Below are 72,089 nucleotides of genomic sequence, written 5' to 3' on the forward strand. Positions count from 1 at the left end.
ACAGATTCATGGAGGATCGGGTGGCGACTGAAGAGAACCCCCACATCCAGAGGCAGTCAGCCTCTGAATCCGAGAGCCAGGAGGCAACATGCAGGGTGGGCCCTTGCCTCTATGCCAGGGGTGGCCAAACTGTGGCTCTTCAGATGTCCATGGACTACAATTACCATGAGCCCCTGCCAGCATGTGCCACCCCTGCTCTATGCCCTCTTGCTGGCATTCCAGATAGGGATGCCCATTCCCAGGTGGGATCTGGGGAATCTTGTGGTTTTATAGCTCATCTCCAGGGGACAGAGATCAGTTCTCCTGGGGGAAATGGCTGCTCTGGAGGGTGGACTCCATAGCATTACACTCCCCGTTCCACATCCTGCCCATTCCCAGCTCTACCCCCAAAGTCTCCAGGCATTCCTCAACCCAAAGCTGACAACCCTACTTCCAGGGGAACTGGTTGGCCACAGTGTGGGACAGGATGCTGGAATAGATGGACCACTGGCCTGATCCAGCAGGGCTCTTCTTAAGTTCTTATGAAGGCCTTGGCCTCTATGCCCTGTTGCGTCCCTGTAGCACTTTACTCAAAATCGGGCCAATGGCAAATAACATCCGGTTGAGAACAGTAATACGAACATCTCCAAGTCTCTCTGGTCCTTGCAAAACTTTCTACACTCTAATAGCCTTCTGTGCCCTTTTTAGCTCCACACATACTTTTCCTCCAGAAATCATTGCCCGCTGCATGGATCGACTTAATTCATGAAAATGAGAATCGACTATGCGTGTGGATGAGTGTGAATCCACTGTAAAAATAGCTCAGAAAAGCTCTTTGGGTGGAAACACATCTCCGGAAGTATGCCGAGATGCTTCTAGGAGGAGCAGTGAGGGTAGGGGGGGGGGCAGAGTTTGAACATGCAGAGAGAGCAAAGCACCAAGATTCTTAAAGAATAAAGTAGTTTTTATTTATGAAGAGAAACAACTATGCAGAGAGAGAGAGAGAGAGAGAGAGAGAGAGAGAGAGAGAATTCCAACCCAGTGTGGCGGGCACAGCGACAAAATGGCTCCTGCAAAATGGCTGCCCCAGGAGGCGGAGCCAGACACAAAATGGTTCCTAGCATTTACCTTCGGTCACACAGTGTAGACACTTGTGTGGTTGTGGCAGCTGCTGCCAAGGCAACATTAAAACAAACCCTGCATGGCCAATCAGAACCCTTCTACCTGTTTTGTTGAGGGGGGGACATAATCTGGACCATGAATTAGGGTCACTGTTGTGGGCAGGTAATTTTGAATTTCCAGCATTCTGCAGGGGGTTGGACTAGATGACCCTTGAGGTACCTTCCAATTCAATGATTCTATGACATTTTGGCAGTGGGATATTAATAATGGTATTATAAATGCATACGTACATACAAGTGGGTAGTCATGTTGGTCTGAAGCAGGAGAAAACTGTAGAGTCCAGCGGCACCTTGAAAACCAACAAAGTTTTATTCAAGGGATGAGCTTTCATGTGCAGGCACACTTCCTCAGATATAATGTCAGATACAAATCTAACCACCGCTTTCTTTTTCGGCCTGGTTTCCTTTTACCACTGATCCCTCCTAGCACAATTGCTCTCTCCACTGAGTTGGATCGCAGGATAGGGCCCAAGTCAGTGAGCCGGGGTTTCGTGATTCTTCCTTCTGGTGCTAGATCAGGCTTTATGCGCTGGAGCATTTCCTCGTTTGTGACTTCTGCCGTCCAAGGAATCTGCAAAACCCAGCTGTGCAAACCTAGGCACGCCTGGATACATGGGGAGGATTAAGGAAAGAGCCTCTTGTGGCGCAGCAGACAATGCAGTCTGAAAGCTCTGCCCATCCATCGTATTCAGGGGGGAAAATATCTTCTCAGGTCTGCCAAGAGAGCTTGGGGGGAAGAAATGAAATCTGCGTGTCAAGAAGACTGAGAACAAATGGAAAAGTCTTTTGGAGGGAGGGAGGAAGCATGGATGGGCATACGCTTTAACCAGATAAGTGCTAGAAGCTTTTGGGTGAGTTTTTCTCAAGAGTCGGTGGGGTCGGATGGTTCACCCTCTCACCCCACCAAGTCTTTTGGGTTCAGATCTCTAGTCACCCATGAAACTGGCCATGAGCTAGGGATGCCAGCCTCCAGGTTGAACCTGGGGATCCCCTGAAATTACAGCTCATTTCCAGGCTACAAAGAGCCGTTTCCGTGGAGAAACAGGCTGCCTTGGAGGGAGAATTATGTGGCATTAAACCCACTGAGGTCCCTGTCCTCCTAAGACTCCACTCCCAAATCCCAAGGACTTTTCCAGACTGGATCTCATAACCTCACCTGGAGAGCTCCTGGAATGACATCTGGTCTCCAGATGACGCAAATCAGTTCCCCCGGAGAAAATGGCCACTTTGGAAGACAGACTCTGTAGCTTTGAACCCCTCTGAAATCCCCCCTTACCAATCCCCCCATAGAATCATAGAATTATGGAGTTGGGAGGGACCTCCTGGGTCATCTAGTCCAACCCCTGCACTATACAGGACACTCACCACCTTATCGCTCACCCACTGTTACCTGCCAGCCTCTTGAACTTTGACAGAATCAGCCTCTCCGTCAGATGGCTATCCAGCCTCTGTTTAAAAATTCCCAAAGATGGAGAATCCACCACCTCCTGAGGAAGCCTGTTCCACTGAGAAACCGCTCTGTCTGTCAGGAACTTCTTCCAGAGGTTTAGATGGAAATTCCTTTGAATTCATTTCATCCCATTCGTTCCTCCAAATAACACCCCCCAACCCCAGATCTCCACGAATTTCCCAATCCAGAGTTGGCACCCCTGGATATTTAGGACCCTCTCATTAACTGGGGCCCTGTTTATTTAGCTGGTGCCGAAATTCAGCTTGGGTGGATGGGGGGGGGGGGGGGGAGTTGGTCAAGAAGGTCCTTCAAATCACAGTGATTGGTGCTTTCTCCACGTTTGCCCAAACTCGAAATGAAACTTGAGTGCTGGAGCTGCAGTCTGGAACCAGAAAATACATTTTTAAAAAATCGCTTCTTCCTCGCAGTTAGAAAGGTTACAGCAAATGAAGAACGTGTTGGAGAAAGAAAGGAGGGGGGGAGGCAGAGAGGGAGAATAGATGCAAGGCCCTTGGGGCGATCCAGCATCGGATGCTTAGCTAGTCTCAGGGCAAAAGGTTAAGTGAAAATGGGAGGAAGGAGTGATCAGTGAGGCAGCCGGCTCAGAGAGGGTTAAATAAAATAAATATGCCCTGGGTGGACTGATGCCGGCAGAAGGGCTTCCTTGACACCATGGGTGCCTCCCACAGGATCCTGATCCATTCTCCTTCTGCCCAAGGAGAAGCACCGCAGCCAATCGTGAAAACAAAAGGCAGATGAGACAGGAACCGGTTTGAATTCACGGCCATCTTTGCCTGGGAAATCAATTTCTGAAGAAACCGTCAAGGGAGACCTTAAAGATGCTGAGGGGGAAATCCAGCCAGAGCTAAGCCAAGAAAGGATGGTTTTTAGGGACAGAAAGTAAAGGAGATGTTGGAGTCTGGGGTCTCCCGGAATGTCAAGGGGTCTCAGGGATCAGTTTTCCCGATAGGGTTGTCATGTCCGGGTAGGGAGATTCCTGGAGATTTTGGGGGAAGGTGGGGTTGGACGAGGGGAGGGACCTCAACAGGTTAAATGTGGCAAAGTCTGCCCTCCTAAGCTGCCATTGGCTCCCCTGTAGCGGCAGCCTTGTTGGTCTAAAATGGGCGCTACCGCCCCCTGGTGGCTGCTGCAGCGATCCAGGGGGTCGGCGATGGGCCACAGGTACGTTTGGGGGCGATGAATAACTATTAAAAAATTAAAAAAATTAATTTCCAGGGCGCTGAGTAATATTTTTTTCTGGAAAGGGGGCGGTTCTGGGGATCAGCTTTTGTGTGCAGGTAGACTCTGTCAGATACTTTTGTGTGCATGCATGCAAAGACGTACACCAGGCTTTCTTGACCAAGGTTTTGTGAAACCTGGCAGTTTCCTGATGGCCCTGGAAGGGTTTCCTGAAAGGGTGGGAGTGAATTATTTCAGAGATATGACCATAAATGGTCATGTTGACCCCCTCCCCAAATGGCCAATGATGGGCCTGGAGGGGGTGGGAAGGGGTGGGGCCCCAGGTGGGCGTGTCCACAGCTATGCTTCCCAACCGTATTCTGCCCGATTGTGCCTCTCCTGGGGTTTATCAAAGCCTGACGAATATTTCAGGGCTTTCTCAATGCTAAAAAAGTTGAGAAAGGTTGGCTTACAGTCCGAATTAGACTTCGTTAGTCTTAAAGTTGCCCCTGGACTCAAACATTTGTAATATTAAATAGAGCTGCATCCTTCTAAACCTGCTGAAGTCAATTCCAATGGTGTGGATGCTGTTTAAGACTGGGCTTCGGGTTGCCAGCCTCCAGGTGGGCCCTGGAGACCCCCAGGAATTACAGTACACCCCAAGACTATACACAACAATTACCCTGGCAAAAACAGATCCCTTGGAGGGTGGTTTCTATGGCATTGTACCCCGCTGAGGTCCTGAAAATTAGGAAATGCACCAAAAGATTGGGCAGACCCCAGCCGAGAAGCGAATTCGTAACCGAACATGCGCCCTGATAGCAATTCTGGCCCGCTTCCCTCCTCATTCTTTGTGGGACTTGCTCTCCTCCTTCTTCCCTCGCTGAAACCCTCGATTTTTGCTTGCGAGATGCTCGGCTCTGCTTGTCATCCGCGGCAAGGTGATTTCAGTGCTCGGATGCCAGGAAACCTTTCCCACTGATCAAAACACAGCTGCATAGGCTTGCCTGATCGGTTAATGGATGCCACCGCTCAGGGGTACGTCTGCCTACCCCCGGGAAAATAGATATAATTAGCAGAACAGATATCATAAGGATATGCAAATCCTGGCAGGTAAAAATGACTCGTAAGGAGACAAGGTTTTCATTTGCCAAGCTCCTATGGAAACATAAGCAGGAAACAAAGGAAAAGGAATATATCTCTGACCTACATCTGAAATCATTCCCACCATACCATGTTTTTCCATACCTGTCCGGACAGCTGTTCGTTGTGGCTCTCTCTGGGCAGAGCCGTCTGCCGGGCACTAGGAACAGAATAACACCTTTCCATATTTTATTCTCCCCCTCACCAGCCCCGCCCTCTTTGGCCTTTGGTACCCAATTCTCCAGGTATTTCTCAAGTTAGAGCTGGTAATCCTAGCACAGAGACCCTGGACCTCCTCAGGATACTCAATATATTCTTCACATTGAATCATGCCCCCTACAGATCTTGCATAATCCAGCACATAGGTCCTAAGGGTTCAGATGTCCTTACATTATCTCTGCAAAAATGTTTATTTGTATGCATTGGTTTTTTTTTTAATGTAGATCCTACTTATCTCCTTGACTGGGCTCATGGCATTGTTCTCCCTTCCTCCACTTAATCTGTGTACCCATGACTTTAGGAGGTTGTCTCAGATGAGAGATTGTGGCAGAGGCCTAAGGTCACCCAGGGGCTTCCATGGCAGTGTGAAGGATTCAAAGCTGATCTTCCCAGATCCTACACTCTGACCACTTACCAGGGGTAGTCAAACTGCGGCCCTCCAGATGTCCATGGACTACAAAAGCTGGCAGGGGTTCATGGGAATTGTAGTCCATAGACATCTGGAGGGCCACAGTTTGATTACCCATGATTAGACCATCTTTCATTGTTATATTTTTGCATTCTCTTTTCATGTGCACATATCATCACTCTCACATAGGCTTGCCAACTCTGGGTTGGGAAATACCTGGAGACTTTGCGGGTGGAGCCTGGTGTTGGTGGGATTTGGAGCGGGGGAGACAGGATCCCTGTGGAGTCTAATGCTATGGAGCCCATCCCCCGAAAGCAGCCCTTTTCTCCAGGGGAACTGATCTCTGCCGCTTGGAGCTGAGCTGTAAAACCTGAGGATCCCCACTTTCAAGAGCAAGGAGGGACCCTTGCGAACGGGAGACGTTTCCCCGCTTTGCAACCCGAGCGTCGAAAGGACTGACAATTCCTTGACCCTTCTCGTAAAAGGAGGCTGAAGTCAAAAGCCATTGGGAGGAAGCCTTTTCATGGTAAGCAAATCATGAAATAAAAGTTGGTTGAGAAGTTTGCAGCGCTATTAAAAACATTTAACCATCGCCCGGAGGTACAGTCGATGGCTATATCTAAAGTATTGTTTATTACAGCATGCGGGGAGGGGAAGGCCTCTCCGAAAGTGGGAACAGGAGCTTTCTAGGGCTCTCTGGTTTTTCTTTTGAAGGAGACAGAGAGGGAGAGGGAGAGGGAGAGGGAGAGAGAGAAAACAATTAAAACTCAGTTTCTGGGAAACGTGGGCAATGTTTTGTGACTGCATTGCAGGGGGGGGGAGGCAGAAATGCTGAGGGATGGGATGACTTTTAGAGGGCAGACCTTCAAAGACCGGAGAGCACAGAGAGCCACAAGAATTGGGAATTGCAAATAAATAAATAAATAAAATAAGCTGCCCTTATCTGTGCTTCCTTTCTAAATGGAGAGGATTGTTTATTTGCAAAATGTTTACATTGCCTTGCCTTCAGGCAAAAAGACCCAATGCACAACCCCAATCTAACAAGGGGGAAATGTGGGGGGGGGGCTGTTATCACAACGGATCCGAGCAGGTCTGTTTTCTGTTTGTTTGATCTGAAATTCTTCACAAACAATGAGAGGGCCAGGGACAGAGGCATTCCTTTCAAGGGGCAACGTGGGGTAGTGATTACAGAAGCCTTTCTCAATCTGTTTTTTTTTAAATCATTGAGAAACCCCTGAAACATTCGTGAGGATTGGAGAAATCCCCAGAAGTGGCGCAATTGTGCACAATATGGTTGGGAAGCAGAGCTGTGGACACGCCCACCCAAGGCTCCTCCCCTTCCTGCCCCCTCCAGGCCAATCATTGGCCATTTTTCTTGGGGGGGGGTGAAAGGGTCAATATATGGTCATACTACTTGATAAATGTTTAACAAATTTAAATATATAAAACATTTAATTTAATTAATTCCCACCCTTTTAGGAGAGCCTTCCAGGAGATCCTTTCTTGAAACCCTGGTTGAAAAAGCCTGGGTTATAAGAAGAAGAAGAGTTGGTTTTCATACCCTACATTTCACCCACCCAAAGGAGTCTCAAAGGAGCTTACAATCGCCTTCCCTTCCTCTCCCCACAACAGGCACCCTGTGGGGTAGGTGGGGCTGAGAGAGCCCTGACAGGACTGCTCTGTGAGAACAGCTCTATCAGGGCTGTGACAAGCCCAAGGTCAGCCTCCAAGGCTGCATGTGGAGGAGCTCATGAGATTAGAAGCTGCCACTCTTAACCACTACACCAAACTGACTACTACACCAAACTGGTATAGACCAGGCTTCAGTCACATCCCTTTTCTACCTGTTCCTTTCCACAGGGATTGAACCTAGGGCCTTCTGCATGGACAACAGATGCCACAACACCTCCACAACTGGTGCACGAGAGAAACATGAAGTCAGACTTAATTCACTTTCCCTGCTACAGCTGTTTTCACACCCACTGTCTGCTCTCCCTTGCTCCACGTGAGTCTTTGTAAACAACTGCATAATGCTCAGACATTGTAAGGTTCAAGGGTGCTGTCCTTCCGAGAAAACTATGTGAAAAGTTGACCTTCTGAAACTTCCCACCGCAAAGGGAAGTGAGAGGCACCAGTCAAACCGTGGCTCGAAAACGAAGCCAGAAAGGGATGAGGATCACATGCTTCAGGTTCATGCCCCAAGTGGATGTTGAAAATTCCTTCTTCTGCTTTCAGCTGCTCACAGACTCTTCATCCAGACAGTCCCCTGCTTCCAGAGGTCCCAAAATAACCTCTTCTCCTGGGTGAAAGTCTCTCAAACAAAACCTTCTACGTGAAAATATCAGTGTCCATTACCTCCCCTCCACACAAAAAAAGCCAAAATTACATCCCCCAAAACTTTAATCCAATTAATAACATTCAACCTGGCGCCTCAAAAGCCATTGATCTTTGGTTACCTTCTCATAGTTTAGGAGGCCCCAATGTGGGGCCTGAGGAGCCATGAATCCTTTGCTGATCCCTTTCATGGGGCATGCTCATGTTTTTAGAAAGTGGGAGGGGCCAGATGGGGCTTTCACCCATCAGGGCTTTTCATTGGCCATTGGAGATTTGATTGAATTTCAAAGCAACTTTCCTATAACCAGGAACATTCCTATAAATAACATAAAAAATCCTGTGCTGATCCCTTTCTTGGGGCATGCTCATGTTTTTAGAAAGTGGGAGGGGCCAGATGGGGCTTTCACCCATCAGGGCTTTTCATTGGCCATTGGAGATTTGATTGAATTTCAAAGCAACTTTCCTATAACCAGGAACATTCCTATAAATAACATAAAAAATACATGTAAACCAAAAGGATTTTGGTAGTGAGGCCTTCCTCAGTGGTTAAAATCTGCACAATACACACCAAATGAGGTTTTTGTGACGGTTACAGCATACCTTACCAAAGCAGCCTAAAAAAATGAAAAGGCAAAAATAAAGACAGTTGATTCAGATTAATCATCATCGTGGGTTATATTTGGAAAGCAGAATATAATTCTCAAGGTCTATTTACCAAACACTTTTCAAATGACTCACACCAGGTGTCTAGTTTTGACACGGAATAGGTAGCTCTCCTGATTGTTCATTCGAACCATCTGAGATATGGTTGATGTTAGTGGTCCAGATTTCTACAATACATATAGACAAATACTACCAACTTCATGACCCTGATCTGAATCCACAACCCCTCCACCCAGCCACCCACCCCGGTGCTATTCTATATATCAAAATACTTTTCATCTGGGATCCCATGCACTAGCTTGCACAGGACTTAGAAAGGGGGGAGGGATCAATTTCTACAGATCAGTTTCTTTCCTTTCTTTTCCTGTCTCGCTAATGTCCATCTTTAGCTCTATCTTTGGGGGGCGGGGGAGAATTATGTCCATATATCATACTGTCTAAGACAATGAAAGACGCTTGAACCCGACACAGAAAGCAATATTCCATGATTCATTAAATCTAATTTATTGCACGTGTAATTAGGCACCTCTTAGTTGAACTCGGGTCTCCGGAGATAATACGGCTTGGAACTTATACATGTGCCTTTCTTCTTCAAAGTGCTTTACAAACATTAGCTAATTAACAACATAATAAGACATGAAAGGCCAGGGTACTTATAGTACTTCTACACCAGGTTCCCTAACCTCTGCATAATTCAGATTTCAATGTCTGGGAAATGTATTAAGGATGTCTATTGTTTTAATTGCAGAACTACCTCTTTGGGGGGGGGGAACACACAAACATCTGGGTATAGTGTAACAATTCAAAAGAGGAACTGGGAACGTAGTAATGACTTTTCGTACTCGATCACATTCTCTTGATCAGGGGTAGTCAAACTGCGGCCCTCAAGACGTTCATGGATTTCAATTCCCACGAGCCCCTGTAAGTCCCCTAGCCCCTCCACAAACCCTTCTGTCCCAAGGCTCCACCCCCAAATGTCCAGGAATTTCCCAAAAGGGAGTTGGCAACTCTAGAGAAAGATCCCAAGTGAGACCGAAGCTACGGTTTGATTGATGGACTCAGCTCACTGCTGTAGTGGCAAGAACCCAGGACCCTTTGGAGGGGAACAACCAGGTTAAGGAGGTGGTGAGCTCTCCCTCACTGGCAGTCTTCAAGCAAGGTTGGAGACACACTTTTCTTGGATGCTTTAGGATGCTTTGGGCTGATCCTGCGTTGAGCAGGGGGTTGGTCTAGATGGCCTGTGTGGCCCCTTCCAACTCTATGATTCTATGATTCTTCTATGATTCTATAATGCAAGTGCTGAAACCAAGGGGACCTCAGGAGCGCTTAACTTTGCTGGGATCATCCTTAGCAGTGCAAGATTTGAAATAATATCTGCCTGCTCTGAGGCCATGCCTGTGCGCATGCAGGCAGCATTGTGCATATGTTCTGTACACAAGATATCCCGAAATAGCAATAACATCCTTCTAGACATGTAAATAGGATTATGGGGAGGCTTTCAATGACTCCGAAGCCAATTTCACAACCCTCCTTGCTCCTTTCTCGTACTCATTTCCCTTTTATGAAAACCCAAAGCAGCCTCATATTTATAGATTTCTTTTTCCAAAAAATGTCGTTATTACTCATACACAGTCTGTGCAGCTCTTCTGAGCTATAAACAGGAAAGCGGTATTTTTTTTTTAAGTTGCTTTTTGTAAATATTTTAGGAAGTGCCGCCAAACTTTTGAGGTTTAGAGTGTCCTCGAAAACTTAGCCTGCAGTGCTAAATAGGCTTTCTTGTGAGTAAGTCCCACTGAATTCAGGGTTTCCCAGGAAACACACATCAGGTTGGATTTGGGGAGATGATACGCTGTTTCTTGATCTGAAGTAACTTCTTTTGGAATGGCCACTGATAAAGAACAGGGCATGGCTTTGAATCTTGAAATGGTATCTCTTTGAATGCAATGGTTTATGTATTCATTAGTTTTATAGGCTGCCCCTCTCCACACAGTCTTGATCCTGGCCTGACGGTCCCCATCCACTTCCCTCCCTCAGAGGCAAGAATTTCCCTCTGTTTCTCTTTGCCTTCTGTGACTGAACTGCCCTAGTTATCAGTTTTCTCCTTTCCTGAAGAATTCTGGCTGTCCCACCCTGGTTACGGCAAATGTCTCTGCTCAGGAACCACTCAAACCTCGACAAACAGCTTGACACTTTATAGAAAGTTCACGCTGGGTGACCTGCCGCAAACTTGACTCGGTGAAGCAAAAACTGTCCAAAAATTCATTGTGAACTTTTGTTCATTAGTCAATTTATGCCCATCCATGCAGTTGGAACCCCAGGTGCGTTTTTGAGCCCCTAAACTCCCTAGAGTTGCCATTGGCAAGGGACAAAAGGCAGGGCTAGAGTTGCTAAATCCACGCTGGGAAACTGTAGAGATTTGGATATGGGCCCTGGATCTCAGTGGGATACAATGCTAGGGGGTCCATCCTCCAAAGCAGCCACTTTTCCCAGAGGAACTAATCTATGTAGTCTGGAGATGAACTGTAATTCTGGGAGGTCCTACCTGCAGGTTGTCAACTCTAAAACAACTATTTCTTTTTTTAAAAAATGTACTCCCCCCAGCTTTTTTTCCAATGGGGCTTCAATGCAGCTCAGTGGGAATTTGAAGCAAGACCCCACCCCCCATCCCATTCTGACACTATTCAGGGGTAGTCAAACTGCGCCCCTCCAGATGTCCATGGACTACAATTCCCACGAGCCCCTGCCAGCGAAATCTTGCTCTGCTAAGGATGGACATCTGGAGGGCCGCAGTTTGACTACCCCTGTGTCTAACTCAACATTTCTCATCTTTTTTTATGCCATTGGAAAACCAATGAAACATTATTCAGGCTTCAAGAAACCCCAGAAGTGGTGCAATAGTGCAGAGTATTATTATTATTTGATTAATATGTATTTCATTTCTAGGCCGCTCCTCCCTGCACAGCAGGCTTGGGGCAGATTACATCATAATGTATTGTCTAGGCATTATGTCTGCATTGCTTACTCCAGCATCCTTGATGCCCAGGGATCATGAGGAGGTGATGTCACTTCTGGGTGACTCTCTATGCATTCCCCATAATTTCTATGATAAAGGCCATAGAGACACAAGGAATGGCCTAGAGCATTGCTACAGAGCACAGTTTCCCTCCTGCTCCTCAGTTTCCTGAAATATGGGAGACTTGCGATGGGGCTGGAGAATTCCCTCCGAGTCATAGGCTATGGGGAAGCCTAATGGGAAAACAGGAAGTGGAGAAAATCCGGGCACCCAAGGGATGGAAGAAGGATGAAGAAGCGCATGATCACTAGCCCTTGCTCCTAAATGAGTTGCAGGGAAACAACCTCACACATGTAGACACTGCGTTGTCTTCTTTGTGATGAGGTAAAGCATCAAACCTCATGGCTGAAATTATGCGGATTTGATACACCTTCAAGCCTGATTGTTTTGCGCATCCCCGCCCCCCCCCCCCCCGAGGCACTTTAATTTACTGAAAGCCAAGATATGAGAAGATACCCTTTTGTGGTCATGGTAGATATATTGGAGGTGAATAATGAAAATCAGGGTGAGGAGGAGCCCCCTGCGGAGAAGAAATTCGGCTCTGCCCTCCGAGTAGGAAATGTTTTATGTGTGAGTAATAATGCGGTTTATGGTTTTCTTGTAATGCATTGTCCAAACGTTAATCTCAAATCATTTATCAACGTTTTCCTTTTGTGCTGTACTAATGGATCTCTTTAGCAAAGAAGATTTTATTTGGAGAAAAAAGAAAAGGGGAAAAAAGCATGCCACCTCGAGCAAGAAGTGGCAAAGAGCCATTTATCTTTTCACTGCCCCTTTGGCGGCACGATAAGAAAAGTAACTTGCCAGGAATGGAGCCCCTGGAAGGATGCAAAGGTTCCGTGAAAAACTGACTTTGGTTAGAAACCGTGGTTGCCAACCTCCAGGTACTGCTAACGAAGACAGGTGTGATCCCAAAAAATGGAAGAACGACGAAGACAAGACTGATGCGAAGACTGATAAATAAAATTCTTTAACACCAATTATCCTGCATGATGTGCTCAAGCCAAAACAGGGTCTGGATTTGCCTCCCGTTTTCACATTAATTTCATCAGTAGCTTGGACTTCAAGAAAGCAATCTCCTTGCATTCCCTCGCACAATTATTTCCAATGATTTCCGAATGTCATTAATGTCTAATGATTCCTTCAATTAGTGTGGCTCGTGGATATTAACCATGGCTCTCCAATCTCCAAAGACTCTTGCATGCTTGCCAGTGCTTCACTGGCAGCCTGATAGGTGTAGAGTTTCACATCTATGTAATTACCACTGAAGGACCAGGATTATTGACTTAGATGTCAAGAGAGTTTCCCCGATATATAGGTCCACACAGCCTAAGGTTAGCAGCAAGTCAGGGTGTGCCCATCTGACCTGTCACCTTTGACCTTCAGAGTAAACTAGGAAGCCTATTTGCCTATCAAATCAGGATTCATGGCTATTAATGAATTTATCATAATGACACAAGAACTGCATAATATAATCATTATGTTGATATTTTATATACAAGGCCAGAAAGGCCCTGGCCCTTGTTGAGACCAATCTAACCTCCTTGGGACTAGAATCCCTGTATAGAGTTAAAATTAGTTCAAATTGAAACAATAACATTACATCATTTAGAAGAATTGTTTTTTACACCCTGCTTTTCACTACCAGAAAGAAAAGTGGCTTACAATTGCCTTCCCTTTCCTCTCCCCACAACAGACACCCTGTGAGGTGGGTGAGAGTGAGAGAGCCCTGATATTCCTGATCGGTCAGAACAGCTTTATCAGTGCCGTGACTGGACCAAGGTCCCCTAGTTGCCACTCTTGACCACGACACCAAGCTTATATATTCATTATAAATTTTCATGTTTTAAAACCTAATCTTTAATGTCTTGTTTAAGTAGTTGACCCCTTTGTAAGCCACCCTGAAATTCTGGGGAATTTATTATAAACAAACAAACAAACAATGATGTGTGGGTGAGATTTTTATCTGTTTTAATGGCTTCGAAACATGATTCCATCTTGTATATTTTAATTTTTTAACTGTCTTGGTCACCCTTGGGAGGGCAGAAAGGCAGAAGATCCACTTGGTAGGATAAAATAAAACAATAAATAGTCCTAGAAGCACAACACATGCTGAAGAGGAAAAGACAGCGGTGCGATCTCTTCACCTTTATGAGAAACGCTCATAGCCTGACTTACTAGAGAGAGAAGGGGTGGGGGATGAACCCTCCACTTAGCGCTTAGGTTTTCCAGAAAACATAACAAACGCTTCTATCTCATTGCAGATTTCGTATTGGAGTAGGCAAAAACCAACACAGGGTGAACAAAATGCTGCAGACTGCCATTCTTAACCCGATCTAGCAAGTTATCAGGGGTCGTGAGTACATTTTATAACCCCTGCTGTCGAAGGAGGGAGGGGGAGGGAGGGGGGGAGAATAGCAGCATCAATCTCTTGGATAAAAATCAGACCACTTTCTGCCACAGTTTGACCTCACTGATACCTTTGGATAGTCTTACGTGTCTAAAATCCTCCCAGCGATTATCAGGGGACAGTTTGAAATCGGAGCTTTAATGGTGAAGTCTGGAATTACCAGACTTAAGCAACAGCCACACACAAACACACGAACGCAAGAGAGCGTCTGTAGGCATGTACGTGTCTGTGAGAGAACACATTTAACAGAATTCGGCTACTGCTCACAGAAAATAAAAGCAAAAAGGTGCCCTGACTAGTCCTATTATGTTGTCTTCCTTAAAGAAACAAAGCGGTAAACTTGAACTCAAGATTTTGGGGACCAAGTTATAATGTTGGGTGGGTGTGGGAGGAACCGGGATTTTTTAGTTGATTGAAAAGTAAGCTTCACCTCAAGGGATTTCTGCATCACAGGGCTGAAAAATGGATGCTGCATTATGGAACCAGGTCAAAAGATTAACTAACTGAAGGATGAGAAATTCCTGGAGATTTGGGGAGCAGACCTTGAAGAGGGCTTGTGGTCTTACTATCTGTCTCAGTGTTGATTGGCTGGAGCTTGTGGTCCCACTTCCTGTGTCAGTGTTGATTGGTTGAAGCTTGTGGTCCCACTTCCTGTCTCAGTATTGATTGGCTGAAGCTTGTGGTCCCACTTCCTGTCTCAGTGTTGAGTTGCTGAAGCTTGTGGTCCCACTTCCTGTCTCAGTGTTGATTGGTTGAAGCTTGTGGTCCCACTTCCTGTCTCAGTGTTGATTGGCTGAAGCTTGTGGTCCCACTTCCTTACTCAGTGTTGATTGGCTGAGGCTTGTGGTCTCATTTCCTGTCTCAGTGTTGATTGGTTGATGCTCATGGTCTCACTTCCTGTCTCAGTGTTCATTGGCTGATGTTTGTGATCTCACTTCCTGTCTCTGTGAGAGGTAAAGGCTTTTACCTTCCATAAAGTTTGTTACTTTGAAACTGTCTCTCCTGCCACGGTATTACTTCCTTTTAGAGAAAAGAAAGACAGGCCATAGATGAGCACCATCTTTTTTTCTTTCTTCCAAGAGTTAATAACCATGGATTGGAATTGACGGGTTTCTATTTAAACCTATTCCGATGATATATAAAGTGGCAGTGAAATGTAATGTTGGGGAGAGAAATTAGTTCAAATTTCCTCTCAGAGAATTCTCTGGGTGTACTTTGCACTAGTCACTCTCTTTTTCTCTCAGACTAACCTACCCTCCATGGTTGTCGTTAAAGGGAGAATCTTGAAACCTTGGATGCTGCACTCATAGTTTTGTTGTGAGGATAAAATATTTAAAATTTGAAAATAAAAATAAAATGGAAGGGAGGAGCACAATATAAATCAATGTGTTTGGGTAGACTGACGGGGATAAATAAGGTAAAGAAATATTTGGATTCTATTCGGATTCTAACTTACTAGTTGAACATGACCAAGAAAATGTAGATGAGAATATGAAACTCGGGGAACCACAATAAATGTAGGGATGTGAGAGCCCGTTTGGTGTGGTGGTTAGGAGTGTGGACTTCTAATCTGGCATGCCAGGTTCGATTCTACACTCCCCCACATGCAGCCAGCTGGGTGACCTTGGGCTCGCCACGGCACTGATAAAAGTGTTCTAACTGAGCAGTGATATCAGGGCTCTCTCAGCCTCACCTTCCTCACAGGGTGTCTGATGTGGGGAGAGGAATGGGAAGGCAACTGTAAGCCACTTTCCTTCGGGTAGAGAAAAGTGGCATATAAGAACCAACTCTTCTTCTTCTTCTTCTTCTTCTTCTTCTTCTTCTTCTTCTTCTTCTTCTTCTTCTTCTTCTTCTTCTTCTTCTTCTTCTTCTTCTTCTTCTTCTTCTTCTTCTTCTTCTTCTTCTTCTTCCTCTATTTTGCTTCTTTATCCACAGATTATTTTGTCAGTTCTTCCTGTTTATTTCCAATATGGTGCTTCAATATGGCGTGTGTATATATATATATATATGTATATACATATAGCACTAAAAATAAATCACGTTTGTAACAAACTTCAAAATTCTTTCTGATGGAAGCGTTGAGCATAATGAACAATTCATGTGATACAGGAAGGAAAAGAAGAAGAGGTTTTTAATCTCTATCTATGACCAAGCCAAGTGGGAAAGAATCTAAAATAAACTGTTCTAAAACTATTCTAGAATCAATTCGGTCTGTGATTGGACACCCCATGCAGTACATGTTGATATCCAAAATGCATTCCTGTTTTGATTGTTAAAAACCGTTTCCTTCAAAAAGCCTTCCTATTTGAATGTTTCAGTTAATGCCTGGGATAAAAATGAAAAATAATAGGAGAGGGGCATACAATAACAGGAACGGGGGGAAAATGCAAAAGAAACAACAAACTATACGTTCCTTTTTATCTCACAGGGGATGATTATTAAGATAAATACTATGCTAAAGAATCTGGAGTTAATTATATTCCATATAATCAGACATTGGTTGACTTGTAATTTATTGCCCCCTAATTTGCATTTATTATCAAAGATATTCCATTTTCAGGAAGTGCAAAATAACATGATGTAAGTAGTGATCAAAATGGCATGCTTTTAGCTAACTTCAAAACTGCGCTCTGGTCTTTTCAAAACCAATTACATACAATTTCAGGAAATAACACACCAAAGACGCACAGGCAACTTGTAATTGTCAGCGCAAGAAAATATCAGAGAGCCCAAAAAAGAAGACGACATTTTTGGAAAGGAAATAATCACAATGCCCGACGGAAAGTATCCCTCCGTAGAGAGGTAGAAAAAAGACATGAAAGCAGGTGGAATCAGCATAGAAAAGCCGGCGTCTGTGAAGTTTCGGCCTCTGCTGGGATCCAGATTAAGAGCCAAAAAAGAAAAGAAAAATCATTAAAAATGAGTACACTATAACACCCGCTAATGAAAAAAAAAATTGGCAGATGGCTCTCGCTTTGAATTAAGATCTGACTGCTATTGAAGACCGACTAATTAATCTCTGCAAAAATGCAAAGCGGTGAGTTTTAACGGTCAAAGTGTTATCGCTTTCTTTCTGGGGAATCAAGATCACCTGGCTGGTGATATGATCCATCCCCACCTTGCTTCCTTTCCTTTTGTGCTTGGGATCACCCCACTGCTTTCCCTCTTTCCCTGTAAAGAGTGTTCTTGTAGGGATGCCAGTCCCCAGATGGGACCTGGGGATCCCCCAGAATTACAGGTCATCCCCAGACTAAAGAGATCAGTTCCTGTGGAGAAAACAGCACCTGTAGAGGAAGGATTCTGTGTAGGGATGTTAGTCCCCAGATGGGATTTGGAGATCCCCTGGAATTATAGTACATCTCCAGACTAAAGAGGTCAGTTTCCCAGGAGGCAATATTTGCTTTGAAAGGTGGACTCTACAGCATTATAGTCCTGCTTCAGATCCTGCCTGGCTTCACCCTCAAAGTCACCAGGTATTTCCCAACCCAGAGCAGGCAAACCTAGGTGTTTATAGAAAGGCGGTATTCTTGTATTGCTGCCTACCCTCCTTTCCACAGATCCCACCTTCCCTACACTTGACCCCCTCCCAAATCTTCAGGTATTTCGTAAACCAGAGTTGGCAAATCTTGCTCACCGTAGCATCCAGGCTGCAAAATTGTAATTGTCTATCTCCAGAATCCTGAGCGCTGTAGCCAAAGGTCTAAAAATATCTGTTTCCTACCATCAAAGAGATATTTTTACGGGTTTGGAAGCGACGGCCCGACTCGGTGATAAGGCAGATTGTGAGAGCAAAGATTCTTTTGCGAGAGCAAAGCATCAAGCCCCAAAAGAACATATTCCAAAGATCTAGGATTACGGAGACAATGCAAAGGCTGCCTTGTTTGTGGAAGGCCATTTTACGACCTAATAAATAAATGAAATCCACCTCCCTCCAACTCTTAAAAAAAAGTAACCAAAACCCTTCATAGTTTCCATGACTTCACCCTGCCAGTGCTTATACCTGTTTTGTTTCCCACAGGGTTGAATTTGATTGAGTGATATCCATGGAACTGACAATTCCGCAGGTACGGCCCTGGTTGGCCTGATCTTGCCAGATCTTGGAAGCTAAGCAGGGTCAATCCTGGTTAGCACTGGGGTGGGAGACCACTAAAGGCAGGCAATGCCAAGTGACCTCTTGCCTTGAAAACTCTCCCTGAGGTCATGGAGAGCTGCTGCTGGTCACAGTAGATGACCCTGATCAGGATGGACCAAAGGTGGGGAAGGGCCCTGGCTCAGGGGCAGGACGTCTCCTTGATTTGCAGAAGGTCCCAGGTTCAGTCCTCAGTCCTCAGATAAACAGGACCAGGCAGGAGGGGATGTGAAAAACCTTTCTCTGTCTTGGACCCTGGAGAGCTGTGGAGAGGGGCTGTGGCTCATGGGCAGAAGGTCCCAGGTTCAGTCCTCAGCATCTCCAGATAAACAGGACCAGGCAGGAAGGGATGTGGAAGATCTTTCTCTGCTTGAGACCATGGAGAGCTATGGAGACGGGCTGTGGCTCATGGAATTGGCAGAACACAGTGCTCTATGGGGTACATACTCGGAGAGGCGGTCTCTCAGATATGTCTAGAGAGCAGTTGTAATTCCAGGAGTTCAGCCATCCCCTGGAAGTTGTCCACTGTGTATTTCGGGGGGAGATCTTAATTTGAGCACTGCTTTGTTTCTGTTGTACACAGTAAAAATACCATGTTGGAGTCTCGGTGGCAGATTCCCTAACCCAGGGCCTGTGGACCCTCAGGGGTCTGCAGGAGCTCCGGCCAGGGTTTGTGGCATTTCCCGTCCTCACTGAATGGACTCGGTCACAAGCTAGGGAGCTGGACACTTACACTGCTACGCCAGCCTTTTGCCAGCACGAGTTGTGTTGTGATTTTTGTGTCTGGGAACAGGTGGAGCCTTCAACCGCCTCTTGCCTCTCCCCCCTCAATCTCCCTCAAGACTGCCTGTTATTTATTTATTTGTTTATTTATTTAATTTGTATCCCGCCCCTCACAAAGTCTCAGGGCAGCTAACAAAGTAAGGCTTGACAACAAAACCTGTACACTGGATTAAAAAGAAACAAGACATATATAAAATAAAGACAGAATGCAGGTGGTTTCGTCACTTCCTGTAACAGGCAACTTAGGGGGGCGTGGCAGGAAGGTGCGGCCAGCTGACGTCACTTCCGGGGCTTTGTGAAGGCTGGGAAATTGTTTCCGGGGCTCCTAAGTGGCCAGAAGGTCGACAAAGGCTGCCCTGACCCATCCATCCCCACTTTTCAACGTCACCATTTCGGAGGCGCCGTTTCTCGGAAATCCTGCCCCTTCCCTTTGTCCAAAAACCCATTTGAGGGCTGCAGGGAAGCCTCTCTGCAGAATTCCCATCTGGCACGGAAGAGGAATGACCCCCCCCCCCCGCCACATTGTCCTCCACACTCTCCCCCCCCCACTTGTTGTTCTGCTACTGCTGAGCCGGTGTAAGGTTAATGTTTTACTGCTTAGCCCAAGCCAGAACACCAGTTTCTTATTACAGTCGCTTTACACTCCAATCCCTCCGTCTTCTTCTCCTCTGTGTGATTGATTCTGGCGAGCTTCGACTCACATTCATCCTCCCAAAGCTAAATCGCAGTGCGAGGAAAGAAGGGGGGGAGTGACCAAAACGCATGGAACACGGGGAGAGTTTGGTTAATGTATAACAAAGCAATTTCATGAATAAATTTGTGTCGCCGCCCCCCCGGGGTCACCGAGCTTTCGTTCAGGCAAATGGTGGGCCGGTTGGCTGTCACCTTCTTCCCCGAAGACAGCACCGAGATCGAGGAATGGCGCACTTTGGAATGGGCCTGGAACTTGAGGATGACACCTCTGTTGGCGTTGGGCCGATCCCTCTGTGTTACTCAGGGGCCACCAGCTACATTTTCACGGCTGAAGATTTTGGAGTCCTTCCTCCTCTTCTGCCCCTCTGCCAGTTATTTGTGCACTTCTGGAGTTGTGTATTTTTGGATTTTAGCTTAAAAGTGGGTCCCTTGGGACAGAAGTACCAGTGTGGACCAAATGTCCCTTTCAGAATTTCAGAACATGTTTTGCAGTGCCACTCATGCTGGTCATTTCTTCTCTTACGTTGCAGTTGTTTGTTTTATGCCTTTAAAACATTGTTCAGATGCCATGATGAACACAATTCTTCCTTCCATTACCTGTCCCTCCCTACCTTCTTTCTTTGCAAGATAGCTCTCCCTCCCTCCCTCCCTCCCCTCCCCTCCCCTCCTTCCTTCCTTCCTTCCTTCCTTCCTTCCTTCCTTCCTTCCTTCCTTCCTTCCCATTGCAATATTTTTTTTTACTTTATCCCAGCAAATGAGCAGTCCTAATGCTGATGAAGGAATGGTAAAACTCCATTTGCTCTGGAGACCAAGTTTGGACAGCGTGTGGAACATAAGCAGAGAATCCCGCTTGGCCTTAACTGAAACACCGCCCCCCTCCATATATGTATGTATTTATATGTAGTAGCACTACAGCACTTCTGGTTACTCCGGATATCAAAAATTGCAGTCCTGACGAAAGCAAGATTTCTTATATACAGAAAGCTAGCAATTCACAGCTTGCTCATATAAAATCCTTCCACTTAACAATGCTCGGTTTTATTTCCATTTTTGTAATGTGTCGCGAATTTACTTCCACGGCGCAGCATTTAAGCCTGCGGTCCTTTCCCGCAGTGTGAATTGCATGGTGCTATTCAGAAAAAGAGCGAGCCGTGTGATTTTTGTGGAATGTGCAACTGGGCTACGAATTACGATATGGATACCCCCAAACATCCCCCCTCCCCCTAAGTGCTGGAAGCTGCATTTAGATGCCTGGTGGTTCCTGAGTCATTAATACTGTCCCAGAAGTATTATTTCTGGGTTTTTTAAAAATCAAAGTCGAGATGCTTTTTTGCCTTGAATGTTTGGGAATGCTGTAACCTCCATTAAGCAAAGGGATAAAAACAAGCTACTGTTTTGTAGGGAGAGGATCCTGAACCCTGAGTTACGTCCGAGGCAGTGCATTTGTCCCTTTCGACATTCTGAAGGTGGTGGCGATGCTCGGACCCATCTCCCCTTTCTCGATAGAGACACTTTCCTTTCCTTCTTTCTCTGCAGCGCCCAAAGGGTAAAAGGCACCGCGAGAAAGCGGGTTGAGGTGCTTGCCTAATTCGCTTTTGTTATCAAGTGAAATGACTCCACAAATATGACAATAAATCACTCCGGAAATCTATCCGAGCGGAGGCAAGTGCTCCGTGCTGATAATGCATCAATCAATATTTAATGTTTACACTTTAATTAATCCACACACAGGAAGCATTCTTTCAGTGACAAAAAAGGGGGATGAGAAATAAAACATCTTTGATATCAAACGGGGGGACGCGAGCCTGCCTATCTGTTCGGCTTTGATTGGGCCCTCAATTGATCACCGCTGCCCTGTCTCCCCCTCCCTTCCCCCTCCCTATTGCACCAGACTTCAGTGTCGCATTTGGATATAAAACAAACACAGCCTCTTTATGGAGGGAAAGGAGGAGAGAGCGAGGAGTGGGAAGCACTGGGTATCTGCTTCCACCGGCAACCTCAACAGGAGAAGGAGGAGGAGGAGATGAAGAAGAACTGGATTTCTCTTTTGAACCCCCACATTTCACAACCAGAGGGAATCTCACAGTGGCTTACAAGCGCCTTCCCTTCCTCTCCTCTCCTCAGGCACTTTGTGAAGCAGGTGGGGCTAAGAGAGCTCTGAAAGAACTGTGACTGGTCCAGGGTCATCCAACAGTTCTCGTGTGTCTCAAAACAGCTTACAGTCCCCTTCCCTTCCTCTCCCCACAACAGACACCTTGTCAGGCAGGTGGAGTTGAGAGAGCCAAGGATGAAACAGCTACCTACCATCCCTCCATTTTAATATCCTTACCATGTTCCCAGTCACTGTAGCTAAAGGGGTACTTTTGGAAGAGAAAAATATTCTTATGCTAAAAGCGGTTCTCTCTTTTTGTAGTGGAGAAGGCCTTGTCAGAAATTAAAAGCATGGTCACTTGCAAGAAGGTCTTAGGTAAACACATGAGCATACGAAGCTGCCTTATACTGTCCCCATCATTGGGAAATATGACTTTGGGGGTGGAGACAGGAGTAGGCAGGATATAGGGCAAGGATAGACCTTAGTGGGGTATAATGCTACGGAGTCCACCTTCCAAAGCAGCCATTTTGTCCGGGGGAACTGATCTCTTCAGGCTGGAGTTGACCACTAATTCTGGGGGATCCCAAGGTCCCATCTAGGAACTGGCATCCTGAGTGCATCAAGGTTAGTCTTGTGGACTCAGACTGGCAGGGTCTCCAGTGGAGATCTTCCACGTCACCTGCTAACAGATCTGTACACCTGGAGATGTTAGGCATTGAACCTGGGACTTTCTCATGTCAAGAAGATGTTGTCCCACTGAACCACAGTCCCTGCCCTTAAAGCAAAACCTTGAGTCGTCTTTTGTGAGAAAGTTGGCCACAGTCAAGTGAGAAAGTTGGCCATGGTCAAGGTCTGAATTGAATGCCCTGAATTTCTGCCACAATGTCTGGGACCCATTTTGGCTGAAAGCATCTCGAAGCTACCATCTGCCATCCATGAGGGAGAAGGAACAGAAGCCAAACGCCTTTCTATTGAGTTTGGACTCTGAGCTCATGACAATTACATCTTCCTTCATATTTGTAATGGGTTGTAGCTGTTGTAACCTCCTTTAGGAGGTAACGTTGATGTTCATTGCTTGGGGAGGGGGGAGGTTGTAAGGCTGAGCAAAAATACAGCTGCCAGATAAACAACTTGTGACTAGATACATTTCAGTGGGTCCCGTGAAAAATGCCCGTTCCTTGCCGTAGAGCTTAGAGCACAGCTAACTTTGCTTGGTTTTGGACCTGGGTGACTTAAGACAATGTGAAGTTTCTGCCCCACTTAGTGGAAGGGGATGCCAGGAAGGAGGCAGTATTTTGGCATTCGTGACAGTAATATTTATTAGGCAATTTAACTCCAGCAAGTGGTGTTTTTCGTTATATTTGGTCCAGTGCCCAGAGGTTTAATTTATAATAATAAAATATTTCCAAAGTAGCAGCCAAACTCAAGTAGGTTCAAGTTCTGCTTCCTACCGAGGGATTAAAAAAACAACAACACAATGTTTCAGAAGGATTCTTCCAGGCATCGAAGTTATTCATGTCATTCAGGCTGAGAGAGAGATACTTCGACACTTCCAATGAAAAACAGGCCACCACCTAATGAGGGAGGGCTGAAAATACTTCACCATGAGGAAATTCTTCCTCAAATTTAGATGAAACCTCTGTTGCTGTTGTTAATACCCCTTAGTCTTGAGTCCTTTCATCCAATACAACTGACAGTATGTCTGCCCCATCTTCTGCAGGGCATCCCTTTAGGTACTGGAATATTGTTACTCTATGAAATCTAGTTTGTGATTCTTGCTCCCCAATGGCAGCACCATTCTGCCCAAATAGAGAAGGATTGTCCTGCTTTCTGTTGCACTGCAGCGCCACCAGCAGAGGGGGCCAGAGTTGGTATTGCAGCTGCCAGTTTAGCAAGGATCAGGTGACCCAAGAAGCCAATCGAGTGCTATCCTGTTGTATAAACCCCCTGTACCTGCCCACTTCTCTGGCCACTCCTCCCGCCCCAATGCAATTCCATAGACATGGTCTCCAGAAATGCTTTCAGCTTTAGTTTTCAGTCTATTTTAACATCACCACCCATGTATACTATTCCTCTCTGCCTATCAAGTCAAACGTTTCATGAGAGCTTCAAAACAATACGTGCCATCTTCTAGTCGAAGAAGGGAAAAGTCACTTTGTTATTAATTAAACATTTCTTACACATACTCCCAAGGAATCAAAGCAGACCCTTCTGGAAATAAAATAAAGTTTCTGGGTTCCCCCTCCCCCCCTTTACCACGTTGTTCAAGGAATTCTGTTTGTCAGTGACAAATAGAAAGCACTTAGTGTAATTATTGTAGCACCTCACTAAAACTCAGATGCTGGCCGTAGGTGATTGGAGCTATAAAATTTCCAGAATAGAAACAATGAGCCCTGTGAAGCTAATGAAAACAATTGCCAACTTCCTTGCTCCAAAATCTGATTTTTTAACAAGGACTTCATTTCTTCGGGGTAGCCAAAAAACGAACTGTTTATTGGAATCTAAATCAGGTCTCCAGGAAAAACATTATTTTTTTTGTGTGTGAAGAAAATGTAAAAAAAAAGAAAAGAAATCAAACCGTGTTGTACAAATGACAGTATAATTAAACCGTTTCGACAGTTTCAAGCTGTCTTTACAACAGCACAACACAACGGCTCGCTGAGAGAAATGATCAGAGTCAAAGATCTGGTTGTATCTTGGGCTGGAACCAGGGTTGAGATCCGAACTAACCTCTTACTCATCTGTTGAAAAAGGCATTGTATCCTGAGGGCTCCTAAAGTCCCAACATAATGCTGCTGGGGTGTTGTTGGAAGAAGACATTCATAGGCTTGCCACCTGTTCTTCATTTCAAGGAAGAGATCCTTGTTCCTTTATTCCCCCGAAGCACCTGTGGAAAGGAAGAGGGAAGGAGGGTGGGTCCACAGCTCAATGACAGAGCATTTGCTTTTCTGACCTCTGGCATCTACAAGAAAAAGGATGAGCCATTAGATGATATGAAAGACCTCCACCCGAGACCCTGGAGAGTTCTATGTCTTTTCCCCTTCACTGAAACACCCACTCAAATCTCTCCTGGCATTCCAGAGGTGGGCCAGAGGGTTTTATGGCCATGGTTGCTAACCTCCAGGTGAGGCTGGGAGATCTCCGGGGATTGCAACTGGACTCCACACGAAAGATCAGTTCCTCTGAAGAAAACATTTGCTTTGGATGGAGGACTGAATGGCGTTAAACCCTGCTGACTTCCCATCTGTCCCCAAACTCTGTCCTGCCCAGGTTCAACCTCCTCCCTATTTCCAAATCCAGAGTTGACAACTCTATCATGACCAAGTTGAGAGGGTCTAGAATCCAGATCTTCCTGGTCTTATCTAGGTCTTATCTACAACCTCACTTGTTTCTACAGTACCCCTAGTATATCAGGCTTTCTCAGCTTTTTTAGTCAAGAAACCCTTGAAACATTCTTCAGGCTTCAAGATACCCCAGGAGTGGTACGTTCATGCAGAATATGGTTGGGAAGCATCGCTGTGGACATGCCCATCCAGGGCCTCTCCCCTTCCTACCCCTTCAGGTCCATCATTGGCCATTGGGAGTGGGTGAGTCAGCATGACCATACATGGCCATATCACCCAATAAATGTTTAACAAATTCTCTCTCTCTCTCTCTCTCTCTCTCTCTCTCTCTCTCTCTCTCTCTCTCTCTCTCTCTCTATCTATCTATCTATCTATCTATCTATCTATCTAAATTTCCACCCATTCATGAAACCATGGTTGAAGGAGCCTGTTCTAGATCCTTCGTTAGTCATGGGCCCCATTAACTGGGCTGGTGACGAAGGAGTGTTTGAGGCCATTTGGGATTGTTCCTTGGGCATGAGAAGATGTCACAATGAAGCAACAAAATGTGGCCACTGGGTTTACCCACTGAGGGAGGATTAAAAAGTTCCAGGTCTGCATGTCAACGGGGCTAGTCCATTTGCATTCCGAGCAAAACTAGGCGGAAATAAGGTAACCAATCTCTCGCAATGAAACTGCTTAAATTATTGCGGGCTTTAAAAGGAGGATAAGTGCTCTTAAAATACCACGTTTGGGATGGGTGTGAGGGTGGGTGTGGAGGGGGTTGCATTTTAATCATGAGGACACGCAAGTAGGCATCTTTCTACCTGGCTGTGAATCTTTGCACCCCCTCTGAAACCTGTATCCCACCCTCCCAGCAGATAGGTCATTTGAAATCAAAATCCAGGCTACACTGATGCTGAAATTGGGACTTGAAGCTGTTTCTGACACAATCTGTAACTTGGGGCAGTTAACATTTTTTTTCCTGGAAGGGATGCTTTAAAACAAACCGCATCTTAAATGGAATCTACGACAAAGCTGATCCTGCCCTGTGCATTTAAAGTTTAAGGGATTCGGAGGTCTAGGGGAAAGATGAAATGCAAATTATAAAGATAAATGTATGGGGTTATATCGCCCAGCAAAACTTGACTGTTCAGGGAAGTATTTGGCTGAGGAGGAGGGGATACACATTGCCAGTTTTATTTACCATTCTTGCTCGGATGAGAAATGTAACAAAGCTATTCCTGGCTGGAAGATAATGCTGCTTAATTTCTGGGTATCAGATTGCTATTAAAAGTACAGAGATGGGCAATAAAGGGACCGGTCTTTTGGAGATCAAAGGAACTGAAGACCCAGCAAGACGCTGGGTGTTCCCATATCTTCCTCTTCCAAGCATTTTTGTTCAGCAGTAATTTGGGGGCCCAATAAGGATCAGGGCTGAGACAGGGTTTCTCCCGATTTTTCTTCTCTCTACTCATTGACTGTGCGCACTCTTTATTTGAATAATCCTTCTAGAAATTGTAATTCTGTGGAACTCTTTAGCCAAGAAAGAAAGGTCTCTGTGTTTTAAGTGGGGCAAGCTGCTTCTAGTTTAAACTTAGACTGAAATATATCAATGTATTGCAAACTGCACAGTAACTACAAATTAGAAACAACATTCATAGAACATAAACCAAAAACAAAGAGATCATGCGTGTAGCATCACATGCATCATGACAATGCATACGGCAACAAATAAAAGTTACACATACAATAACCACTACAGCCAGGGGTAACCAAACTACGGCTCTTGAGATGTCCATGGGCTGCCATTCCCATGAGCCTCTGTCAGGATACAACTGGCAAAGGCTCGTGGGAATTGTAGTCCATGGACAGCTGGAGATCCCCAGTTTGGCCACCCCTGTTAGACCAAAATATCAATTACACATACAATAACCACTAGACCAGGGGTGGCCGAAATACGACTCTCCAGATGTCTATGAACGATGATTGTTATGAGCCCCTGCCCCAGTTTGGCCCCAGTTAGGCCACCCCTGCACTAGACCAAGTGTGTCAGTTGTCTAAATAATAACAACGCACACTAAAAATATTACATGTCTGTTCCAGGCAAGGCAGGAAATATATGTATCAATGGAACAGTGTCATTCCAAATTATAGTTCCAAATTATATACTGAGGAACCCACACTCAGCAGTGATGACAGCCTGGTACAACCATTCTGCCATTGGCTGTTATGCTATTCACAGTGTCAATCAGAAGTGAAGGGAATGTCCTCCAAAATGTCCTATCCTTAATAGCCTTAATACCACCGATCTCCTCACCCCACGACACAAAATTAATATGCAAATCAAAATACGCCTCCCCCCATTCAAGACAGCCCCGACACCCAACAAAAGACCCACCAGGACAATGTATCCCAGCCACAGGGGAAGAAGCAGCACAGCTGCAGCAGTGACTGCCCAGTTCATGTGGCTGCCATCTTGGAATCTCTCATGCCACAGTACATCTGAGGGATTCTCAAGGTATACTGCTGTACCCCGGTACACTGACTGAAAGCCCCTGTCAGAGTCCGCCTTCCTGGGGAACTGATCTAAGTTCTGGAAGGCAATTTCCAGATTGTAGGTCATTTTTAGGGTTCACCTGTGAAAAGAGTTTACCAGGCTCTAGACACAATTGCGGTTCTGGAATCCAAATTTGTAACTTTTTAAGCTTGGTTGTTTGGTGAGAAAGTTCAGCTTAAAAAAGTGATCCCCTCTCACATTTCTTGTAAATAACATTTCACAAACTTTTTTATTTGGGAGGGAGGGGGGCAGCAAGCATGCTGTTTGTGTGAACTGTTTATTTCACCCACAAAACAGCACAAAGTTAATCGCACTAAGGGTGTTTCTTTCCGTTTCCACGTGTTGACGTGGGTCTCCTTTTCATATCATCCGCGATCCATGCATTTCTTTTATTCCGTTTTTATTCCCTTTGCAACCTAAAATGTACGTGCTCTTAAATTATCGGTGGGGGGGGGGGGAGGAGGAGAAGCTTCTGTTAGGCAAACAGACAATTGTGTGAAATAAAGACCTGTTGGTTTGATTTGCAGGAGGGGGGGGATGGGACAGAAACAATGTTGTTTGAGTGGAATCAGCACGGCTGCAAATTTCCCAGGTTCCCACCATGCGGGGGGAAAAAAATCGTCCAGATAAAAAATGTCAACAGAGCATCTTAGACAAACTACTGTTTATTAATACTGTTTACTGGCCTATCTGGGGACACCAGAGGGGAAAAAGAGACCCTTAACAACTTTGGCTATTTATTAACAAAGTACTATGGAACCTTAATCCCATAAAGATAATAAAGGGTTTTCTTTCTTTTTTTTTTTTTGCTTTGCGTGAGCAACAAAGGGAAGGAATTCTCATTACTTATTAAGATGTGGTACATTCTTTGTATATTGAGTTTCTTTGCAGACTTTGAACTCTTATCCCTCGCCGTTCTATTTTGGAGACAAACATCAAAGCCGCCTGGTCTTAACGGAGCGACTGATGAGTGCATGGCTTTCAGAGAATATTAATGCCCTCTTGAAGAGCAAAGCCGGGAAGGTGGAGTAATCCCCTAAAGAGCCAGTCTTGGGACTCACACTACAGAAACTACAGTAGCATGCTTGATAGATCAGATGCTTAAAAAGATGCAGTGATGCCCAGGTGAAAGGTTGGAGCTGTTGGGTGCTCGGGGGAAGTAGCAAGCAGGTTGATTCAGGACTACACTGGTCTTGCAAGTAGGGTTCCCAACTCCGGGTTGGAAGAGTCCTGGAGATTTGGGGGTAGAGATTGGGGAGGGAGCAGTATGGAGAGGCGAGCTATCTCAGTGGGGTATTATGACATAGACTTCACCTTCCAACGTAGCCATTTTCTCCAGAGAACTATAGAGTCTAGAGATTGATTGCTGTGTGATGGCTGGAGATTTCTTGGGATTACAATTCCTCTCCAGGCAATGGAGAGCACTTCACTTGGAGAACATGGGCACTTTGAAAGAACCTCCCTGTACCCCATTGAAATCCCTCTCCCACCCTGCCCACCTCTGGGTGGTGTTTACACATCTGTTGGTTGATGATTGAGCTCTGAAGAATATCTGGTTGGATTGAAATGCGTCAGGTCCTTAATGTTAAGGTTGTTTGGTTATCTGTAGTGTTTTTTTTGATGCAGTGTGTGTGACACGAAGGGTTTTTGTAGCTCTTCTGCTGTGATTTGAGCATATTGTTTTTCATTGACCTAGTTCAGCACCGTGCCATAAAATGTGTATTTAATATATTTTTTATGATAATGAGTTTCAGATTTCTCAAGCTTTGAGGTTTTGAGCTTGTTTTACAGGTTGGGGATTGTTTCTTTTCCCTTCCCTTCTTGGTTTTCAACTGAGATCAGGTTGTCTGGAGAAAATGGTTTCTTTGAAAGGTAAACTCTAAGGCATTTGCTGGCAGGGGCTCATGGGAATTGAAGTCCATGGACATCTGGAGGAATTGTAGTCCATGATCAGTTTGACTACCCCTGCAAGGAATCATACACCATTGAAGTCCCACTCCTCCCCACACCATGCTCACCTCTGGTCCTACCCCCCCCAAGAAAAATCTCCAGGAATTCCTAACCTGGAGCTGGAACTCTACTTATGAGGGTCATCATAGAGTTGGGGAATGCTCACTGTTTTATGTATTGTTCTCTGTTATGATGTAAACCGCCCTGAGCCTCCGGGGAGGGCGGTATATAAGTATGATAAATAAATAAATAATAAATAAAAGGCATTGAACAAATGATGACTTTCATCGTGGTGGCTGTACCATGGGCCTCCAGGGCTGGCCTTGAGTTCCTTTGACTTTGTTTGATTTCTTCTTGTATTTTATGTGCTCCCCCTTTCAGCTTTGTTTCTCCTCCCCGTTAGAAATGAACGTTTTTCACGGCCGGTGGAAAACAGCAGACAAACGGGTGATCTTGCGGGTTTAATAGAGGAACTTGATGACGATGATGAGTTTTCCTTTCCGCCGCCTTTGGCCATCAAAGCGGAATCGCTTTCAACTCGTCGTTATGGGTCCGATTTGATATGCGCGGGATAGAGGCATTTTCCGGGGGCTACACGAGATGGGAAAGAGAAACTGCATATTTGTTACCGAGGAAAACCCAGCCGTGAAAAGTATTACCTGCATTTACAGTCCTTGTAAGCTTATTTCAGTACAAAAAAAAGGGAAAGAAGGGAAAAGAAAAGAAGGAGAAAAATGTTTGAGTGACCCAAAGAGATACCGGTCCCCAACCTTTCTGAGCCTGCAGTCACCGTAGGAATTCTCACACAAAATGGCTGCCGTGGAAGGCAGAGCTAGCCACAAAATGGCCGCCACCGCTTATTTTCAGCCACACAGTGAAGATTCTTGTGCTGCTGCCATAGCAACCTTTTAAAAAACCTACCCAGTTGATCAAATCTCCAGTGGTCAAACAGAATGGCCACCACCATGGGGACAACCCCCGTGGAGTCACAGGCATCGCCGTGAAATTATACCCACTTTCCCAACCTTCTTGATCTTCTAAAGAGCAATGCTAATCTTAAAGGGGGTTGATAATGCAAGACACACCTTTGAATCAGGAGGCCACTGAAAAAGAACCAGCCTCTCTATCTAAGGGCTGCTACCTGGAGAGGTTCAGTAGTAGAACTGTGCTTTGTAGGAGACGTGTCAGGTTCAATCCTTGATTTACAACTGATGCCCTGACTGAGATTAGTTTCCCTTAGAGAAAATAGCTATTTTGGAGAACTGACTCTGTGGAATTATATTCCATTAAGGTCCCTCCTGTCTCCAAAGAGAAGGTGGAATTGCATAGTGGATAATCTGGAAAACTAGGGTGGATTCCCCACTTCTCCTCATGAAGCCAGCCGGGTGGCCTTGGGCCAGTCACAGTTCTCTCAGAGCTCTCTCAGCCCCCACCTACTTCACAACAGAGGGTCTGTTGTGAGGAGGGCACAGGAAGGCAATTGTAAGCCGCTTTGAGACCCATGAGGCCTGCTGGGTGCCATTGGGCCAGTCACAGTTCTCTCAGAGCTCTCTCAGCCTCATCTACCTCAGAGCGTTCTATTGTGGGGAGAGGAAGAGAGGCGAAAGCGGGGCATAAAAACCAACTCTTCTTCAAACCGTCTGTTCTCCCCAGGCTCTACCACTAAAGCTCGTGGAATCTCCCGGTCCTGAGCTGGCAACTCAAAGGGGTCTATTAAGAAATAAGGCCCATATTATTCAGTCTAGCACTGCAGTTAAAATCTCCGCTCTGCTGCAGTCCAGAGAGGCCCTGGCTCCGGTCCCCTCCCTCCCTCCCTTTTTCTGTTCTACTGAACATGTTATCTTGCTGAAATGGGGAAAGAGAGAGAGAACCCAGCAAGGTAAACAAAGCTACATTCTGCTGTCAGGTTTCCTTGTTTCCAAAGCTCTTTGAGTCAGTCAGAAAGACTGATGTGTCAGAAGGATATCAATCACATCCCAGTTTTGTTTTCTGCCGAATGAAACAAAGTGTGCCGTGGCCTTGAATAGAAATGCTCCCATCTCATTAATTTCAGACAGTTACTGCAAAGCTTCGGCAAGCAGAAAAGCCCGAAAAGGACCACATATGTTGGGAGATACTTCAGCAGGGGCGCCAGTCAGAACAGACCACCTTAGCTGGGGAGGGGGGGCTCCAGGTACTGTCCTGGGGGAGCACACCTTGGGTAACAGGCCTTCCTAAGTCCACTGCTATGTAGGGTGGCCACCAGGGCTGAGTTATCCTTGGGGCGCAGTGAGCACAGAGCCTCTGGCCGACGGTACTTTTAGGGGGCTACGAGAATCTTGTAATTTCTTTTAAACACAGTCGGGTTTCCCCCCCTCCCAAACTTTTAGGGTCGAAGAAAACATTTTAATTTTTTCCCCCTCAAATGATTAAAAACGAAAAGTTTAGGGTTCACAAAAATCTATTCAACACCGCCTTGGCTCTCTGATGGATGATTTTGGGAAGGCGCTATACTGGTGGTATCATAGCATCACTGGCAACTCAAGAAGATCACCTGGAAGTGACGTCATTCCGTAGAGGGCGATACCCTAGCAGTTTGGGGCAGAAGCTAGAGCATCCCCTGACGCAATGATGTCACTTCCAGGTCATGCCATAGCGTTAGCAGGGGGTTGGACTAGATGACCGTGGAGGTTCCAGGGTACTCTCATACTTTGCCTATAAGTATGAACTGCTTACTTCTATGCCATGACATTGTATCTGATGAAGTATGTGAAAGCTCATACCTTGAATTAAATGTGGTTGGTCTTAAAAATGCTACACGTTTGACCTGGAGGTACCTTCCAACTCTACGATTCTAAGCTAGAATTCTATTTGCAGGAAGGTTTCTTACCCGAAGGAAGGGTCAGAGCTGGAACCTACCATCTGCTGCCTGAAGTGTTCCAGTCCGTTCTACCACCTAAACCAGAGGTAGTCAAACTGCAGCCCTCCAGATGTCCATGGACTACAATTCCCAGGAGCCCCTGCCAGCGTTCGCTGACCTAAACATTCCATTCCTATCCCTTTCTTCTCCTGCTGCCTTCTTCCTTGACCAAATCAAAACCAAACACTGTACCATAGCATCCATCCATCCCTCTCATTCATTTCCTTTTCCTTTTCTCACTTTGCTGGTTCTTCAAGGGTCAAAGCCAAGACTGTCTTTTTTGTGCGTGCATCGTTCTGAAATATGCCATGCGCACTGCTGGCACTATGCACACTATGCACTGGTACAACAACATAGACATGAAACATCTTGCACATTTTTTGGGCAACGGGGAAGGGGGGGAAGGCTCTCCCTTTTCTCTGTGCCACAGCTTCTGCGCCCGTCTCTCCTGCAGCAGATTAAAATCGCTGGCAAATGTGGTTTATTCTAATAAACACTTTCTTTCTCTCTCTCTCTCTATTTTTTTTGGCAGAAATGCATTCAGTGGCAACATGGGCCACAGGATGATTTACAAAACTGTCATTGTCATATGGTGTTAATTTGATAGCTCGTTTCAAGTGACATCTGCGAGAAACAGTTGGACATGCTTCGGCTTTTGCATTAATTAACTCAAGTTTCTAATTAATTATGCAAAGCTGAAAACAAACAAATAAAAATAGAGCGGAAAATAATAGCTAAAAACCACAGATAAGGTGCTCTTCAACACCTCGCTTCAGTCACTGATACCCATTGGGATGGCTTTGGTTTCCACAGGCACTGGATTTTTGTGATCCGCTGTGATGCACCCGGGGCATTTCGTTGGCAGAAGTGCCATTTTTCCGACACCCCCCCTTTGATTCTAGCAGACTTCAAGAACACCTTATCCCCCCGCCCACTGATGCCAAAGGATTTTAGTGGCCTTGCGGGGTGCCTTAGGATGGCCAGATCCTGCCTGACAACCGCTGGGGGGTGAGGGGATTATTCGGAGAAAGAGGAAGACCCAGGCCCTGTCCCTGGTGTCCCACAGGAAGTGACATCACCACGCTGTGAGCTCACTGCGAAGCTCTGATATTTTGGAGGGAAACTCTATGGTAAGAATGGCTTCCACCACAGAGTCTCACTTCCCGTGCAATGCCAGCGAGGTGGCCTGGGCCTTCCTCTTCCTTTTAGTAAACCCCCCTGCCTGCCAGTTGAACAGGGGCTGGGGGCAAGGGCTGGCAACCTTAGCATGGAGCACTGTAGTCCCGTCAGATTGGATATAATTTTTCAAACCAACAAAATACAGAATTGTCAGTAACTGCAAAGTCAGGTGCCCTGTCCAGCTTGCCTTCCTCTGCGACAGTATCGGCTGCGGTGCCATTACCCGGGTCCGAATAATAAGCAGGTTGCATTCTCTTCTGGTCCAATGGGAAGTGTAATCATTTCCCGCAACACCTTGTAATCTTCATAATCACGTCTAGACCAAGCGGCTTGGCCAACTTCTTCTATACACAGAGCCCGCCTTTCTCTCTAATTTCGCCCTGATTCTCTTTAATGAGAAAGCTTTGTTTCGAGCCCAGCTCAAGAGGAATCTATTTCCCCCGAGAACCCTTTTTAAGTTTGCACGCTCTTTGCGGTGGGGTTTCCTAAAGCAGAGCATTGGGCATAAGGGGTCAGTACTTGGATGGGAGATGGCGCAGGGAGAACCTGTGGCATTTTGCCAGGGAGAAAGAACCTCAATTCCCTTTCCTCCTAGGAGCTATGTAAGGGGTTTCCCCCTGCTTTAGGGAGCTGCTGGTACTTCCATGACATCACCAGCCATTGCTCCAATGGCGACCCTTCTCTCAGACCTTTTTGCGTGCCCAATAACCAACAAACATCACACTACTGACAGCATCAAAGAGGGCTCTAACAAGCATGTTTCGAAGGGCTCTAGTGGAAACGGGGCATACAGAAATGAGCAAGCCCTGAATTTGGAAATTCTGTTGTGAATCTAGGAGTGACCAAGTGCATGCTTGAAAGCTCAGGGGTGAGCAAATCCTTAACTTCTGCTTCACAAGCAAGGGTTGGCTCGCCTCTCAGCTGCATGCTCATACACTAAAGCAGGGGTAGTCAAACTGCGGCCCTCCAGATATACGTGCATGTATTCGCTGGCAGGGGCTCGTGGGAATTGTAGTCCATGGACATCTGGAGGGCCGCAGTTTGACTACCCCTGCACTAACACATTCCGGTCATTTGTGCCGCATCTTGATAGTGTTGATATATCGCCTGGGGCTTCTGTTCCACTTCCGTGCTGGCTCATGGCAGAAGCAATGGTGCCGTATCATTCAATGTGGCAGAATGGGATAAAAGTTTCCCAAAAGATGCTCTTTCCCCGTTATGAGCGAGCAGTGCTCCAACATCACAGCAGTGCTTGTGTTACCTACGAGGAAATCTAAGTCCACTGGCTTAATTCCGCACACACTGCATCTTCTTTCATCTGTCCGAGGATTTGCATATTCTTCCTCTGATTAGCTGGTAATTAAACTAAGTATGCACGTATCTACAGTCATTGCCCTGTAACCTCGAGGGCCATCTGGATCCGGACGACAATTCATCGTATCTTTCCTTCTTCATTCCGCAGCTTAGCAGAAATAGCTATTGTTCACAGAGAAGGCAATCTCCAAACTGTGATGTTCAGTCAGTTGCTTCAGGGTCCCCGCAAAAACTGACTCATTTAACAGTGCACTGTTATGTCCTTCTAAGCCCTGGGATTTCAGCTGACTTTGAAGGGTGTAATGCTGTTTAGGAATTTGCTGTAAATATGCCTATCATTCTTTATTGTATATAATTTAGTATTCATGACAAGCCAGTGGATTTGATCTATTGTACATACATATGTTATGGGCCATGAAGTAGCAACAGACTCATGGTGACCCCAGCAAGGGGGTTTCAAGGCAAGTGAGAAGAGGAGGTGGTTGGCCGTTGCCTTCCTCTGCAGAGTCTTCCTTGGTGGTCTCCCAAACAAATACCATCTTTAGCAAGGCCACCTCGAAGCCTGTGAGAAGCAGAGGTGGTTTGCCATTAGCTTCTTCTACAGAGTCTTCCTTGGGGGTCTCCCATCCATGTAATGACCCAGCAAGGGTCTTTCAAGGCAAAGGAGAAGCAGAAATGGTTGGCTATTGACTTCCACCGCAGTCTTCCTTGGCAGTCTCCTGTCCAAGTAATGACCCCATTTAGGTTCTGAGACCTGACAAGGTTGAGCTGTACCATGTTGCCTTCTCTCCTGGTGCACTTTAGAGAGCTTTATAATGGCGAGGGGCCATAATGTGTCACATAGAAGAAAGGGGTTTCATTCCTGACCCTGACATCACCCTGACATAGAACCTTGAGCTCTCAGTTAAAGGATTGCAGTCTACAGGTATTGGGAGAAGGCCCCTTTCCTCTCAGAACATCAGAGAACCCCTGTAGGTTATGGCGGATAACACAAGGACCAATGTCTTGACTTGGTACGAGGGAGGTTCAAATACATTCAAGGATACAAGGGGAGCAACCTGGAATATACATGCTGGGAAATTGCAAGGTGGCGGTAGGGGAGATAGCATGATGGGTGCGCCCATGAAAACAATGGTCCCTCAGACCATTAAACAAGATCTCCTCCGTGGAATCTTTAAAGTGACTCAGATTTCGCTCGGAGGACATTTCTCTTTGGCAAGGAGCCACGTTCTCCGGTTCGGAGCTGTGCTTTCCATTCATTAGGATCAAATAAAGGAAATATATTGCCTCTTTCTCCTGTCTTTTCTGCTGCTTCTTCTGTTTTGTTTGCAAGCCTTCCTCCTCCCGAGGAGTTCAAGCAGCAAACAGCCGTATGAAGGATGGTAGTCCGCTTGGTTTTGGCAGGCAGTACTTCATGCAAGTTTCATGACCGCATTTACTTTTAATTGATCCTGCAGCTATGCGCCCCTTATGGAGTGTTTTAAATCAATGTCAGCCATAAAGTGGTACTAAATTGTGCGACATTCTTCCACCCCTCCCTTCGTTGCAGTTAAAGATAACTTATTTATGAGGGCAGAAAGAATACCAAGAGGGCATGGGTGTAAATATGATTTAAATATATATATATATTCCTGACTTCTTTTTTGTTTCTTTCTTTCTTGTGTAGATCCACCAATATAATCGTTGGGAGTTCCTTACCTTGATGACTATGTCGGTAGTTTACAGCAGGGAAGAAAGGGCGGACCGAAGGAAGCTCTTCATTACTCAATGAGTAATGTGGAGTTCCTTGCCTGTGGCTGTAGTGATGGTCCTCAACAATTCTTTCTCTCCCTCTCTCTCTCTATTTTTTTGTTGTCAAGTCGCAGCTGACATACGGCAACCCTGTAGGGTTTTCAAGGCAAGAGATGATCAGGGGTCTTTTGCCATCGCCTGCCTCTTCATCACAACCCTGGTCTTCCTTGGTGGTCTCCCATCCAAGAACTAACCAGTCGCTGGCCCTGATTAGCAGCTGAAATCTGATGAGATCTGATTAGCCTGGGCCATCCAGGTCAGGACCATGAGTTAGGGCTGCCAGTCCTCAGGTGGGACCCAGGGATCCCCCAGTTTTACAACTCATCTCCTGGCAGTAGAGATCAGTTCCCATGTAGCTTGTCTCCAGGCTAAAGAGACCATGGCTGCTTTGAAGGGTAGACTCCACAGAATCATACTCCACTGAGGTCCCTCCCTGCCCCAAATCCTATCCACCCCCAGCTCCACTCATAAAGTCTCCAGGTATCTCCCGATCCAGAGCTGGCAACCTGATCTTGAGACGACTAAGATGAGTTCCCCTGGAGAAAATGGCTGCTTTGGAAGGGTGGATATTCTACTCCACTGAGCTCCCTCCTTGCCCCAAATCTCAATTGCTCCTTTCTCCACCCCCAAAGTCTCCAGGTATTTCTCAGCCCAGGGCTGATAACCCTATACCCATTGGGGATGAACAGAGTACAAATGAATTACATAAAATAAATTCATAAATAAAGGATACAATGTTTTAAATGCACGAATACCTTTGAGGAATTATGAATGTGCCATGTGTTATGATGGGTCCATAGTGATACTTTGCCTGCAGGACAATCCCAGGACTGTCCCTGGACGTCTCTGGGAAAAGGTTTCTAGGAAAAAGTGGAGAGAAGAAACATTGTCAGAATAGCTCAAACGGGGACAGATGGACCATAGCAGAAGACGGTAGTCTTCAAGTTCACCAGCCTTGGGAATCCATTTGTATCCTCCAGGCAGTAACCACTGAGCATAAAAGAGAAATATCTATATTCTTGCCATGGTTTCCTGCCTTCTACCCTGCAACCTTAGATTCGTTTATCAATTACCTGGTTAAAGGAGGAATCAAGAGAACATATGGTAGTATTAATGACATCTTATTATGCAGCTGCAGGAAACCTGACGCACCCGAGTATCTTCCATCTCGTATTACTCAAGTATGTAAGACACCGATATATAATTCATGCATGCATTATAATGAAGTGTAGGAAAAGAATGCTCTGTAATCTTCGAAACATTTACATTTCCTCTCTCCCCTCCCCTCCCCACTTTTTCTTTTTCGTGGGAAGTCAGAGAAGAGTCTGGTGGAAACCTCAACCTCCCAGTGAAGCTGCAGATCCTTCAGAGGTTCTTAGGCCAGAAAACCATGGTAGGTTGGATAGTGCGTGAGGAGAAGACATAAAGAGGTTGGAGGACCTCAGGCGGTTGGACTGGGAAGACCTGGAAGGACAATCTGGGATTTGCCAGGCCAAGATCTCAGTATAAGGCTGTTTCACCAAGAGTAGTCTAGTGGATAAGAGTAGTATGTGTAGAATGGTACTGGCTAGATATCAAGAAAAGATTTACTTTTTCATTCAGAGTAGTTCAGCAGTGGAATGGGTTGCCTATGGAGGTGGTAAGCTCCCCCTCACTGGCAGTCTTCAAGCAGCAGCTGAATAGATACGTATCATGATCTGTGAGAACCACTATAAGGGCTGTGACTAGCCCAAGGTCATCCAGCTGGCTGCATGTAGAAGAGCAGGGAATTAAGCCCAGCTTGCTAGATTAGAAGCTGCCGCTCTTAACTGCTACACCATGCTGGCTCTCCCTGTTCAAAAGTCCACCTGCAGGAATTCGCTCCAAATACTCAATAGACCAACCTCATGCGTTACGCGAGAAGAGGCGGCCATGGATTTTTTAAGAATTAGATTTGGTTGAATTTTAAAACTGGATCTTTGATTTTAAAGCCGATATTATACTTAATTACTGTGCATTTTACCTCTGTTTCAAGCCGCCTTGAGTCCTCTGGGGAACGGTGGGGTAGAAACCTAAAAATAAATACATAAATGGGTCTGAGTCATCATGGTGAGGTTGACCTCCATATTCAGAGGGGTGGTGTAACTCAGATTAACAGTGGTCGGGGAAGGCCCCACCAGGGGAAAGCATTGGTCTACATGCCCTACGGATTGGCTTTTTGGAAGTATTTGTCTGCCTCCTTCAGCTGCTAGAGGGGTTGCTCCGATCTAGCAGGGACAACGTCTACCGTGAAATGTACTCTCAGCTATGTGAAGAGCACTGAATCACAATGCCTTCCGCTCCCAGTTCTGCTCCATGTCACATTAAAAGGGCTTTGTTATTATGCCTTTCTCCCCCTTCAACAATACGAGTTGATAGTTGGAAATATGTCTTTTGGGAAAGTGACACAGAGATGAAATTCAGCTGCCAGACTGGAAGTTTGATCTCGTTTGGAAAGCAAAATATATTAGAGCAGTGATCGGGGAGGAAGGAAATATAGATGTCAACCTGGTGACACGGAGCAATCTATTTTGCCGGGTGCTTGTATTTTCCTCCGGATTTTTTTTTTTTTTGTATTTCTCGGGAAAGGGGCAACAAAAGGATTGTGCTCGCTGCTAATTAATGACAAGCTGGTAAAAGCATCTATTCATTGTTCCATTTATTTCTTCAGTTTCCAGCCGTTAACAGCCCTGTTCTGGAATGAATCAATGTCATTTGCACAATGCAGACACCTCTATTGTTTCTTTATCATCCCTGTATTTTCATAAATCGGAGGTGTTGATCCCTTAATGGCTTCATCCCCTGAGCTCCCAAATGTGCACAGAACGGGAATCTGCTCCCCCCCCCCCGTCAATAACTGGTGTGTATGCAGACATATCTGTAAAATATATTTACCTTTGGAGAGGAATGGAAATCCTTGCTAGGCTCCAGGTTTAACACACTTGTTTTGTGTCAGACGAATGACTCAAAGTTTTGTAGGAGTTAGAGGACTGTCAGACACTATCTCCTTTTCTCTTTTTGACACATGCAAAGGATTATCAGTGTTCGCAGGTTGCATCTTACCCCTTCCTTCCACAATGAGTCTGAAAATGCACACAAATAATCTGCCTTCTATGGAGTGAGGTTAGCCCTGTCAACTTTGATCTCCACCAGGGTCTCAGGTGGAGATATTTGGAGTCACCTGCTATCTAGTCCTTTAAGCTAGAGTTGCCAGGGATCGAACCTGGGACCTACTGTATGAAAAGAACATTCTCCACCAGGGAGCTGAGACCCCTCCCAAAACTGTTGAGAACTTATAGAAGCAGCAATGAATCCCAAGAGGAGAGTGGATGTGTGATTACCCCATTAAAAAAAAAAAACTTCTCTTGAATGAAAGCAGGACACCTAACACATTTTTATCTTGTCTTTTGTTCAAGAAATTCAAGAAGCAAAAGTGGTTCTTTCTTGCTCTGTTTTATCTTTGTAACAACTTTCTAAAATAGAGTAGATTTGTAAACTGGGCTGAATCTGCACGGAGCTTTTATTCCAATCCCAGGTCGATTCAATCCCTGCTGTCTACACTGAATTCGATTTCCATTTTGATTTTGGGTGATTTAAATTTCCCTCTGCTTAGAAGGGTGACGACACCTCCAACAGTCCCCTAAAGTTGCTAAGGAGTGATGGATTTTTGTGGGGGGGGGAATACCACCAACTTTGTCAGCAATGTTTTCACTGTGTTCCTGTCATATGTTGCCAGATTCAAATTGGAATACTCCTGGAGAGATGGACTATAATTCTGGGGGGTCCCCAGGACCCACCTGGAGATTGGCATCCCTACCCAGAATGAGATACTTGAGAGTCCAGTGGAGGTAGAGGAGGAGAGAGAAGGGGAGAGTTGAAGGGCAGAGAAGGTGTACCAAGTAGATCTCTTCTTTCTCCAGTAACTAAAATGAAGTCAAGGAAACTCCTGTTGTTTCCAGGGATCTTCTGGAGTGGACCGGGCATAATGACCTTCCTGAAAGAGACAATGGAATGGCACCTGCCTTACTACGTCCGTGGCTAGAGGGTATGAGTGTACCCATTCTAGCAAAGGTCTATCACCTTCTAGTGGTTTCACTGCTCCTGGACTGGATGTTAAAGATCCCTTCCCATCACACATCCATATGCCATCTCCCTCTATCCCACAGGCTCTTCCTGGCCTTTGGCTCTGACTTCCTCAGGGCAGGGAAGACCGCAGAGGCTGGGCCGTCTCATAATTCCAAGTTTCTCTTCTGCTTCCTTGTTGAATTGCCCGATGGCCCTTCCCTCCTCAAGTTGGCTTTGCCAGTTCACAAGAGCTCATGTTGGCCCCCAGCTTTTGCCAATGTCAATGCAAGGAGATCGCTGTTTGGGGCACGATGCCCAGACCCAGAGTCTGGAACATGGTTTGGGGTTGTCCAGGTCCTGAGGCTATTGCTAAGCTCAGGGATCCTAGTCCAACATTCTAACCACTACACCAGACAGATGAACGCACAACGCTCCTGATGAGCTGGAATAGAATCATGGAGTTGGAAGGGATCTCCAGGGTCATCTAGTCTAAACCCCTCCTGCAGAATGCTGGGAACTCACCTCTCTCAGCTTGTTGGCCGAGCCCCGCCCTGCACGAAGGTGATACAGTCAGAGCAAGGAGTAAAGACAAGTCTTGTAGCATGCTTGGGAGAGAGGCCAACTGTTCCAATAAATGGATTCCCCAATGGGCTTGCGTGGAGGAGCGGTCTTGTGAGCAGCTCAGGCGAGGGCTGCAAACTCCTGCACACAGCAGGCAAACAGCCGGAGAGAAGGCTCTGCCGTGGCTTGGACGGCCTAGCCTTTTGTTTAGGCCGACACTTTGACTTTTGCTAATCGCCCATTGTTCTAGTTGGAAGAGTCCAATTAAGGGACCGGGAGGATCGCCTGACACATCCCATTGATCTGACGCAAAGAGGTCACCCGAAATACCACCGCATTAGGAAGCAATAAGCAGGAATTAGAGGTGTACCAAGAGACTCCCCATTAGAGGCGAGCAAAAAGGCCAAGTCACAATTAACCGGGGTTAGAGAAAAATTATTTTGTAATCTTCCCAACTGTGAAACATCTGCTGTGACTAAACAAACGCCGGGGAGGGGCTGGCTGGAATGCCCGCGTGGTCCGAGGGGAAGGCGGCGAGCCGGCAGAAGCGGATTTCAGCGGGAGGAAGACGGGAGAGCCGCCGGGAGAGAGAGAAAATTGCCCCATTTCCTCCTGCACTCGAAGCTCAAGGTTTCTTCCTCTCTTTTGTAGTTTGAAAAAAGAGAAAGAATTCCTGCCAAATGCTATTGTGAATTTCTCTATTCAGGTGTCAAAAGCAGTGATCGGAGATGATTCCCAGAAGGAATTTGAATGGGTGGCGATTAACCATTTCCTGGTTGCTTGACAGGTCTCCATTTCTCCTGGCATCTCTTGTCCTGCCTTCCGGGTTGGAAGTAGCCATAGCAGCAGGTCGCTGGTTCAGGGGCAACAAATCGTTTTGTGACAACAGATGCCATAAAAGCAATGACCGGAGCTTCGTTTCTGCCGGGGCTAAGCCGTGATCAACTCCAGCATCTGCCACAGATGCCAGGACTCACCCCTGGTATGCAGGAAATTGAAAGGCCCCTTGAGCAGGCAAAAGGTCCAATTCTCCAAGCTGGAATTAGCAAAATCTGCAGTGTGCATCACTGAGCAGAGTGTAAAGATTGTCCTGCAGGGGGCATCACAGGAGATGTGGGTTTTGCATAGTTAGATCAAGAACTTCCCGATATTTTTTAGACCCAAAAGGCCCTGGTTCTGCCTGAGGCTAGTGAAATCCCCTTTGGGGCCGGAGACACTGGGTGGATTTTTGCCCAGTGGACTTCCCTGGCAGTGCAGGGCAGCTTGGGTAGCTAAAAGCCTCTAATCTGGAGGACCCGGTTTGATTTCCCTGCTTCTCCTCCATGTGAAACCTGCTGGGTGACCTTGGGCTGGTCCCAGCTCTCCCATTCAGCATCACCCACCTTGCAGGGGGTCTGTTGTGGGAAGAGGAAGGGTAGATGATTGAAGTCACCCATGACCACTGTTTCCCCCCTTTTTGAAACATATAAGGTCTGTCTGGCGACCTCGGTCCAGTCCCAGTTCTCTCAGAGCTCTCTCAGTCTCACTTTCCTCCCAGGGTGTCTGTTGTAGGGGAACTGACCTTGGGCCAGTCCCAGTTCTCTCAGAGCTCTCTCAGTCTCACTTTCCTCCCAGGGTGTCTGTTGTAGGGGAACTGACCTTGAGCCAGTCCCAGTTCTCTCAGAGCTCTCTCAGCCTCACCTACCTCCCGGGATGTCTTTTGTGGGACGACTGACCTTGGGCCAGTCCCAGTTCTCTCAGAGCCCTCTCAGCCTCACCCTCTTCACAGGGGGTCTGCTGTCGGGAGAGGAAGGGTGGGCGATCGTAAGCCGCAAAAAAGCGGGGTACTAAAAACCAGCTCTCCTTCTTCATCCTCCGAAGCCATTGCTGGCCACGATGGCTTGGCGCCCATTTTGGCAAGCGGCGTAAAGCAGCCAGCAGCTCGGGTTGTCAGAGAGTCATGCCCAGAGGGGCAGTTAGGGTCGAGAGATGGCGAGGTGAGTGACAGGGAGCCCGAACACCCCATGAGCCACTTGAGCAGAGAGTGTCCACATAAATATCCAAGCCGGCAAGGGGGGTGTGTGTATATCTTATGCTGATGCGCCCATACATTACCCACTAAGTGTTTAGTCATCCCGTTGGACCATCTCTGCAATCCATTCCTCTGCGTACGGAGAGTGGCGGCCGGGGATGGAGCTCGAGGAACACGGGGGTGTGTTTCCTGCCGCCTTTCCTATCCCCACATCTATCATTCATGATGCTCTCCGCGAGCATCGCCATAAAGGTTTCAGCCCAGCCCGGGGACTGCGGACGCTCCTGCTCCTCGCGCACGGAATCGAAATGCGGCCCACTCTCCCCCTCGTACATCACGGCTCCGAGACGGTTTGGGCCATGATATTATCCAAATATTATTAAAACTTTGAACCCTGTCCTCATAAATTAGGGCCAAATGGCTCCGGAGTCGTTAGGCCAGGAGGATGTATGGGTTCTAGCTGCTTGGGAGCAATTATGTTCTTAAAAGGAAGCGTGGCTGAGCATTCGGCTGGCTTTAAGAGAGAGGCAGAGAGACGGGGGGGGGAGTGGGAGACGGAGAGGGAGAGAGAAAAGGGTGCTCGCATTTGTTAACAGCTCTCGGCGCAATGCACAGCCCCGTGCGCGCAGGTCAAACCAACCTTACAGCAGGACAATTATCTGCCCGGAGAGACCAAACATCTGTTCTCGAGCACATGGAGGCACTGCTGCAGTATGCTCACCGTCTCGTCCACTTCATGCGCTTGGCTGACGGTAACCTACTTCAAACGCTTGGCTCAGGCTACGCAGCATCCCCCGTTCGGATCCTGACTTCAGACAGAGGGCTTTGGGAAACGTGTGGTTCCTCTCCGGAAACTCCCCCATTGCACTGTTATTTCTTGTCTTGCGCACAGGCCGGCCGGTGTAACATCTGAGCTGCGCCCGGGTTCCTCCCCCCCAAGCCCCAACAGGCCGCTCTTGGGCCGTTCGTTTTTGCTACATGCTTCCGCCTTCATAAGTTACCAGCTGAAGGATATCGCAGAGATAAAGTGCAGGGCTAAACCACAAGGTCACTCAGCTCTTGGTGCTCGGGAAACAAATCTTCCCCGGCGTTTTTGCATTTCTCGCAGCTGAAAAGTCTGAGACGGGGCTGGTTTCCTGCAACGTCCAGACGTGTAAAAAGATTTATCGGGAGCATCCTTTACAAAAAAGGGGAGGCGTGCGTTGCAAAACCATAAAACGAATCTGTAGGTCGACCTGTCCAGTTGGAGTTCCCAACTTTCATATGGAGGCCTGTAATTCCCTTCCGACTACAAATATCGATTTCTCGGGAAGGTGAGGTCTATGGCATTCTAACCTGCTCAGGTGCCGCCTTCAGCCCACCCGCCCCTCCCCAAATCTCCAGGAACTTCCCACCCCAAAGTTGGCAAGCCTACAGAAAAGAGATACGAGTCACAACCTGGTGGGTTTAGATCAGTAGCCAAGACAATTACTCAGTAGGGATGCCAGTCCCCTGGTGTTCGGTTCTGGAGGCAAGCAGGGAGGAAGTGGGCTCAAAGGAGCAGGAAGTCTCCAAATGAGCTAATCAGGAAACAGGAGGAGAGTATGTGAAAAATATCAGGAAGTTCCTATTTTAACTATGCTTAAATACACATCTCCTCTGGCGCCCCCTGTAAGGTAGTTTTCCTATCTTTTTGAATCATGCATACTACAGATCTTGCAGATTCAGATACTTTGTTTGGAGGAGGGCAGAACAATGCTTCTGCTGGGGCAGGGTATCCAGGAGTCCAAACCTGGCCCCTTCCTGTGGTATCTGTCAGGGCCTCCATCACTCAACAGGTCTCAGCAGAAAACATCTTTTGGCAAAATGGCTGACGGGGGGGGATAGCATTCCCCACTTGCTTAAGGGCTCCCCCAAATGCTCTTCTTCAGAACCAGGTTGAGGTAGCGGTTAAGAGCGGCAGCCTCTAATCCGGAGAATCGGGTTTGATTCCAGACTCCTCCTCCATATCCAGCTAGCTGGCTGACCTTGGGCCGGTCACAGTTCTCTCAGAGCTCTCTCGGCCCCACCTACCTCATTGGCTATCTGTTGTGGAGAGAGGAAGGAAAGGTGATTGTAAGTCGCTTTGAGACTCCTTCGCGTAGTAAAAAGCCGGGTACAAAAAAGCCAGCTCTTGTTCTTCTTCTAGGTTCGGGAGCTATTTTCAATCCGTTCGAGGACCTCTATCGATCTGAGCGGGGTTGTTTTCTTCCTGGGATGAACGTGAGCGAAGAAAGCCCGTGCTTCTGTCAAAGAGACGGCAGACTTCCCGCGACAGATAATTCACTCCAAAGGAGGAGATTCTGAATTGCGAGCTATTCACTCCTTGGCTAATAGATCTAATGGTAATAGACAACAGCTCTCTCCCTCTCCCTCCCCCCCTCCCCAGATAGAAACTGCAGGTATACTTGACACTCGTTGTCACAGGGCACAACAAGTGTTCTAAAACAGACTAGTCAGCCAGTGACAGGAGTGTCAAGGGGAGAAATTAGATCTTTCTGATCTGTCTTAAGGTTTCCTCCAACAACCCCTCCCCCCACCCCCCAACGGTAGAAACAGTTCTAGAAAAATGTGCTCAGCGGAAAAGCTGCAGAACGAGAAAACCTCCCAAGAATATCTCCCCCTTGCCTGAAAAATGTACAGATTTGTATAGCTGCAAGCTTTACGAAAAACAAGCAAAAATATCAGATTTTTCTAGTTTAAGAGGAAACAAATTGATGCCCCTCTCCCAGCCACCCAAGCGAGAAAAAATTAAGCTGGTTATTATATTATGTCATATTTATATACCGCCCTCCCCGAAGGCTCATTTTGTAGAAGAGAAGCGTAGAGTTGGAAGGGACTTCCAGGGTCATCTAGTCCAACCCCCTGCAGAATGCAGGGAATTCACACAGAGACCCCAATTCCATGCCCAGATGATGCCCTCCCCCCAAACAAAACCAGAATCCCTGGCCAGGAAATTCACCTTCTGATACCAAAGTGGCGATTGGCATTCCCTTGGGCATGCCAGAAAGGGCCACAAGAGCCAAGAACCGACACAATCCTTTCTACCCACCCACTCACCATCTACCTAAGTTCGCAGAATCAGAATTGTCTCCCGAAAGAATTTGGACGTCTCTGGTGACGGTTACGTGGTTGGCATGTGAAAATATGGTTCCATGCCAGAAATGCTGCACCGATCCAAAGATCTGCAAAATACAAGCCTGCACGTTTTGAAAGCGTCCACATTCAAAAAACAAACGCACACAAACATTTTCTGGGGTATGCCCATGCCCTTTGAAAGCGAAAGGCAGAAAACTGGTGCCTTCGGTGGACATTTTCGGTAATATTCCCTGAGAAGTTACGAAGGTTCTGCACCAACAGAGCAAGCCTACGAGCAAGGAAGTGCAGGGTAGATATGCAGAGGTAGGCAATGGCAAACCACCCCTGTATATCTTCTGCCTTGACCTGGATGGCCCCAACTAGAAGCTAAGCAAGGTCGGCCCTGGTTAGTCCTTGGATATGAGACCACCAAGAAAGTCCAGAGCTGCTACGGAGAGGCAGTCAATGGCAAACCACCTTGGTATATCATTTGCCCTGACCTGGATGGGCCAAACTAGCTCAACCTTCTCAGATCTCGGAAGCTCAGCCCTGGTTGGTACTTGGATGGGGGACCACCAAGAAAGTCCAAGGTTGCTCCGGAGAGGCAGGAAATGACAAGCCACCTCTGGACATCTCTCATTTTGAAAACCTTGCGGGGTCATCCTAAGTCAGCTGGGCCTTGACAGCACCCCCCTTTCCCCCCACACACACACCAGTTGCTAGTTTCTGTATTGATGCCGTGGAAATGGATAATAATTAAGACGGGCCTTTGAACGATCTCTCCGGTGCCCTGCTTCGTCTCAAGGTGGCCACCCCGCCGGGGGCTCCGTCACGTCAGTCACAAGACCCCCATCCTTGAGAGAACATCTGTTAAGCAGCAGGTGGCTCCTTTGTCTATCTTTTGGCTACTTGATAATATATGATCTAATCTCCGTCTCTATCTCTGCAACGCCTTTGTGTAAGTGACAGAGACTGATCGAAGCCATCCTTCAACGAGGAGGAAAAATGACTTCCCTCTGTGCGCTGACTGCTCCTTCCAATCGGCCTCAGCCATCCGTCATAAAGTTTCACAGCCCTCGTTTGCCGTTTCCGTACAGCGCTGGTGGGACCGCTGAATCCACTGTCTACTTCTGCTGCCATCTCTCCCTGGACGCTCAGATTCTCTTGGTTTGAGAATCAAATCCCCCGACGTATTTCCTGTGGATGATCTCTAGCTGTAGTGGTTAAGTGTGGTGGCCTCTAATCTGGAGTTCTGAGTTTGATTCCCCACTCTTCCACGTGCAGCCAGCTGGGTGACCTTGGGCCACTCACAGTTCTCTCAGAGCTCTCTTGGCCCTACCTGCCTTACAGGATGTCTGTTGCGGGGAGAGGAAAAGAAGACGATTGTAGGCTGCTTTGAGACTCCTCTGGGTAGTAAAAAGTAGGGTAGAAAAAAAACCAAACAAACCCTCTCTTCTTCCTCTGCTTCTTACAGCTGAATTCCAGACTCAAAAAAATAGTTCCCCTGGAAGAAATGACAGCTTTGCAAGGTGGGATTTATGACTTCATACCCTGGTTATGTAGGGTTTCCAGCTCTTGGTTGGGCGAGATCCAGGGAGAAGCCTCAGTAGAATCTGTTGGAATATGAAAGATCTGTCGTGTGCATGATTCAAAAAGATATGAAGAATATCCTACAGGGGGCATCAGAGGAGATATGTAGTTAGCATAGTTAGATAGTAGGAACATCCTGGTATTTTTCAAATAGTCTCCTCCAGCTTCCTGATTGGCTCATTTGGAGACTTCCTGCTCCTTGGAGCACACTTCCTCTCCGCTTTAACTCCAGAACAGAGCAGGACTGTGAGATGGGGCTCCTCTCTCTGTGCAAAGCTGTTTTTCTTCTAAATTTAATTCTTAATTTAATATGAACTATATTTCAGGCTTTTAATATTAATTATTGCTTCTTTTCCTGTTGCTGTGCTGACAACTGTTCCCTGTCCTGCGCCTTTGAGGAAGTGCAACATATAATGGCATTATTATTGTTGTTATTAACAACAACAACCACTGTTCTATTCTTTTAAGCAGTTTGGTCTTCTGTTCCCTTTGCATATGCAAACTCTGCCACTGGAACCCACCCTCTAGGAGAACTGAACTTGGCTGTCTGGATCAATTGTAATATCAGGGTATGTCTGGTGCCTGATCCACTTTCCCCAGGGGCTGCCCCCTAGTCTCCCGGAACTGCCACTTCCAGATTTGGCCTCCCTACCTTTTATCCAAGAGGCGATGCCAGGGACTAACCTAGGCACCTTCTGCATAATGACCCACGCCCCTACCTGCATCGCTTTCTGGTGTCCATCACAGGCTAACTTGCAGAAGAATCCCCTTCCTGGACAACACCCCTTCCTCTTCATCACCCTGCGGAACATTTGGGAAGAGATTTCTGGTAAGGGCCTGCTGGAAGCATTTCTCTGTGCGTGTTGCTTTTGCAAGGGCTCTAATACAGGGGTGATTCTGCCACTGCATTATTTGCGAACGTTCTTCTGTTCAGGTGGGGTGGGGCGTAGCAGGGGAGGGGAAAAGCGAGCGGGTTGGAGCCAATTTGTAATAAGCAAGAGCAGTTTGACCCAGATTAAAAGATACAATTAGTCTGTCTGAATAGTAAACCTAAAAAGTACTACTTAGCCCACGAGTTATTGTTTTATGACAAAGGAAGACGTCCTGGCAGAACAATAAAACCACAGATAAGAACCTTGCAATTTACTCCAAACACAACCGAGAAATCCTGTAGGGCGCAGTAAGGCGATACTCCCTCCCAAGGAAAGAGATCTCATAGACATAAAATTTTATTCCCCCTCTAATGAACATGCTTTTGTCTCCATCGGGGTGGGCAGCAGGTGGCTCTTGGCCTGGATGAAGGCCCCAGGGCAACTTTATGAGGCATTGTTGGCCCAGCCAAAATTGGCTTCAAATCTACATACACAATCTCTCTCTCTCTCTCTCTCTCTCTCTCTTTTGGAATTTGTACAAAATTGCATACATGTGAAGCTGGCTGCTTTGGGGGTAAGAATTAAAGGTAAAGGTAAAGGTATCCCCTGTGCAAGCACCAAGTCATGTCTGACCCTTGGGGTGACGCCCTCCAGCGTTTTCATGGCAGACTCAATATAGGGTGGCCTTGCCAGTGCCTTCCCCAGTCATTACCATTTTACCCCCCAGCACACAAGCTGGGTACTCATTTTACCAACCTCAGAAGGATGGAAGGCTGAGTCAACCTTGAGCCGGCTGCTGGGATTGAACTCCCAACCTCATGGGCAGACAGCTTCAGACAGCATTTCTGCCGCTTATCACTCTGCGCCACAAGAGGTGAGGTGTAAGAATTAGTGGTGCATTATTGGACGCATTAATCTGCCTTCTATAGGGTCTCAGGCAGAGGTCTTACACCTCACTGCCTACTAGATCCTTTAAGCTGTAGATGCCTGGGATTGAACCCGGGACCTTCTACATGCCAAGCAGCTGCTCTACCAAAGAGCCATGGACCCTCCTTAAAGCTTCTGCCTCACCTGGAATTCAAAACAGGCAGTGTTCTTTCCTAATCCTTTTAACTGGATATGACTGGGACTAAATCTGGGATCTTCCGCATGTCAAGCAGGTGCTCTACCAAAGAGACATGGCCTCTTCCTTCATATAGTCCAGGATCGTCTAGTCTTGGTGGAATTCCAAGATGTCAGGTCAGAGGTCTCTCTCAGCTCTTCTACCCAATTTGGTGTAGTGGTTAGAAGTGTGGACTTCTAATCTGGCGAGCCAGGTTTGATTCTCCGCTCCTCCTCCACATGCAACCAGCTGGGTGACCTTGGGCTCGTCACAGCACTGATAAAACTATTCTGACCGAGCAGTGATATCAGGGCTCTCTCAGCCTCACCCACCCCACAGGGTTTATGTTGTAGGGAGAGGAAAGGGAAGGCGACTGTAAGCCGCTTTGAGCCTCCTTCAGGGAGAGTAAAGCGGCATATAAGAACCAACTCTTCTTCTTCATCATCCTTTGAACTGATGATAACTAGAATGTAAAACAAGAGCTTACTCATGCCAGGTCAGGGCTCTGCCATTGAGCAATGGCCTTTTTTCAAGTGAGCAACTTAGTCAACACCTCCTTAACCTGATACTCATTCACCGATTCCAGTGATCTAGATGCTAACAAGCTGTCTTCCTGCTCTCTCGATGCCCTCGGAGGTTAGGAATACATCTCCAGACCATAGCGATCACGTCCGCAGAGGAAAAAATGGATGCCTTGGAGGGTGGACTCTATGGCACTGTACCCTGCAGAGGTCCCTGTCCTCCCCAAATCTCCTGGAGTTTCCCACTTTGTGGGATAGACCAAACCAGCTCCAAGAATAGTCCCAAAGTGGTATGCATCCCAGTTACAGATTGGGAAGAGTCATCTGGCTTTCTGGAAGGGAGGGGGTGGCAGTGGTGGGGTTTGTGCTTCAACAATTCCCATTCTCATCCTTTTCCTTCCTTTATCCCACCCACCCACCCACCCTCCCTGGGGACTCTAATTGCAAGCTTTGGGCAAGGCGGTATAATTACCAGCCTGCTCAGGAGTGTCAAAAAAGAGCCCAGGCCAGCCAGGCTGTGTGTGGCGGCGACTTTTGGAGCCCGGCTAGGCCTGAAGAGCCTCCTCCGCGTCTATCAGCACCGGATTCTCCAGGTCCCGCTTGCTCCTTTGGAGTTTTCATGGCAGTGATTCAGCGGGTAACTCGATGAAAAATTGCCGCATGTTTCCCTGTTATGATTCTTTCATGCATCTCTGTCAATGGCGGTTTACATTCAGGGATTGAGATCATTTGTTTCCTGTTTGCTCACAGCTTCGGGCTTTTTCTTGTTTGCCACCGTGGATTTACAACCCTGGCTCAACCCCCCCCTCCCCTCCCTTTCCTGCCCTGGGAGCAAACCACATCTAAAGAGATGAAAGATGATCAAGCTTAATACTTCTGCAGCTCAGCAACTCGAAGGCAAGGGGAGGGGAGGGGAGGGGAGGGGGAGGGGGAGGGAAAGGTCCTCTCGACGGGAATGATGGCTCAATTGTCCGAGGAATGGGGCATGGGGGGAGGGGAAGCAATAAGGGGCAGCGGGATTGAGAAGGGCCCCCTCCCCTCAAGAGTTGAAAACCTTCCAATTTAGGACTGGCAAATGTTCTCGACAAGAGCCAGCGTGAGGGAGTGGTCATTAGTCATTGGGTTCATTCAAATATTTATATGCCGCTTGCTCTTGACAGGGGACCCCGAGTGGTTTACACAGAAACACGCATGCAAAGCAAAGAACAAGAACTCGCTTCACTCTGGGGCTGGTCTGGGAATTTAAGGTTGCCACCTCAGGGTTAGGAAATTGCTGGCAATTTGAGGGTGGAATCTGCAGAGAACAGTTTCCCAGGAGAAAATGGCTGCCTTGGAGGGGGAACCCGATGGAGAGATGACGCCTGCGGATGCCCTGGAATGATTGCTCATCTTTAGGCCACAGAGATCAGTTCTCCTGGAGAAAATGGCTGCGGTGGAGGGTGGTCTCCATAGAACAGGGGTAGTCAAACTGCAGCCCTCCAGATGTCCATGGACTACAATTCCCAGAAGCCCCTGCCAGCATTCGCTGGCAGGGGCTTCTGGGAATTGTGGTCCATGGACATCTGGAGGGCCGCAGTTTGACTACCCCTGCCATAGAATCACACTCCAGCGAGGTCTCTCCCCGCCCCAAATCCCACCCAATCCTGGCTCCCCCCTCCAAGTCGCCAGGCATGTCCCAACCCAGACCTGGCAGCTCTAACTCTATCGCAGGTTTTCTCCACCAGCTTTTCATGAACCTCCTGGGGTTTCTTGACGGCCCTGGAAGGGTTTCCTGAATGGGTGGGCTTTAGTAAATATTTTAGATATTTTAAAAATGGGTTCAACGTTGGTTGGGCGATATGACCATATATGGTCATGTCGATCCACCCACCCCCTCCCCAAACGGCCAATGATGGGTCTAGAGGGGGTGGGAAGGGGAGGGGCCCCAGGTGGGCGTGTCCACAGCTCTGCTTCCCAACCATATTCTGCCCAATCATGCCACTTTGGGGGTTTCTCCAAGCCTGACAAATGTCCCAGGAGTTTCTCAATGGTAAAAAAGTTGAGCAAGGCTGCTCTATGACATTGTGTCACACTGAGGTCCCTGCCCTCCCCAAACCCCGGGTCCTCCAGGTCCCATCCCCAAATCCCCAGGAAATTCCCAGCGAGCTCCTGGCAGCCTTAGTCTAACAGGCGTAGAAGCCTTAGGGCACGGGTGGCCCAACTGTAGCTCTCCAGGTGCCCACAAACTACAATTCCCATGAGCCTCTGACAGCACAGTTTGGCCACCCCTGCCTTAGGAAGACGGTTGTGGGACGTTTTGCCCGCCCTACAGACGCACCTGTCTTTTGCATTGGGCAAACCAGGCAATTTTGCGGATTTCTGCAGTCGTTTTAACACCCTTGCTCCGAAACGCAAGTTTCTTGACGGGAAGGAAGTCCCTTCCCTTTTTAACTTTGGGTAGCAAAAATCCCGACATCATTAGGGGAAGGAAAGGTATCAATATTACTCAGACACCATCCTAATTGTAAGCAAAGCTGAGCAACTCATTCACAGCCCATCATTTATTTGACAACTGTCACCTCTTGTTCTGGCGGCAAACAGCCTGTGTGCGGAATGCGGCTGACTTCTTCGAACACTGAGCATTCGCCTTTGTTCTGTAAATATCCAAAATACATAAACGAATTTTAGGATTCATACAAAGGCCAACCAGGGAGGTACAACCAAGAGAACTTCTTAGAAGAAAGTTGCATGGAATGTGACAGAGAGTCCAAAACCATCCATCCAATGAGACTCTGGTTTAAATGAGAGACGCTGAGGTTACTCCTTGACTCACCATTTTAGCCGTTCTGCTGCATATCGAAGGGGAGGGGTGAGAAATACACCACACATCCTCAGCCGCAAACCATGACACTTTGGGTAATCATCTTTATAAGCAGGATCTTAAAACAATCCTTCTTATCAGGGAATGCAGCGGTCATCAACCGATGGTCTCTCTATTTTACTAAGATGCTGCCTCAGTGGGATTAACTGTGTGTCCCCCCTCCCCAACTTCTTCTCTCTCCGGCTTCCTTTCTTTGGAGCACCATGCAAAGCCCCCCGCATCAAGTGGGTCCAGGTGGGTCGTGGGGAAGCTACTCTACACGTATAGGGCTGCTGCGTTGCCTCCTGACACGAGGTCCCCCATCGGATACAAATGGCTTTCCGTGTGGTCCAGCCGCCTCCCTGCCACCCCGTTCCCGCCCAGGCGACTTGCTTGCGCAGCTGTTTGATATAAATTCCTCACATACATCTTAGTCCACTCGGTTTATTTTTACAAACAATAAATAGCCCCAACATTCCTGCAGTCTTCCCCCCGCCCGCCCGCCCCCCCGTTGCACATAGACCATCTCGAGTGGCCCTTTGCCAGGGAAACGGTGACTTTGGGACGTTTGCACAGATGGACGCCATCACTGGGCAGGGGGGGGAGATGCCGTCTCAGTGGCCTGTCCCCGTTCTCCGGCCTCTGGCCTCCCGAGCCCCTCCTCTGAAAAGGATCACAACGTATTATCAGGGCCTACAAATCACTACCAGATGATATTAAGTTGCTTTGATAACACTCTCTTCGGTCCCTTCCGGTGTGATATTTTTCTTCATTAGGAAGAAGGGCGCGAGCCCACCAAATCCTCTTACTCGGGGCTCCCCTCCCTCAAAATTTATAGATCACAGTCTCTAAACTAATTGTTCCTTGCACAGCGGGCCTGAAGCCGGGGTCCAGACGGAGCAATTACACCCCCCTGGCCCTGATTAAAGGCATGGAGGAAGCCAAAGTGCAAAGAAAATGAAACACTCTCGGCCCGTTTGGGCAAAATGTCACAGCTTTCCGAGGCCTCCTTTGACAGCTGCTGATAAAAGTGAGAGAGGAGGCTAGTTATCCATCATGGGGCTCTGTTTTCGAGACCCTGAGATGGGACCCGGCCCTCTTCTCGCAGGCTTAGGAAATGGAAGAATGGAAAGGGGATGAAAAGAGGATTTTTCCAGGCTGACCTTCCATTCTGTTGCAGGGTTTTCTAAAGAGCCAGTTAGGTGTGGTGCTTAAGAGCCGTGGCTTCTAATCTGGCAACCTGGGTTTGATGACCAGCTCCTCCTCCGCCTAAAGCCAGTTCGGTGACCTTAGGCCAGGCACAGTCCTGTTAGAACTGTTCTCACAGAGCAGGTCTTTCAGGGCTCCCTCAGCCTCACTTCACAGGGTGTCTGTTGTGAGGAGAGGAAGGGAAGGCGATTGGAAGCCATTTTGCCACTCCTTTGGGCAGTGAAAAATGGGTATAAAAATCAACTCGTCTTCTTCTAAATAGGGTTGCCAGTTTCCAGGCGGTGCCTGGAGATCTTCCTTACCTTATGTTCAACAATGTCCAATGGCACCTTTAAGATTTATTCAAGGCGTGAGCTTTTGAGTGCATGTTTTGTTGTTTGTTTATTTATTTACTATATTTATAATGTTGTTGTTGTTGGTTGCGAAGTCATGTCCGTCCCATTGCAACCCCATGGACAATGATCCTCCAGGCCTTCCTGCCTTCTCCCATTCCCCAAAGTCCATTTGAGCTCACACCCACTGCTTCAGTGACTCCATCCAGCCACCTCATTCTCTGTCGTCCCCTTCTTCTTTTGCCCTCAATCGCTCCCAGCATTAGGCTCTTCTCCAGGGAGTCCTTCCTTCTCATGAGGCGGCCAAAGTATTAGAGCTTCATCTTCAGGATCTGGCTTTCTAAAGGGAGAGCTCGTTTACAATTTACTAATTTGCCACTAATTTACTTTTGCCTCATATCTGTATGTTTATGATCCTAGTTCCATTTAGTCTGGGGAAGAGTGCTTGCACTCGAAAGCTCACGCCTTGAATACATCTTTGTTGGCCTTAAGGGTGCTACTGGACTCCGATTTTGTTGTGCTACTTCAGACCCACACGGCTACCCACTTGAATCTTCCCTGACGTTGCTCTCTTGAAACGGGGGCTCTGAATGACCTCCAGACTTCCTGAATGCCCCTTCGGTGACCCTCAATTCACAACACTGCTGGAACACCCTTTCCTTGGAAGAAGGATGCAGAACATTCACTGCCCTCCCCCCCCTCCTTTGCTGGTTGCAGGCTGCCGGGGGGGATTCCGAAGGCCAGATCTGCAGCAGGAGATGCCAGCGCCTGACAGCTCTTTTCCACCGCGCATTAGTCAGCCTTTCATCAGAGCCCCATGTTGTTCCGATTAAGCCTCTCCGAGCGATCGCCCAGTAGCTAGGGGCACTTGTTAGACCTTGCTGGAGCTTGTAAAATCTAAGATGCGGACCCGGGGATGCCAGAATAAAAAGAGGGAGAATATTACCCACCAGAGACGCACATGCACAACTGGTTGGCGAGGAAGGCATGCCCTTAGTGCTTGTCAGGACTCCGAGCAAGTGGTCCCATCTCTGAGGAACGTTGTAGGAGAGATTGCCACTCAGGGTCTTAGGACAGAACCTGACCAGTGAAGCTCTAGGCAAGTTGAGGAGAGCAAGGGGTCTTTCCGGAGGGTGGAACACACTCTCTGTCCTGTCCTGATCCTGCCAGAACTCAGAAGCTAGGCAGGGTGGACCCTGGCTGGTACTTGCATGGGAGACCGTCAAGGAAGTCAGGTTGCTACACAGAGGCAAGCAATGGCCAACCATCCTTGCTCATCTGTTCTGACCAGAGTGGCCCAGGCTACCCTGATCTCGTCAGTTCTTGGAAGCTAAGCAGGGTTGACCCCAGCTAGGGTTTGGGTGGGAGACCTTCAAGGAGTCCCAGGGTCATGGCAGTGGCAGGCCACCCACCTTGGAACATTCCTACCTTGAAAACCCTGCAGACTCACCAAAAGTCAGGTGTGCTTTGATGGCATTTTCAGCCACCCCAACTCTTTCTGTAGCTGTCAGTCATTCACAATCAAGGATGGATTGAATGCTGCGGCCCTGTTTTTATCGTGTTCTATTTGTTTTGCTAGCGGTCTTAACTATTGTTTTTTTTTCCTTGTGGGCTCAATTCGTCTTGTCCTTGCGATTGAGCAGATTTTGGGGAGGCGGACTAGATAGCTTCTAAATTCGTAAGCCCGTTTACGTTGCTCACTTGCAACAGCTGCATAAGCCAGGTAGATCGATGGAGTAAGAGCTGAGTTCGAATCCCTGCTTCACCATGGAAGTTTGCTGGGTGGCAGGATTAACAGCTCTGAGTTGGGAAACAGCTGGAAAGTTTAGGGGCTGGAGCCTGAGAAGGGGAGGGTTTGGGGAGGGGCGGGACTTCAATGGTAAAGGATGCCATAAAGTACACCCTCTTTGATTCCCCATCGAGGAGAAAAGGCAGGGACAAAAATGAAGAAAGCAAATCAGCATGCAATTTACGAATTAATTCTAAGACCCCCTTATACACCACAGTCCAATATTGTTATTGTTACGTATTCCCTTCTCTGCTGCACCCCTTCCCACCTGTTGGGCATGCCATCTGTCCCTTGACCTTGCACGCCACGACTTAAATGGAGATGTTGGAATGCTCATAGACATTCCATAACATTTCAGCAGCTGAGCCAATGGCTAGGCAGCTCTCGTTTCAATCGACTGTGATGAAAATGGTCCCCCCTGGGTTTTGTCGAATTCCTGTTATTGTATTCATAAGAATAGGGAGGTAGCTCAAGATAAGAACACATGAAGACCATTGCTGGGTCAGGCCAGTGGTCTCTGTTGCCCAGCAGACAGTGGCCAACCAATTCCTCTGAAGGTCCAGCCATAGGACATAGAAGCAGAGGCCTTCCTTTCCTTGATATTGCCTCTTGACATTGGGATTCAGAGGTTAACTGCCTCTGAAAATGGAGGTTCCTTTTAGTCACTGTGGCTGGTAGACCTGTCCTCCATGAATCTGTCTAATCCCCTTTTAAAATCATTTATGCCTGTGGCGGCCCTCACTTTTCCCTTCTGGACCACCTCTCAAACAAGTCTTCCTCTCCTTAAGCTCTCCTGCCACTGCTTTTAAACCATTTCCTCCCTGCTACCCTTAATTCCTGGCTCTTTTATTCCACCCCTGCCGAGAGCTTTACATCTGAGTAGGCTAGAAGGTACAGCAAGGTCTTCATTTTAGTGAAATCTGGAGAACAGGGTTTGATTCCCCACTCCTCCTCTAAATGCAGCCAGCTCGGTGACCTTGGGCGGGTTCTCTCAGGGATCTGTCTCAGCCTTGGGCCAGTCTCAGTTCTTTCAGAGCTCTCCCTCATCCCCACCTCCCCCACAGGGTGTCTGTTATGGGGAGAGGATGATAAACTGCTTTGAGACTCCTTCAGGCCATGAAAAGAGGGGTATAAAAAAACCCAGGTCTTCTTCTTCATCATCACCATTTCCTTGATGACTCCTGGGAGCCAAATTTAACTCCCCTTTTACTCTACACGTGAGCCACTGTTTGCCCTTGGGCTTCCTCCCCCCCTCCCCCCCTTCTCTTGGGATCCCATACGGCATGACAATGGTGATACTTTTTCTGCTGTTGAAACTTCTGGGAAGTTGGAATGCTCATTAACATTCCATAACACCTTAGCAGCTAGAGAGCTCTCCTTTCAGTTGCCTGACTGAAGCTAGAATTCAGTTGTGATGGTTTTGTGTGTTTGTGTGTGTGTGTGTGTGTTTGAAGAACAGGCATTCACATTTTTTGCCTCTTTTTCTCTTAGTGAATTCCAGTTCATGGGGAAAATCAATTTGCATAGAAATCCACTTCTGCCTTGGATCACAGGCCATGTGTTAACAGAAAATCCAAAGCGGTCTCTTTTTACAAGCCTCTCTGGAGCTCAGGGTTGGCAGGTCTCCTGCTGGGGATGAAGACCTCTAGCAAGCTGCCTGTGCTTTCCACTGTTGCTCTTCAAGGATACAGCATTCAATTTTCCACTTGTATTCCGTCCTTCCTTATTGGCTCAGGGCCGATAATGACAAGATTCCATACCGTGTTAAAATAGAGAAAAGTTAATATAAAGCAGTGGTTCTCAACATGGGGATTGGGACCTCTTTGGGGGTTGAATGACCCTTTCACATGGGTTGTGGCAGGGCAAGCAAGTTGGCCGGGGGAGGGGGGTGGGGCGCCATCTACACAACAGCCTTGCGGGGTAGAACGTTTGTCTGTTTGGAGCAGTGGAAAAGAGCGAGATCGGCATGGTGGGACAGGAGGCAGAGTTGAACTGAGAAACCCTGGGGAAAGACCAATTTATATACAATCACAAACAATGGATCTTCACGCCATGGGTCAGTTTCGGTTTAATCTCTGTGAAAGAACACTCGCCTAATTTTATGGTTGAGGGTCGCCACAACATGAGGAACTGGATTAAAGGGTTGCGGCATTAGGAAGGTTGAGAATCACTGATATAAAGGAAGGATACAATTTAATTCTAACAGTCAGAATTCAACCAATCACAGCCACTAGATTCCCACAGGGGGGGTTGGACTAGATGACCCTGGAGGTCCCTTCCAACTCTATGATTCTATGATTCTATGAATGACCCGGGGGCGGGGGCGGGGGCGGGAGAGACGGACTCCTTCCCTTCCACAGCACTGTGCTCTCCCGGCATCTTGTTTGTCCTCTTCTGAGGTGCGTTTCAAATTCGGATCCCCAGGGTGGCATGCGGTTTGGCCCGACATTCCCTTCCAAGGATCAAACGCCGCATGCAGTTTGCTCGTGTGGAGAGCCTAATGCGATTAGTGCATTTCAAGGACTCATAGCCAGCCTTCCTCTTTACCCACACCTTGAATCGCATCCAAACCTGAAATGTTAATAGAACTCCAGGGCCATTAAAAAAAAAAAAAAGAAAAAAAGCACGCTGGATATATTTCTCCATCTCAACAAGGAGCTTTTCAAACGGCTGTATTATTTATTCATTACTATTGCATTCAAAGTGCTGTTTCCCTTGTTCCTTTGGTGAGATAAATGGACAAAGAGCAATTGCCCACCAAATCCCAATTTACAGCTCGTGCAAGCTGGGAAGGGCTTTTGTGTCGTAAAAGTCTCCTCTTCTCAGACAGAGATCAGTTCCCCTGGAGAAAATAGCTGCTTTGAAGGGTCAGCATAGGTCCCTCCTTGCCCCAGATCCTGCTCGCCACTGGCTCCACCCAAAAAGTCCCCAGCTATTTCCTAACCATCAGTTACAGCATGGTCTACTCAAACTCACCCCCTGACACCACCCCAGCCTGAAATAACATCACTTTTTAACATGGCATACTAATATCATCCAGAAGTGATCATGCTGGGGTTGTTGAGGGGGGGGGGAATGCTTTGGGTTGGGGGCAAAGCTTCATGGTTTGATGCCAATTCTACTATAGAGTTCTTCCCCAAAGCAGGATCATTGACCCCTTGACATCTCCAGTGTGCCAACATCACTACCGGGTGAAGTTCAAAAGCTCCCAGGAAGTGCTCCCCCCATCCCCTGCCAGCAGTGTGGAAGGATCTAGTGACCCCAACTCTGTGGCATGGTACCCCATGGAGGTCCCCCCCCAGGCTCAATTCCCCGAAATGCTAAGAGTTCCCCAACATAGACCTTGCAATCCTATTACCATGTCCCTTGCTGGATGCTGGGGGGGGGGTGACATTGTTCCAGTGGGAGAGCTCCAGCCCCCCCCTGGAGGTTGACATCCCTACTGATCAGCCTTCATCTATTGTTCTGCAAGCTATTTGCATACTTCATGGAAAAGCGGCCTCTTTAATTTCTTTCCCTTCTCCTAATCATCTGAGGCCTATTAAGAAGTACTCTGTATCCTGTAATCAGACAATTTATACCATGGGCTGCCTCCGGCTACGGCCCTTGTAAACAGGCTAGAAAACTCCTCGGCAATAAATGATTAACATGGGAAGACACCATTCATAATTAATCCCTCCTCCTCCTCCTCCCTCCCTCCTCCCCCCACTACATTTTGGTTGGCAGATGGTCGTAGGAATCCGCTCTGCGGCTGATTGGCCATCCTGTATGGTTAGTAGGCCAGGGCCAGGCTTAGAAGAGGGAGAAGGGGATAGGGGGCTGCCCTTCCTCTCCCCACAACCGACACCCCATGAGGAAGGTAAAGCTGAAAGAGCTCTGAGAGAAATGTGACTGGCCCAAGGAATGGGGATTTGAACCCAGTTCTCCAGATTAGAATCCGCTGCTTTTAACCACTAATCACACTGGCTCTCGAGTGGTGGACTTTATTATGGAGGACCAGTTTTGACCTGAAGCCTGCTGGGTGCCATTGGGCTAGTCTCAGTTCTCTCAGAACTCTCTCATCCCCACCAACCTCACAGGGTATCTGTGGCGAGAAGAGGAAAGGAAGGAGATTTTTTAGTTGCTTTTGAGACTTCTTATAAAGTAGAGAAGACGTGAAGTATAAAAATCTTCGCCTACTCTTCTTTGATCATCTTCTTGTGTCGGAATTCCAGTACTGGGAACACCCGTCAACAAATAGCATCTCCTAACACCAAACCCCCAAACACCAACACAGTCTACAAATCCCATCGCAATCTGACGAGTGCAGAGAAGCCAAAACAAGGCAGTGTTTCTTCAGAGATCAGCAATAAGACATCAGGTCACCAAAGACCGGATTCAAAAAAGCATTGGGAAAGGCAGCTGAGTCAAGCAATTGGAGGCAAGGGAACCGACAGCTGTTTGAGTTGGCATGGAGCAGGTGAACGGGTGGTACGAAGGAAGCTACAGGGGCAGGAAGGAAGCCTACAGAAGGCCTGCCAAGACAGGAGTTTGGTTATTCAGTTGCCAAGTGTGTAAGTCTAACTCTCGCTCGCCAAGGATAACAAAAGTTGCTCATAATATTAACTATTAATACTCATAATATTAACTAAGACGCTCCTATTCCCTCCTGAACCAGCAAAACTCTGGATTGGCTTAAACATCAGGGAATGGAAACTTCGGGATATCACAAAACCACTGCGAGAGTTGCGATGAATGCATGTGCACAGTGCTTATTCTCCTTCCCACACTGTCCCTGAGCCTGGTCCTGGAAACTGCAAAAATAAAAACAGAAGACCTGTCTGCCACTAGAAACAACAGAGAGGAAAAAAGCTGAGGTGGATGGCTTCAAAAATTCCTTTTTTATTAGCAGATGACGAGAGACAGAACAAGGTCCGGAATCTGGATTGCCTCTCGTTTTCAGGGTAACCACTTTCCTCAGTAGCTCCTGACGCTTCTTTCTAATCAATACACTTATGTCTCACAGTACATCTTTTCTCATTTGTATGCAGCACTTTCACGTATCAATATGACCACAGGTTCTAATGGTAGATGGAGGACCCTGTGTAGCAACCTTCACACAAAAGGAGAGATGATCCGGACCTCGTTCTGGTGGCTCTCAACCTCTAATGAAGAAGGAATCACTGAACTGGTAGCTGTCCACGTCAGCTTTTTTCTTCTCCAGTGGTCCTGGAAATCGGGCATGCTTGCCTAGAGAATGCTCTCCATCTCTACTCCGTGACCTTTACACCATGTGATCAAAAAAACCAGGGATGCCCTGGGCATCAGAACTTTATGAAGTCATCTGGTCAAACAAAGAGTCTCTGCCAATTCGTTCACTTCTACCTTTTGACTCACCTGTAGGGTCAAAGAGACACTGTATAATGGAGGTTGTAATCATTGTTTTTCTATAGCAGCCTTTGCTAACTGGATGCAAACGGAAACGCACAAGTTGCCCAGTTTTGAAATATAGGGAATTTCTATTGTCTGGCGCAATATAATTACTCAGCATAGAACAGCAGGTCCTGATTAACCCTTAGTCTTATCACTCTGTAGTAAAGGGGCTCTGCTAAATAGGTCTTCCTGCTAGTAATTTATTGGGGTTGCACAGAGAAACTTTGCCCTCCTCTGTTGATCTCCTGAGAGTGTTTGGCTGGAGAGGGAAACATCTGGGAAGGGGAAGCGAAACCCAGCATGCTGTGTAGGCAGAGTCCTTCTACTGGCAGCAATTTAATCCTCTCCTTCCTCCTAGGAGGGCAGGGTCACAACCATGGCTCACACAACAGCCCTATGAGGAAGGGGATGCTGAGAAGATGGGACCGGCCCAAAGCCACCCAGCAAGCTTTAACATAGTGCGGGGATTTGAACTTGCGCCCGCCCTGATCATAACTGGGCACTCAAGCTACTACTCCATACTATTTCTCTAGGCCAAGGGTAGCGGTTGCTGGCAGGGGCTCATGGGAATTGTAGTCCATGGACATCTGGAGGGCCGCAGTTTGACTACCCCTGCTCTAGGCCATTCCATATGCATTGAATAATGCATTTTTATGCTCTTTTGCATAGATAGATAGATGGATGGATGGATGGATGGATGGATGGATGGATGGATGGATGGATGGATGGATGAAAGGAAGGAAGGAAGGAAGGAAGGAAGGAAGGAAGGAAGGAAGGAAGGACGGACGGACGGACGGACGGACGGACGGACGGACAGACAGACAGACAGATAATCTTCACTGCAGGTTCTGTGGAAAGGGCCTTCCATTATTTCCACACCCAAATGTATCTCATGACTATTTTCGAGACTGCTGAAAGAGGCAGTATACAGTTGGCTGCAAACCACTTTCCCATGTAAACCAGATCAGAGATTGTTGTTTGTATTTTTTAAGTGTGACTTCCAGTACTCGTGTGATGCTATATGTGCAATGGACACAGCTGTGTGTTCTCTTCTTCATTTCTTTTCCACGGCGTGCTTTCATGCAGCACGTCATGACCAGAAGGGTTTTGTGGGCTTTTCCATGCATCCAGCGCAGTCTTGTGCAACACACTTTGAGAAAGTACCATGGGAGGTTTTTTAAAAAAATCTAGAATAATATAGAAAAGCAAAGATAGGAAATCAGGTTCCCAAACAGAGCCACCTGTTCATAAGAGCAACCATTTGTTAAAGTAACTAATTTTATAGCTGCTGTTTCGGTGAATACACCACGCCTCTCCAAAACAGATAATTTCCAGCAAATAACAAGCCCAGAGAAAATTCGGCAGAGCGGTGCATTCGATTACACCAGTCCTGCTATGGCCCTTATTGATTTAAACCCAAGGGGGGGGGAGACGTGATTGGAACAGACAGATCAAGGCATACAGAGTATGGTGGCCCCTAAGGTACAAGCAAGCCAAAATCCCTCCTTTTGCAAAGCAACCTAGGTTGCCACACAGTTCTTGCATAACCATACCTGGTGCAACAGCATGTCCCACAGAGCATGTTTTTAAAAGGGAAAGAAAGATGCTTTTGCACGGTCTCTGTAGGCCATCCATGGTGGTAAACCCTTAGGGCCATTCCTAATACACAACATGTTCTGCCACACAAGGGCTGTTTTTTTTAAGGGGGGAAAAACACCCCGCATTGACACTCGTAAATTGCCACATGTTTGGACTCTCAGCGAGATCTCCCAACAAGCTGAGTTCTGCTAGTCATTATTTCTACTGGACAAAAAGGGCTGTAACTATGTTCACTCAAGCCAGGATGCATTGTTGTGTCTCACAAGGGAGGGTTCCCACCTCAAGGGCAGGAGGTGGTGTTCCAGGACCACAGCAGGCCTGTTTTGGCTGACAGCTTTGCACTGTTTTGATATCTGTTTTTTGTTTTTTTAAAGCAATGGTTGTTTCAGATGGCCAAATGTGTCCAAATGACTTCCTTGGCAGGTCCGTGCAAAGCTATATCCACCTATGTCTGTAAGTCATTCTCAACGGGGGCCATATGCTCCCTTGGGGGGGCCCGGCCCTGAAAACTGGGAGAAGGGGAGCCCAAAGGATCTTATGGGGGGGGGGGGGCTGGTAACTCAGCCGATAAAATACCCTTTTGGTCATGCATGACATCATTAATTGCTAGAAGATTTTACCATTGTTAGGTGCGTGCTTGCATTCAGGAAAAAAAGAACACGCATGCATCTCTCAGTTGAATGTTCTAGAAATCTGTCTCGCATATATAGAAGGCAAGGTACCTCTTAGCTCTTTCTGCTTAGGCCTTTTTTAGCGTGGAAAACACGAGGAAATGGGGCAGCTTGAATGTTTTTGCAGAATCTTTTTGCAGAATTTATTTATATATTATATTATATTATATTATATTATATTATATTATATTATATTATATTATATTATATTATATTATATTATATTATATTATATTATATTATATTATATTATATTATATTATATTATATTATATTATATTATATTATATTATATTATATTATATTATATTATATTATATTATATTATATTATATTATATTATATTATATTATATTATATTATATTATATTATATTATATTATATTATATTATATTATATTATATTATATTATATTATATTATATTATATTATATTATATTATATTATATTATATTATATTATTTTTCTTCCGCTTCTCCCACGCAATGGAAGCACAGAGGGGGAAGTGGATGCTTGCAGCCTGCTGGCCACCCACCCACACTTTTTACCCGGGGAAAGGAATTAAACCGTGTTTCCAGATACCGAATTGCAGGGTGGTGGCAGTGGTCGGGAGGCCCGTCAAATTGCGTGGTGCCTCTAAACGTGCCCTGTCATCGTTTATTAACTTATTTGCTCAAGGCCCTCAGGAGAATAGGGCCTTGTTTTGTCTGGATTCCTGACTAAGCCTCGGCACGATAATGCCAATTTCTCGTTTTAGTGGCCTGGCTTACCCGCGGTGACATGCGAGCCCCCACTGTTTGTCGGAAACATGTTGCAGGGGGCTAGTAGCTGTTAGCAAGCTGGGCGCGAGACACGGCAGCCCTGATCCCGAGGCTTTGAACAAAATTACTTCCTTTAACACACGACCACCTTAATTATGTGCTGGGAAACAGAAAACAGGTCAGACAATTTGTCCCGGGACGTCATAACTCCATCAGTACAATGCTGACATTATCAGAGATTTATGGATGGAATGTCATAATTATTTTTTTAGTAAACAGATCAAGGTTTGCTAATGGAGGAGGCTGAAAGTAGTAATTAGCTTCTCTGTAAACGACTCTTTAAGATGGGGGGGAGGGAGGGGGAGGAATGGGGGCTTATGAGAAAAACAGTCGCTTGCTTTTTCAGAATGGCCTGCCATTCCTGCAGCAGGAGGGAAAGGGTAGACGGTTTTTTTTAGGCCCATAATTCCCGTTTCCCAAGCTGTGTTTATTTATTTATTAGGGATTTCCCCCCCGCCGCTCACCCAGAAGGTCTCACAGCAACGAACAACCTTATAACCACATAAATAAGGTAAAAATATCATAAGAACAAATAACAAAATATAAAATATCAACGTTAAAATGTTAAACAGTGAGGCTAGCGCTATACCACGAACAAAAAGTGTTTTACCCTCCAAACGCCAACAGAAACCATTTCTGCCTTGCATGCCCTGCAGAAACTAAATAAGTCCAAAAAGGCATGGTGTCATCCAAAAGGGTAGGGGCCTCAAGGTAGGGGCCACAGCTGAGAAGGCCCTTCCCCTGGTGATAGCTATCTGAGCCTCTCAGTGGTCAGGATGGCCTAGTTAGAATGGGGGTCTCATGTGGTAATTTCCTAGCTATTTATTAGGAAAGAGAAGCAAACCCAGAGTGTTTCAAAATAGTAGGAACCAACATGTTAGACGGTTGTAACAGAACAGAACAGTTTTCTGTCCGTCTGCCCCATAATGCTGTAATTAAGTTCCAGAGTGATAATAATTCCCCTTAGAAAACTGTTACCGACTAGCTAAGAAGGATTGGGTCCACACACGACTGGACGGTATATTCTTGCAGTCATTCAGCTCATGAATTTTCTTATCTAGGCAAGATGTGCCATTCATCAAATCTCCAAAGATGGTGACTTTAGGGATGCCATCCTCCAGAAGTGACCTGAAGATCCCTTGGGGGATTGCAGCTCATCACATGGCAATAGAGATCTGTATCAACCCATAGAGTTTACTCCTCAAGGGAGCCAATTTCTTCAGGGGAACTGACCTTGGAAGCCTGCAGACCAACTAGAGTAGCAGGAGTTCTCCAGGTGATGCCTGGAGGTTGTCAACCCTAATGCCTTCCACCTGCTTGAACGTTATTATGTGACTCATTTCAACAAGCAACTCTCAACTTTGTTACCATTGAAACCTCCCTGAAATGGTCTCAGGCTTCGAGAATCCCCAGAAGTGGCACAATCGTGCAGAATATGGCTGGGAAGCAGAGCTGTGGACACACCCACCTGTGGCCCCTCCCCTTCCCACCACTCCAGGCCCATCATTGGCCATGGTGGGGGGAGGGGCAGTCAACATGACCATATATTGTTGTATCACCTGATAAATGTTTAACAATTTTTAATATATATATATATATATATATATATATATATATATATAAAGAATTAATTAACTCCCACCCTTCCAGGTCCATCAAAAAAGCCCAGGGGTTCACAAAACCCTGGTTGATGCCTGCTTTAAACCCAGAGATATGCACAAGAGCTATCAAGTCAAAATCCCAGCAGTAATTTTTTCTTTTGACAACATAAACTTATCTGTGCAGTCTCCCAGAAGACTTCATTTTGTGTTTTGATTTCGACTCCATTGGGAACCTAGCTAAACTTGATGCAGTCCATTGGTATTAATGATCTGTGGAAAAGTTGAAGGTTTTGTTTTCGGTTCATTGGTGCTGAGGCCATATTTACAGGGTCCCCTTGTTTCTAAGCTGATTCCCAAAGAAGGTTAATAGATATTAGGGCTCTCAAGAGCTAGTTGGCTCTGCGGGGTTATCATTTCACACTGGCTTTTCAGTCCCCTTACATTTATTATCCTAGGAATTTCCAATGTTTATTTTCTATTATTTTGTGTGGTCTCAGTCATGTTTGCCATTTCAGAAGACTGGGAAGCACTAGTTAGTCAATATGAACTAGCTGAACTAGCAAGCTTCTTAGCTTTAGGTTATGGAGTCTAATGCTATGGCGGCCACTCTCCAAAGGAGCCATTTTCTCCGGGGGAACTGATCTCTGTCATCTGGAGATGAGCTGTAATTCCAAGGGATCGCATCCCTAGCTTAGAGACTGATAGCCTGAAAGCGGTCTATAGCATCTCATGCTATGAAACACCACTAATTTGTAGGTTAGCTTACCATCGCCGGTTCCGTTTGAGCGTTGAACAATGCAGTTAGCAAGTGAAACAATAATGGAACAGAAAGGGTATTAAGTAAAAAAAAAAAAAAAAAAGCAGCCAAGGAGAGAAGAAAAGGCTCTTCAGGTGAAGCATGAAAATAAAATGTAGATAATTAGCACTTCTGCAGAGCTTTTCATCTTCCAAATGCTGTGCAAATATTACTTTTTCAGTTCCCACAACACCTTCTTCACCCTGTGTAAATATTACATTTCTAATATGCCATTATCGTATCATTCCACCAAATAAGTTTTATGGCGTGAGAAATCAAAGTTTATCACCATCGTCATAAATGAATAGGCCCCTCGGTTGGATCCGTGCCATCCCCCCCAGTGGAAACTACCCACTCCCTTGGACTATTTTACGTCCTAGTAAGGGGGGGGGGCGGTAATGAAATATACTTGATTTCCCTTCTACTCATGGACCAGAGGAGGAGAACATTTTAGAGCAGGGAAACTGTACCAGAGAAAAGAAAGGTTAGCTCTTTCTGTTCCAGAGCCATGGCCTGATTTATTTATTTTTAATTATTTATTAATTATCAGAGTTATATCCCGCCCCTCCTGACAATGTCGGCTCGGGCCAGTTTACAGAATAAAAGGCCACATAAGCACGAACCAATAAAATCCACAATCCCCTCCATCCCTCCCCTTCACAATTTAAACAATTAAACAACAAACGACAACAAGATGGCGGTCTAAAACCCCAAAATACTCCAATAACTTCCCTGCTCCCATATCCCGCCACCAGTGTGGCTCAGATGGAATATCCCCAGCCCAGCCTGTTAGTTGCTTTAGAACCAAATATTCTTCTAGGATTTGGTCACAGAACTTGGACATGGTGTACAGTTTGTCCTTTGAGAACATCTCCCAAATCCTTTGTAGGCTAAGGGTTGTCAGCTCTGGGCTGAGAAATTCAGGAAGATTTTTATGGGGGGAGGGGGTGGATCCTAGAAAGGGTGGGGACCTCCGAAGGATATAATGCCATAGAATTCACCCTCCACAGCAGCCATTTTATCCAAAGGAACTGAGCTTGGTCATCTGGAAGTCAACTGTAATAGCAGGAGATCTTCAGGTATCACCTGCTGCTTGGGAGCATCATATAATCTACAGGGATTCCTCAGGGGACAAAGGAAAGAGGACTTAAAATTTCATCCCTGTTTTGATGATGGAGGCCCGAGGCTGAGAAATGCCTCCGTCCAGAAACGTTTCTGTCCAGGGGTCATCAACATCAATATTTTTACGCTACTAGGGAACTTTGTTTCCCTTGAAAAAAAAAAAAGTTGATGAATCCAATTCGGTTAACAGCACAAGCTACTGTATGTGAGCGGCCTATCTGGGTACATATAAACATTTTAATAATGTTCATTAAACTTTACTAGGATTTTTTAGTATTGCCCAAATCACAGCTAAAATTTAAGCTCCTTTCCTAACACGGTCTGTATAATGTTACTAGTGTGAGCAAATTCCATTTTATGATGCATAAAAGCATTAGCCTCCTGTAAATGGGAAGTACGCACACCCCAAACACCCATCCATCTGTGCATGTAATTCTTACAAGTGTGAATAAGCAAAATCATTTCTACTGTACATTGGGAGGTTAATTCAGAAATAGGTGTTTTTTTTTTCTTTAATGCAACTATTGGTGTTTTTTAAATTGTCAGCTGCCTTGACCTTCGGGGGGAAGGTTGGATATATATTTTAAAAGGAATATAACACTTGTAATTTGCTTTGGGACAGCAGAGGGGTAGTGCTTCGAGTACTGAGGCTATGACATGGGAGATCCAGGTTTTAAACCCCATTCAGCCATGAGTCTTCCTTGCATCCGTCACATTCAGCCATGAGTCTTCCTTGGATCTGTCACATTCAGCCATGAGTCTTCCTTGCATCCGTCACTCTCTCTCAGCCTAATCTATCTAGGGTTGCTGGCCAGCAGGAGGATGGCAATGGGGAGGCATCATCTGGCATTATTTGATGGCAACACAGTGCTTCGAGCCAGACCAGGGATTTTCATTTCTGGCCCCTACCTGGTGGAATGAGTTCCCGGGAGAGCTGCGGGCCCTCAGAGAACTTCCTGCTTTCTGGAGGGCCTGCAATATGGAGCTCTTCCGCCAGGTTTATGGTCGGGGCGAGTGCTAGAGCAAATTGTATGGGTCCCCTCTCCTGTGGGCACCGAAATATCTTGGCGCCGAACATCTGGTTCCCCCAAGCTGCCTTTTTCATGTATTTTCTTAGGGGACATTGTTTTTTGCTATCTGTATTGTATTGTAAGAAAGAGCCTCTTGTGGCGCAGAGTGGTAAGGCAGCCGTCTGAAAACTTTGCCCATGAGGCTGGGAGTTCAATCCCAGCAGCCGGCTCAAGGTTGACTCAACCTTCCATCCTTCCGAGGTCGGTAAAATGAGTACCCAGCTTGCTGGGGGGTAAACGGTAATGACTGGGGAAGGCACTGGCAAACCACCCCGTATTGAGTCTGCCATGAAAACGCTAGAGGGCGTCACCCCAAGGGTCAGACATGACTCGGTGCTTTGCACAGGGGATACCTTTACCTTTTTATTGTATTGTATGTTGATATTGAGGTTTTAATGGGATTTAATGGGATTTTTATTGTATTGTATGGATTTTTGTGTAACCCGTCACGAGCCAGTCTCCTAGAGCGGCGGGGTAGAAATCCAAGTTATAAATAAAATAAAAAAATCACTTCCAGCGTGCACAGGAAATGATGTCATCACCTTGCTGGCAGTGTGGGACTGTTTGGGATTTGGGCTGAGCTCTATGGTAAAAACAGTTTCTATCATAGAGTTTTTGCTCAAATACAGAGCATCCCCTCATTACTATGTTATTTGAAAACACACAGGTTTTGTTGTTGTAAGCTGCCCTATGGTTTATTTGATTTTAGAATGTGTTATATATTTAATTTTCTTTCATTCTGGTTATTAATTCTTATTTTTAATGCAACATTATTGATATATCTGAAATATCAACGGGATCCTTAATATCAGACCACGAATCTTTCCCACCTTTATCCCGATTGATTTTTCGTAACAAATAGCATTTCCCTGAATTCTTAGCCAATAATAACTAGAATTTAGTTCTTGCTTACGTCCAATATAAGTCTTGCTGTTATTTCCGTGTGTGTAATCTCATTCCAAACGATACCTTATTTACAATTTGATTTGTGCATTTTCTTATGGAAACCAAAATTAATACCTCCTCGACATGGAAGAAATACACGGCATTATCTTTTACGGTGTTGATTTAGACGGTGCTGTATGTCTTCCTTAAACTCCATAACAGCATCCCATCGAGTTGAGATAAACAAGGACTAATGTCCTATTAGGAATAATGTGCAAAATTATATCCCACATGCCTCTGTTCAATGCTCTTCGTGTGAACTTGGAGGCTGTGAGTTGGTCGCAGATCTTTTTACCAAACATGTGGTCAAATGGTACGGAACAGATGCTGAATTTAAAATTTAAAAACTTGGAAATGTCTCCGCCAGGTATGAGGGACCAGATCCAACCATACCCTTTCACTCCTTTGAATGAAAGGATGTCTTCAGGAAGGAGAAGGTTCTTTCAGTGAGCTAAAAAACTCTTTTTTATCACTGGAAGACTTCTTCCATGAGCATCTTCAGTGAGCAGAAGAAGTCCTTCCTTGAAAGGAAGACTTTCTGGGGATCCAATTCTGTTTTGCAGGCTCCTCAAATGTCTTTGGCAGAAGATACTCTGGCTCTGATGTTCTGCTCTAATGATACAAATCATCTACTTCAGATGGTCAAATTGACAAGAATGAGAGCTTTTATTTATGGAACTTCAGCAGAAGTCATGCTGAAGGAGGGATGCCAGCCTCCAGGTATGACCTGGGGATCCCTCAGAAATACAGCTCATTTCCAGACTACAGAGATAAATTCCCCTGGAGGAAATGGATGCTTTGGAGGGTGGTCTCCATGATACTGTATCCCACAAAGGCCTGTGCCTTGAGAGCCAGTTTGGTGTAGTGGTTAGGAGTGCGGACTTCTAATCTGGCATGCCAGGTTCGATTCTGCGCTCCCCCACCTGCAACCAGCTGGGTGACCTTGGGCTCACCACAGCACTGATAAAACAGTAATATCAGGGCTCTCTCAGCCTCACCCACCCCACAGGGTGTCTGTTGCGGAGAGAGGAATGGGAAGGCGACTGTAAGCCGCTTTGAGCCTCCTTCGGGTAGGGAAAAGCGGCATATAAGAACCAACTCTTCTTCTTCTTCTTCTGCCCTTCTCAAATCTCCAGGAATTTCCAGCCCTTTATCCCTCACTGGTGGTCTGGAATGATTTGACCAGCCGACGCTGAAGAGAAAGGATGTCCTTCAATAGCCCCCAAAATAAATTCATATTACAGATCATGATAATATGCAGCTTTATTTAAATATTGCCCCATCAATTAAAAC

General features: G+C 46.6%; 1 long non-coding RNA gene across 8 annotated transcripts; it reads right to left on the bottom strand.

Moving 5' to 3' along the window:
- Window positions 1-24,215: 24,215 nt before the first annotated feature.
- On the bottom strand, window positions 24,216-48,971 carry LOC143823883 (uncharacterized). Of its 8 annotated transcripts, XR_013226633.1 has the most exons (5): window positions 48,814-48,971; window positions 39,667-39,854; window positions 38,756-38,804; window positions 37,509-37,613; window positions 24,216-24,624 (listed from the first exon to the last, which is right to left on the bottom strand). It is a non-coding gene; the product is annotated as an uncharacterized LOC143823883 (long non-coding RNA). The 8 variants fall into 8 exon arrangements; XR_013226632.1 differs by lacking the exons at window positions 38,756-38,804; window positions 39,667-39,854; window positions 48,814-48,971 and adding exons at window positions 29,873-30,161; window positions 44,130-44,414; XR_013226629.1 differs by lacking the exons at window positions 39,667-39,854; window positions 48,814-48,971 and adding an exon at window positions 44,130-44,414.
- Between the last annotated feature and the right edge of the window lie 23,118 nt (window positions 48,972-72,089).

This window comes from Paroedura picta, chromosome 14 (genome assembly GCF_049243985.1).
Source record: "Paroedura picta isolate Pp20150507F chromosome 14, Ppicta_v3.0, whole genome shotgun sequence".
Lineage (NCBI taxonomy): Eukaryota > Metazoa > Chordata > Lepidosauria > Squamata > Gekkonidae > Paroedura > Paroedura picta.